General features: G+C 37.0%; 1 protein-coding gene across 3 annotated transcripts; it reads right to left on the reverse strand.

Moving 5' to 3' along the window:
* Positions 1-6,207: 6,207 nt before the first annotated feature.
* LOC149572471 (S-adenosyl-L-methionine-dependent methyltransferases superfamily protein) lies at positions 6,208-57,201 on the reverse strand. 3 transcript variants are annotated; one of them, XR_016359920.1, is made up of 8 exons: positions 56,909-57,197; positions 25,580-25,755; positions 25,336-25,456; positions 8,184-8,308; positions 7,706-7,834; positions 7,374-7,616; positions 6,987-7,062; positions 6,208-6,748 (listed from the first exon to the last, which is right to left on the reverse strand). XR_016359920.1 is itself a non-coding variant. In XM_089813621.1 (8 exons), the coding sequence occupies exons 1-7, from the start codon at positions 57,114-57,116 to the stop codon at positions 6,991-6,993; spliced, it is 906 nt and encodes a 301-aa protein (XP_089669747.1). In that variant the 5' UTR covers positions 57,117-57,201; the 3' UTR covers positions 6,208-6,748; positions 6,987-6,990. The 3 variants fall into 3 exon arrangements, 2 of the variants coding, with proteins under 2 accessions (XP_089669747.1, XP_089669746.1); XM_089813621.1 differs by having other exon boundaries at positions 7,542-7,616; positions 56,909-57,201; XM_089813620.1 differs by having other exon boundaries at positions 6,987-7,061; positions 7,418-7,616; positions 56,909-57,194.
* Between the last annotated feature and the right edge of the window lie 14,888 nt (positions 57,202-72,089).

Raw genomic sequence — 72,089 nt, forward strand, 5'->3', positions numbered from 1 at the left:
GATCACACTCTGTAGCAACCTTCTAGAGTACCTGATTGCTCTAATGCCCACCTTTCCACTATAGACTACTTCTCATCTTTGAGGAGTTCTTAGTTGTTGTTATTTCTTTTCTTGGTTCTTTTTTTGTTTTGCTTTCATGTTCTTTCTATGGGAACCATTTGGTGCTCCCCACTATTGGCATTTTCCCTTTGTACTATTTCCAATCTCTTAGACTCTCGTTGGTCTCCTATTGGACATTAATAAATTCATCGTATCTTATCTTATCGCTACACTCATTTGACCCACTCACCCCCATTTGCATGGAAAGACAATAATGAGTGTTGATTTCATTTTCTTGTTTCCGAGCAAGGTAAAGAGAATTGAGTGAATTGCATACCAAAGCCAATTAATTCATGGGCATTGTGAATAACATTAACGCATGCATGCACTGTAACAAAATGGAACCTATTGGAGGCACTAGTGTTAAAAATATCAAATGGAAAGGTAGCAAATTGACTCTTCTTCATGCCACCTTTTCCAAATTTATAAAAATGTTACAAAAACCATACAATAAATTGCAGTGGCATATGAGTACAAGAGCACAAAAGGTGTTTCGAGCCATCAAATGAAGAGATTTTTTCTCCAACTCATGCATATTACGTATGAGAAGGCACATCGATGATCTTTTCGAGTGTCATTGGGATTTCTAATTCCAATAGCAGTTATAAAGATTCGGATGTCCAGGGATGCTAAACAGCAATGCTTTACAAGGAAGCTATAAGTTCTAATGAAAGGAATCCTCATGGATTCTGGAAGGATAATTGGAAAACAATGTAGAAACCATTTGTCCCATATTGGTCCCGTGGGAGCCTTCTCATATGTTTAAATACTAAAGCACACAATCATATAGTGTCTTGAAGACATGGGCTTTTGGAAAGCCACAAGGCTTGCATGGTGGGACCCGGCCAGTCAGGGAAGGAGCAAATTTTGACCAAAACATGTCAGATGAGATGTTGATGTGGCAACCAAGGACCAACCAAAATGCACCAAGTGGCAACATGGCAGCAATCCATAGAGCGACAAGTGGAAAGATACCTGCAGGCCTAGCACAGATTCTGAGGCAACCATGTGGCAGAGATGGACAGGTGTCGCAATGTTGCTATGTCACTAGCAACGTGGCAGACCTGAGATCTCATAGTGACATAGCAACAAGTTTCCATATGGCAGGGCAATGATGTGGCATTCGTGACGTGGTGGTAGATGACAAGGTTGTGATGTGGACGGAGGTGCCACATGTCACAGTGATGTGGCAACCATGCTGACAATAATAGTAACATGGCGACACAATCTGGGAGTGACACATGGCAGTCAATGATGAGGTGGTGGTTGCAAGACAAATGTGCTAGAGCACACCACGTGGCACAAGATTGACAGTTATTGCTACGTCCCCAAGGAAAGATGTGCGTCAATTAAGTATGGTGACATGGCGACCCAATCAGAGGCCACTATGTGGCAGAGGGCCCAGTCACATATAGCAAAATGAGGACCAATGCAGTGGCACCATGTGGCACCCAGGTGACAGAGGTACTAAAAAATCAGATGATAGGGCAAGAGACGGACCAATGGTGTGGTGATGTGTCAGAAGAAAGTCAAACAGATTTGACCCAGATGAAATTCTGGAGGGAAAAATTAAAATTTAGAAAATAATGATTTTTATTATTCTTTTGGTTCTAAACATGGAGGGTCATTTAAATCAAAAAGGTTTTTGTTATTTAGTTTTGACCTTAGTAAATGATTAAATTTTTGCATAAATTATTTATGAAGAAATGCAGACTTGAAAGCCAATTCAAGAGCTTGGTTTTCGAATTGAGATTCTGAGCATCTCCGATGCGCAAATATGACTATCTTATATTGTTAGATCTGGGAGAGAACAAATTTTCCAGTTTGGAGGTTTGTTTTCACACAGCAAGCAATATGTTAGAGCTATTCAAGGTTTTGTCCCCAATACTCCATTTTTAACCTCATTCAGTTAAGGCAGTTCAAATTTGATTTGTGGCAAAATGGTGAATTGGGTGAATGCCAAAGGCAATAAAATTTCAATTAGGGACGGATTTTCTCACCTCCAAGTCAGTTTAATGAATGATTTATTAGCATTTCAGATGCATATGTGATGTTTTTGTCAGAAATAGTGTTTCTCATCAATTTGACGAGATATTTTGAGTTTGTTGAGACACAATGATGAGATTCCTTTTTTATTTCAATTATAGAGAGAAGAGAGATGTTTTGCAACAGCAGCGAATGAAGATTCAAGTGGACACATGTCACTTCCAAATCAAATTTGTCTTGTTCTTCCTTTCCTATATCTTTCTCTTTCTCTCTCATTGTAAGGGTTCCAATTTTTTATATTTTTCATTATTGTGATACCATGTTGGTTGCAATTAATCTGTGATGCCACAAGGTTGGACCAGAACTGTATTTCCACCATTTTCTTTAGCATATTCCTCTATTATGAATAGTAGTTGTAGTTTCTTGTAAGAAGCTAGTTAATACAGTCATTTGATGTGTATATTCTGAGTTTTGGCATATACCATGATGTATTGGTTTCAAGGAGATTAATACAAAGCTTCATTTTCTTAGTTTCATTCTGATTCTCGTCTCCTTCCTCTGTTGTCTACAATGTTTTGTGTTTAAGAACAAAGAGCTTAAACTCATTTGCATCCCCTAAGGTTGTATGTCTAGATAGGCTTGCTATTGGAACAAAGAGCCAAGTAAATGCTTATTACCTTGACAGGGTTGCAGGCTTTGCTAGGAGGATGTTACAATAAGTATGAAAGTTTTTATGAAGATAGATGTCTATTTACAAGGTGAATGGATAGATCATATATATGAATATATATCTCAAGTATCCATGTATATGTTTTGACTTAGTTTATGCCCAATGGATAAGGGACTGATCAGCTAGGAGATTGCATTTATTTGTTGTTGCATACTTGGGTTGTGTTGATATTCAACATCATCAATCAAAATCTTTTCCCTTTCATGTTGAAGAGCTGAAAAGTTTTGCCCTCACTCAGATTGTGGATTTCATAGGATTTGCAATTTGCTACTACACATCTTTGTTATTGCATAAGTATAGGAGAAATAAGAATTTTATCTGCTTCATTTAGATTCAATTGTATGCTTTTGACACTGGTACCATATGAAGAATCTATAGGTCCACCCACCCATGTTTTGTAAAGCCTGAAGTAGAAGAACAGTCTAGCCTTGTAATTGGCCCGGTGTCTACAAGGGTATGTTGTAGATGGGAAGTAGTTGCCCCTAAATGTATTTTTGTTCTCATCGGGATAATTTGAAACTTGACATTTTAAAACACCAACATGGGGAAGGAGGTCTTAGACTTGTCTTTCCGCAAACTTGCCTTTTCCTTTAATTTAGGATCACAGTGCAAGCAATACTCCCTCAACACCTTGGGCACTTCATTCATTTCCCTCTTTTTCGCACAAGGGCTTTCTTCTTAATTTCACAACTTAATTTTGGGGATGTTGTGGAATGGATTCTCCACCTCGATCACGAATACTTGATGTCCTTTGTATCAAGGGCGAAGGCTTGCAACTGACTTCACCAAAAGCATCTTTCTTACATTTTTGCAAAATATCCTCGTGTGTATTTCTTAGAATTGTTTTCATCCCTGTCCTCCGGAGAGGAAGCCTTGAATGCTTCTATTAGATGGAAAAGCACCATTGAGGCCTCCGCTTTCCAAAGAGAGAAGCCTTTCGAAACATTTTCCTTTACCTTTGCCAACTCTCCTTATATATCCTCGAAATGAATTACTGACCATGGATTCATCATTTAGTGATGTGTATCAGGGGCCCAGCTTAACTTCTTTATAACATTAAGCCTAGGTCCTTATAAACACATGAAATCTTCTTAATAGAGCACAAATCATCTTACCTTTGGGAACACATCAGAAAGTGTTTGCTTCCATAGGATGAGCAACTAACAACATGAAGTCCTATCTCGCTGTACAGAAATGAATTCTAACTTCGGATCTTTGATCTAAGAGTTTCATAGCTTTACATCTTTGCTTCTCTTGGTCTTTCATCATGAATTGACTGGACATATATCTACAGATGTCATTATTACTCTGTTCTTTGGACTTTAGCTTAATGAAGTTTGCCGAAGATGGATAGCTAGCAGAATGGATTGAAATCTATAAGAAGCATGCTTACTTGAGGTAGTAACAAACTTGCAAAACAAATAGGACTTCCTTCTCATTAGGAAGATGCTCAGACAACAACCCACCTAAACCTAGATCACCTAAGACCTTAATGTAGTGGACCAACAAGAATCCCGCATGGAGGTATAAGGGGAAGTGGAGCAGGGAAAGCTCGAAAAAGACACAAAGGGAAAGCCTTAGGATGCTTGATGAGAAGTAAGCCACCTAGGGACTACATTGACAAGAAAATGAACATAATTGCAATGAAAACACATCAAGCTAGAACCTCAAAAGGGATAGATTGAAAGTCTAGCAACACATCGTATAGCGGTGACACCAGAAATTCACCATCAAATCATCTCCCTTATAACAGTGACATCAACAATTCCCTCTGTTATAGTGCAACACTTATATTAATACATTAATATATATTGAAAATATAATTAACATTGCTATTATATTGATAATATTTTTGTGGAGAATAATATTAGCATTATATTTGTGAATATAATTATTATTCTGGAAATATTATTAAACTATAGATTTGTCCAAAATTTTATGCGCGGTTTTGATAAAGAGCTTCTCTATTTGTGAAGTTATGCTGTTGAAATTTTAAGCCTCTTATAAAAAGCTCTCAATTTTACCAATATAGATAAGATTGTCAACCCTCCATTTGCATAGGTGTTATAATTCCCATTTGGTGGGTAGTGATAACTCCTTAAGAAAGTTAATTCTCATTAAGAATTCCGATTGATCCCATCCCCTCTACAAAATATGACTTTTAGATTGTTATTTTATAAGGTCTTTTTTGAGGTTTTTTAAAGGTCTTCTTAAAGAAAAGAAACAAAAACAAAAACAACATGAAGTGGGAAGTTGTCTTAAAAAGCAATAGCTTGATCTTCTATCAATTTCATTATAGGTAAGTAAAAGGAACCCTCTCATATGATACCACAATGAGAAAAGGCTAAAAAAATAATTCAAGATATTGTTGGCAACTGCCTTGGTTTGGCTTATCCCACATTCAAAATGACTTCCTTTGTGAGTCCTCCTAAGGGGGCGTCTTCATTTGGAAAGCCTCCAATTGTGTCTTCTACTATTTGATGGCGATCATCTTTTATTATTTACATCTCTCAATCTCTGTGTATCTCATGTTAAGCGATATTTGGTGTTTCTAGCTCAATTAAGGTTACATATAAGTGAAATGATAGAGGTTAAGTTTGCACACTATTGCTTTCAATTGAGGAAATTCCAACTTCTCACACAATTGTCTCTAAGACTATGCCCCTAAACCCCTTTAAAGGTGGATTCTCTAATTTTGTGACGTGGATAGGTATATATCCCTAAGTAGCATAACCAAGGGCAATTAAATGAACTAGTTACTATAGAAAATCACTCTCATGAAAGAAAGCTACCTCTCAAATTAGTTCAAATCTTTCATTCGAAAATGAGATTAGAAAGCATGTTTGGTGTTGACTAGCTTTTAGTAGTTTGCTTTCATATATTCTAGTTTTCTTCGAACATAATCATTTAGTTTGTTTAATGTTTTAATATTCATGTTAAATATTCTTCTTTTTAGGCTAGAGTAGGCACTTGACTTATTTGTAATAGATTCTTAACCATGGATGTGGAGCCCAATATGAAAAACAAAAAGATAGAAAGAGAGGTCGAGAATCTATGTTTTCTCTAATAAATGCACCAAGAGGTGAACACAGATGGTACTGTGATATTATATTGGCAATGGTTACAATGTACAAAGATGTTGCAAAGTTTCAGTAGCAATAAAGTATCAAACAAAAATTGAAGGACAAATTGTAAAGGTGAAACAGCTAACACAAGACGTGTTTTATTTTTCCTTTTCTTAACTTATACTCATTTGAAATCATTTGTATCTTTAAATGATTGTCTACCATAATAAAACATTAGATCCTCAAGTAAACAGTAAAATAACATTGGAAAGTCGTTCGAATAGAGTATGAGTGATTGAAAATGTAGCATGAAGTGAGCTTTCAAGAAACATCAAAGTACATACACAACTCTTCATTATCTTGTCTCTAGAATGTTCTAACTTAGGATGGTGCAGGCAGTCCTAGCACCAATTTCACAGCACAAGTTTGTAACAAATAATCACAGCCTTATCTTTTGAGATTTAGGAATTTTATTTCTGATGAGCAACCACTTGCCTTGGCTTGCACTCTACTTATGTTCTTGGACACATTGAATTTTAAGCGCTCTGCCAAAATATACATAACTTGATTACCAAATCTCAAACTAAGGATATACAGGGCGAAGTTTACTTAGGTTCATGGGGCTATATGAAAGATGATACCCAAAGCCTAGAAGACATCCCCTGGTGATGTATTCATGAAAAAAATGCTTAGGGGTAAAAGGATGGTTGGCAAGGCTTGCTGTACAATAATCCTGGGACTAGAGATATTACAGAAAATAAATAACCGCTTATCATTAGCAGCGATTTGGCATATTGGTTCCAAGGTATACTAATAGAAAACTTTCCCATCTTTGTTTCGTCATGCAAGATCCAGATTCAAATTCCACCTGCAACACAAACATAACAATTGAAATAGACACATAAAACAGAAATGCGCTTGTGTTTCTCCTCTGGAAACTAAGGTAAGAAGTCCTAAATATTTAGAAGAAAGATATTTATACTTGGAACTTGCAATTTAGAGTAACTGTGATAGAAAACTTTAGCAAAACTGGAATGCCAGTGCTACAGAATCCTAAGAACCATGATATGAGAAACCAGCTTACCACTTTACAATAATCGTTTTACCTGATCACATGTCTTCAAAACCTTCTTCATCGCCAGATTCTTCTGCAAGCTCCATCTCTCTTCTTACAAAATCCACCTGCAGCAGTTAATCAAGTGTGAATAAGAAAGTAGATAGAATTGCAAGAAACCAGTTCTGGAAAAATCTTACACCTTAATCATTTAGTCACAACTACTGATGAACAAGAAACAGATTATTATCCAATGTTAGTGATCTAGCCTTTCCTCTCACATATTAGAAGCTTCATTAATAACTCTTGAGATGTAGTGTGAGACATTAGGTGGCATTCAACTAATCTGACTGATTTCAAATAATTTGAGACTTCAGATGAGATGCGGATTACAGTAAAATGCACAGTTACTGGTCACCGAGAAAGGAAATCGACTAACATATGAGGCCTAAGTAGGAGCAACAGAAATGAGAAAAGGACATTCCTGGTCATCAGAAAGGCGTTGTTGTTGGGCAACAAAAAGAACACTCCTACATTTTCCACCATCATTTGCCACAACGAGTGAAGCACCATCAATCAAATATTTCTCACGAAGGTCACTTGCAACCTTTGCATATGAAACTATGTCCACTGAAAATCCATTGCGCTTGAAGACTTTCTCAATCCATTTTCCTTCATGCTCCTACAATCATAAATCCTGTGCTTAGACAGTTAATATTCACCCTGTTACAAGGATAAAATAAATAATAAAAATGAAAATGTAATACATACTTCTGAACTGGAATCTGGTTCAACAGCTGCCAGAGGTAACTCTCCCACAAAATGACTACCTTTCATGGCGAGACAGCTAATTTGGTAAAGAATCTCTCCAAGTCTATCTGATGTCATTGGATAGAATCCCTTCAAATTGATTAAGTAGTTTTGTCACTATAGACTCGAATGTCGTTGTACTCAACAGCTAACCATTAAGAGATGCTACTATTTACAAGGATTAGAATCAACTAAAACTGGACCAAGTAAATCATATATGCAACTGCATTCAGTCAATTTTGATTACCAGTGCTTTGGGTCAAGCTTCTAAACCCCTCTACAGGGATAATTGTATCATATGATCCAATTTATACCTAAGGAGGGGTCCAGAAGTTAGACCCCAGAATTGCCAGTATGGTAGTGGATTGAACACAACTGCATCTACATCCAAGTGTTTTGAATATGAGAAACTGCGGAAATATCTTGAAAAACTAATCACCTGGACTGCCCATATACTTGGCTTATCACCTTTGTACCCCAAGTTTCGCAGCCTCTCTTGCAACTCTGATAATTCAGCAGGAATATGCCAGAATAGAGAGCTTCTTGATGTTTTTGCTCCTACTTCTGCCAAGGTTTAAACACTAAGCCTATCAAAAGTCAATAAATATATGACCAATAACATAAAATATTATCGTCTATCATACAATATTTCAAAACTGAACAAAGATTTTTATTTTTTTAACATCTCATTTATATGCAATTTGGGAACCTATCATGGTCTACTGAAAGAATGTATTTTAAGAGCCTCATTTCATGAAGAATCAAACCACTGTACGACTTGAAAATCTGATCCCAAGTGAGATGGTGAGAAAATATTTGCAAATTACAGGAATCGGTAAAATTGACTGAAATGTCAGAACAAGATGCACCACATTTTTAAAATCCCAAAAAGTGCTTCCATGAAATTTGAAGATGGAAAAATGAATTTGAATTCTGCAACTGGCATAATATTTAGTAAAGTTGCACTCAGCTTCACTACGTTAATCTAAATTATAGAAAAGGTTCTCCCAGTCATAACCAATGCTTTCAGACTAATGATTAGTTTAACACTACAAGCACTTGCTCAAACCATTCATTAGTGTTGGATCGCTAAGTTATAACGTGCCTTCTTGTAGAACACAACTCTTCTACTAAGCCGGTGGGGGAGGATCATGAATAGGTAGATCTTAATTTCAGATCCTCAATTAATTAAAATATCTTTGGTAAACTGATAAGCATAAAACTGGAGTTGAAAAGAATGCAACCGCAGATAGAAGCCAAAACACATGGAGTACATGGAAAAACCAGAATGGGTGAAAAACTGTGATGACAAATGCTGCTAGTTTCTACTATACTAATCCAGCACCACGAAGATAACTAGTACAAAGCTTTAAGGGTGCCAACCCTAAGGAATCACCAAATTCCTTTTGCTTGACTGCCAACTCCAATAGAAGCACAGACTTATCGTACTGAGCACCAACTCAGCATCCTTGAGGCACCAACCATAAGGATGTTACCAAGACAAACTGCCACTGGTTTAAATTTTGTATTTCCTTCAAATCAAAAATATTACACTTTTCAAAATCTGAAGTCTGTAAGCAATAAATTACAATGTGAATACTATCAGTCTTCAGATATGTTTCTACAATCTCATCAAGATACTTATGATATATCTCTGCTATTATCCAACCCATAGTTCAAAGACTTGCCGAGAAATGCCATAGACTCACCAGACTCACGAGTTTCGTGGCTCGTCAAATCGACTTGCCATGATCTCACTAGCTGAGTCCAAAAAAGGACTCCCTAGTTTTTGTTTGGAACTCCCGCAAGTCTAATATTGGAACTTGCGAGTCATTTTTAGAGACTTTATCTGCTGCTAAAAATGCAAAAAAAGATTAAAACCCCTCAACTTTTTGGCTTTTTCTCATTTCTATCTACTCAAACAGGTCAGCATTGTGAAGTAGGGTTTGAAGAAGATGAGCAAACAAGATCAAAGAGTCAAAATAGAGCCAAGTGAGTGATTTATACTCTCTCTTATTTTTTTTTAATTTCTTTGATTGAAAATCTAAAAAATAAAGGGTAAATGCTGGCAATTATTTTGGCATTTTCCTTCATAACCTACTCCTGGTATTTTTAGCTTGTTATACATTTGAAAGTTTGAAACTGAGTATGAAAGATGAAATTTCAAGCATCGAGTGTTTGAAGATCATGACATATTTAATGTTTGAATTATGGCTCTTGTGTTCTCTAAATCTAGTAATTTCTTTTTTCCTCTTTTTGCAAAACTACAGTCTTCTTCTCTGTCAAATCCTAGCTGAGTTTTTTGCCCGGTTTTGGGTCCGAGACCTATTCTGGGCTACCTAGTCTATGTTGAGTCCAAATTTTCTAACTTTGGTTCAATCTTCACAACTTTGATCTTACTCGACTCTCTCAAATTATTTTCAAGCAACCTCAAACATATATACAATTTCAATAAATTATATCGCTGCAGCCTTCAAATAATTAAATCCTTTCACTGCACTACTTCCATCAGGCCTATTCACTTCTTAAATAGATACTTATCTACCATTGGCTACATGATTAAATAGTTACAACTACTTAACCAATTATAACTGAGTGGCTTAACACTTAATCAAATGTTTCCTCTGTACTGCTAAACATAAAGTTTAAAATTCTAGATGCAATAATCATGAACAATTATAAACGTGAGTCAATGAGTTTGACTCAAAAACTACACAGTTAAATCCTGATAGCAATATCACAATTATAAGGAAGCTGCATAACTGAATACAGGTGACAAAAACAGTTGGAATTGAACTGACCAGGACTGATCCATAACAAATGTGATTTATTTTATGAAGGGAGATAAAACTTGATTGCAAGAAATATGGTTGTGGTGATACCCTGAGAGGTTACCGGATCCTTACATTTAGCCCCAGATCCTGATTCTAGTGCGATTCTGATTCTGATTACTTCCAGATTCCACCCAGATTCTGGTAGGATTTCAGTAGGCATCTAGATTCCCTGTGGGTTTTGCTTTGTAGAACCCACAGAGAATCTGAATGCCCATCCCAAATCTGGGCGGAGTCCTGACAAATCCACGCATCCAAGGCTGCAAGTGCCCAAAAGCATGCCCTACATGCCATTTTTTTATTTTTTTAAATCTAGAAAGCATCTAAACCCTAATTTCGACCAATAAAGCATGCATTTGGTCATTTGATGATTATTTATTCATCTCTCAAGCATTTTTCACCATTTTTGCTTTGTTCTACAGCTGTAGCATTTTTCTTCAAAGATAAATTTGGCTATTAAATATGGCTTGTAATTTAAATTTTCATTGTGTAATGACATTTTGAGGCTTTTGCAAAGTATGAATATGGTATATGAAGTATTTTAATTATAATTTTAATTGCAATTACGGATTTATGACTTCTTGTTAGTATTATATGTTTGAGGTTGTAAACAAATTATACATGAACACCAAAAATGTTACATGTATGAATCTATGAATATACTTCCATCCATCCATACATACATACATACATATATTTAAATATATCTATATATACCCACAGTACCAAAACCTGCTCCAAAAACAAAAAAATTGTCGAATTCAGGAACCCAAATCTGAACCCAAGTCTGAATCAGACCCAGGATTGGCAACTTAGCCTGAGAGTTACCTATCAATCTGAAGCAATCAACAAATTCTGAGATATCCAGTACGTGATATAACTGAAAAAACTGATAATTCTTCAGTTATTAATCAATATAGATTATTTAATATACAAATCAAACTTGATCATTCAATATACAGATCAAACTTGATTATTCAATATGCAGAACTAAGTTACCGGATAAACTGATAATCCTTCAGTTATTAATCAATATATGATGGGGACACAACCCAGGCAGAGAATGGACACCACAGAAAAGGGGAAATTTTATTAACTGAGAAAATAAGCTAGAACAACAGTACAGGGAAAATAAACTTCAAAACATGCCCTAAGGGCTTACAATAGCATAAATCTGGAGATAATTTCTCCTTTCAATACCTCCTCTCAAACTCCACTCCAAACTGCCTTTTACAATGCCAGAAATCTCCTTAAATAGACCCCGGAGGGTTAAGAACTAGGAGTACATTCTAGAAAGTGTTAGTAGGCATCCACCGACCAAATAGAAGGTTCCAGAAGCTACGTTAGAAGTCGGCGCAAATCTAGAAGAATCTAGAAACGGTGACCGAACTTCCGAGAGGCATAACTTTTGAACCATAGCTCTGATTGACAAACCGTTTACATTTTCGAAAAGCTCTCGAAGCGCTCTATAGCCCTATGGACCAGCTTCGCTCGTCCCCCATTTTTCGGCCCTTTTCGAGGTCATTTAATGCCCCTAACCTGACTTTGAAGCATTCTTAGGAGGTCTCCAAAACCCGAAAAACTGCAATAACTTTCAAACCGTGGGGCCTTTTGACCTGATTCTTTTTCTGGAATGCTCTATATCACAATTACATTCATCTAGCCAATTCACACCTTCTAGTTTACCAAAATGATGGCCCAATTACATGCTCCTATTTTTTCAGGATTTTCTAGCACACTGATAGTGGAACTGTGAGAGTTGGAACCTTTATTTGACCCAAATGGGTATCCAAAAATGAAAACACATGAAACAGAAACTAAGTCTAAGTACATTTTTTTTTGGTGACACAAGATTGCCCTTATACCTCCGGATGCTCCTGCATCAGACACCCAGGGTAGATTGAAAAGTGACCCTATCACTTTGTGAATGGTAGAGGAAATCCCAAATGGGAAACCTCAACTGCTGAAATCCAAGTTGAGTCCTCGATCGGTTGTCCTTTCCATTTGACCAAATACTCTTCATACTGCCTGTTTCTGGTACTCCTACCCACACAATGATCTAGAATGTCTTCTATCTCCTCCTTCTTAGAAGCAAGAATTGGACATGGCTCTAACACCAGTTCCTCATCTGCACCATCATCATGATATTCTGTTAAATCTGCAATGTTGAAAATGGGAGAAATGTGAATACCATCTGGGAGCTCCACCTCATATGCATTTCCTGAGTCATGTTTCTTCAAAATTTTGCAAGGGCCAAATTTCTTCATTTTTAGCTGCTTGTAAGTACCGGCTGGAAATTTTTCTTTTCGTAAGTGCACCATGACTAGATCCCCTACTTGGAATTCCTTATGTCTTCTCCTTTGATCAGCCCTAGCTTTATACTCTTGATTCATCTTGGTAATGTGTGCTTGAACCTCCTCATGTAGACGCTTGATATGTTCAGCAAATTCCTCAACTTCAGCACTTGTCCTCTCCCCTTGTTCTACCTTCCTCAGCTCTGGTGCAGTCCTTGGGCTACTCCCATATACAATTTGGCATGGTGATTTTCTAGTACTCCTATTTATAGAGTTATTGTAAGCAAACTCTGCTTGTGGTAGAATCAAATCCCATCCCTTGGGCTTATCCCCAACTAAACATCTCAGCAAATTGCCCAGACTTCTGTTTACCACTTCTGTTTGGCCGTCAGTTTGTGGGTGATGCGTGGAACTGAATTTCAAGTCGGTTCTTAACTTTTTCCACAATGTCCTCCAAAAATACCCCACAAATTTAGTATCTCTGTCAGAAACTATACTCCTTGGAAGTTCATGTAGTCTTACCACCTCTTTGAAAAACAAGTCTACAATATGGACAGCATCATAAGTTTTGTGGCATGGAATGAAATGTGCCATTTTGGAGAACCTATCAACCACCACGAATACTGAGTCATTACCCCTTTGTGTCCTTGGCAATCCAAGAACAAAATCCATACTTATGTCCTCCCATGGCTTTGATGGAATAGGCAATGGCTGATATAGTCCAGTATTGTGGCTAAATCCCTTAGCAACTTGACAAACTTGACAACTCTGTACAAACCTTTTCACATCTTGTGACATTTGAGGCCAAAAATAATGTTCTCTCAAAATGGAAATGGTTTTATCTCGACCAAAATGTCCTGCCATCCCTCCACTGTGTTTCTCCTTAATCAGATTTTCCCTCATGGAACTCCTTGGAATGCACGATTGACTACCCTTGAACAACATGCCATCCTGAATCAAATAGTCTAACCACTTGGTTCTATCTACAGCAACGGGCTCTTTGCAAGCTTTCCATGCTTCATCAAAATCAGGATCCTCAGGGTACAAATTCTTGAGTTCATCAAACCCAACTACTTCAACCTGCATTACTGTAAGCAACAACTGTCTCCTACTTAGTGCATCTGCAACCCTATTAGATTTTCCACTTCTATGCTTCAACACAAATGTATAACTCTGCAAGAACTCTACCAACTTCATATGCCTCTGATTCAATTTACCTTGGCTATTTAGGTATTGTAATGCCTGATGATCAGTATACAAAACAAATTCCTTTGGCAATAAATAATGCCTCCATTTCTTTAAGGCCTGAACTATTGCATAGAACTCTTGATCATAAACAGAATACTTCTTCTTTGCATCATTCAATTTTTCACTAAAATATGCAATAGGCTTACCTTCTTGGCTTAATATAGCCCCAATAGCGCTGCCACTGGCATCACAATCCACCTGGAAAACCTTTCTAAAATCTGGAAGTGCCAACACAGGTTGTTCTGTTACCTTCTTCTTTAGCAATTCAAAACTTCTCGCAGCTGCTGTAGTCCATTTGAACTCTTTTTTATCCCCTCTTATTGTATCAGTTAGGGGTGCACATATGCCACTGAAATTCTTAATAAACTTCCTGTAAAAACTAACAAGACCATGAAATGATCTTACCTCAGTAGCAGACCTTGGAGTAGGCCATTCTAAAATGGCTTTTACCTTCTCTGGATCCATTTTGAGACCTTCGAGTGATATAACAAACCCCAAATAGACTAACTCCCTTTTTGCAAAGATACACTTCTTCAGATTAATTAACAGTTTCTCTTCCCTTAGCCTTTCAAGGACACTACAAATATGCAGTAAATGTTCTTCCAAAGTCTTGCTGAAAATTAAAATATCATCCAAATAGACAATAACAAATTTTCCCAAGAACTTCTTAAGTACCTCATTCATGAGCCGCATGAAGGTGCTTGGGGCGTTCGTCAATCCAAAGGGCATGACTAACCACTCATAAAGACCCTCCTTGGTCTTGAAGGCTGTTTTCCACTCATCTCCTTCTCGAATCTGTATCTGATGATAGCCACTCTTGAGATCTATCTTTGTGAAGTATTGAGCTCCACTCAAGCAGTCCATAAGATCATCCATCCTTGGTAAAGGAAACCGGTACTTGATGGTTATCCTATTTATAGCTCAAGAATCTGTACACATCCTCCACTCTCCATCTTTCTTTGGTGCGAGTACTGCAGGTACTGCACATGGACTTAGGCTCTCTCAAATCAAGCCCTTCCTCAACAGCTCCTGAACCTGTCTATTTAGCTCCTCTTTTTCAGTAGGAGTCATCCTGTGAGCAGCCTTGTTAGGCAAACTAGCTCCTGGAATCAGATCTATCTGATGACTGATTTGCCTTACTGGTGGCAATCCATCTGGAACATTATTAGAGATAATATCTCCAAACTCCCCTAGTAAATCTGAAACTTCAAGTGGTATTTCACTACTACCTTCTTTATCTTTCCTAGGAATCAAAGCATAACACATATGCTGATGTTTCATGCCATCTAAAAACTTCCTTTCATCAACAAGACAAATCCTAGCACTGCTACATACCTTTTCACCTTCCTTTTTCATGGGCTTCATTTTGTGGCGAACTCCATCCTTTGTCATAGAGTATGTGTTTGCATGTCCATTACGTACTGCATGTCTATCAAACTGCCATGGTCTACCCAACAATAGATGGCAAACATCCATCGAAATAAAATCACAGAGAACTTCATCATGGTAACTCCCAATTTTGAATTTCACTAAACATTGTTCACTTACCAAGACCTTATGATCATCTTTTACCCAAGCAATCCGATAGGGTTGGGCATGTTTCTCCCTTTTGAGCTTTAGCTTAGAGACCATCTCTTCTGATACCAAGTTATCAGTGCTACCACCATCAATGATCACATCACAACATTTATCCTCACACTTGCATCTGGTACGGAACAAACTCCTCCGTTGTCCTAGTTCAATCTCACCACTTAGTAGGACTCTTTCATTTACCAAGGTCTCTCCTCTTTCTGCATCCTCTGAATGTGATGATTGTGCATCCTCATCCACATGAGCAACCCTAGCTTGGCCCTCAGTTCTCCTATCTGTCCTTCCTTGTCGTTGAGGGCATTCAAAGGCACGATGACCTTCTTCATTGCAGTGGAAACAGGTACCACGAAAGCCGCCTCTTCCTTGTCCACATCCTCTACCTCTTCCTCTCTGATTTCCAAAGTCTTGATCATGGGAGCGGTTGAAACCCTCATTCCTCTGGTTCCTGCTAGTACCCACATCTTCATTTTTCTTTTGGGTTTCATTGCGGCCTCCAGATGATCTACCGCTTCCCCTTCCTCCTTGACCGCGCCCTCTTTGTCTTGCTTCAAACCTTTTATTCAGCTTCTCTTCAACTCGTAGGGCAAACTGGTATGCCTCTTCAATGCTGGTCATTCTTACCAAACTTAATTCCTCCTGGATGCTAGGTTGCAACCCACTGATATAACGAGCAACCTTCACCTTATTTGCTTCTGCATGCCCCGCTCTAATCAAGAGTCGGTAAAATTCCTCTGTATATTCTTGGACTGATCTTCCTGCTTGCTTTAACCCATGCATCTTCTTAAACAAATCAAGTTCGTAGTCCATAGGAATGAACTGCTTCTTCAATTTGTCCACCATGCGATCCCACCTTGGATCTTCTCCTTTCCTCTTCTGTTTCTTTCCAATTGGACCTCTTGCCACCAGATTTTGGCATGACCTTTCACTTTGGCCTTTGCAAACTTAACCCTATCTGGGTCCCTGATATCCTCATACTCAAAGTATTCTTCCAGTTCATTGATCCAATCGATCAACTCATCTGGTTTCAGATTTCCTGAAAATACACCAAGTTCAATTGTAGGTCTTTTTCCAAACTTAGTAATGGCCCTAAAAAGCCTTTCCTCTGCATGATTTAGAACTTCCCCGTCAAATTCCCCTTCTGGTCCAATTTCGTCTTCTTCGTTGTCATCTTCACTTTCATCACCTGCGGCCACAATTGTTCCTCTACGGAGCTCCTCCTGCAATGCTTGTACCTGCCTTTGGAGGGCTCTAACCTCCTCAGGATTAATAGCTCTGGCCCTTCCACCACGCTCTCTTCGTGGAGGCATCTTCTTAACTCAAACCCACAACCACACAGTCCTGGTGTAAACTGCCTCACAGTCGGCGCTCTGTCTATACGCTCAGGAAAACCAGCTCTGATACCACTTGATGGGGACACAACCCAGGCACAGAATGAACACCACAGAAAAGGGGAAATTTTATTAACTGAGAAAATAAGCTAGAACAACAGTACAGGGAAAATAAACTTCAAAACATGCCCTAAGGGCTTACAATAGCATAAATCTGGAGATAATTTCTCCTTTCAGTACCTCCTCTCAAACTCCACTCCGAACTGCCTTTTACAATGCCAGAAATCTCCTTAAATAGACCCCGGAGGGTTAAGGACTAGGAGTACATTCTAGAAAGTACTAGTAGGCATCCACCGACCAAATAGAAGGTTCTAGAAGCTGCGTTAGAAGTCGGCGCAAATCTAGAAGAATCTAGAAACGGTGACCGAACTTCCGAGAGGCATAACTTTTGAACCGTGGCTTCGATTGACGAACCGTTTACATTTTCGAAAATCTCTCGAAGCGCTCTATAGCCTTATGGACAGCTTCGCTCATCCCCCATTTTTTGGCCCTTTTTGAGGTCATTTAATGCCCCTAACCTGACTTTGAAGCATTCTTAAGAGGTCTCCAAAACTCGAAAAACTGCAATACTTTCAAACCATGGGGCCTTTTGACCTGATTCTTTTTCTGGAATGCTCTATATCACAATTACATTCATCTGGCCAATTCACACCTTCTAGTTTACCAAAATGATGGCCCAATTACATGCTCCTATTTTTTCGAGATTTTCTAGCACACTGATAGTGGAACTATGAGAGTTGGAACCTTTATTTGACCCAAATGGGTATCCAAAAATGAAAACACATGAAACAGAAACTAAGTCTAAGTACATTTTTTTTTGGTGACATAGGATTGCCCTTATACCTCCGAATGCTCCTGCATCAATATAGATCATTTAATATACAGATCAAACTTGATCATTCAACATACAGATCAAACTTGAACATTCAATATGCAGATCGAACCCGCGGCAAGATGACTTGTGTGATCGATGCAAAGACAATATAATTTGTCTATTACTGTCCTTGATCAATCACAAAATAATCAAGGAATATCCTTGTCGACCCAATATATCTTTATGCGTTTATTCTTCAATAGCGAGATTAACAAATCTGCTTGGTAATGTTTATTTGATTTTAACATCAATGACAAGTTTTATAACACTCCCATCCTTTGTCATTGATGGCAAAACTCACACAGGAAAATGAACAGTTAACAAAAAAAAAGTTACAATGGCTCCTCCTAATCCTCTTGATACTCAACTTAAACGTAAGAGATATGGTCAAAAGGATTAGGCTAGGAAATATACTGAAGAGTTTCCAAGTAGAACAAACAAAAAAATTAATGTTTTGAAAAGAAATTAATCATGGTGGCATCAATAGATTTAAATACCATATTCGAGACGTGTGGTAATACTAATGAGCCATATAAATGGACAAGTGTCGAGGCAGTTTTGTTTCTGTTATGTTTGATTAGAAACATTTGAACAAGAAAAGGAAAATAAGAAGAGGCAATTGAAAGAGTTAAATGCTTGGAGAGCTTTCTTCCATGCCTCCTTTTCGTCCTAATGCTTTTTCTAGTGGTAGTGCTTCTTCTTTTGCTCCTCCTTGTGGCACCATTACCATTGGTCCTAGAGTTTGAAGTTCCAAGTTGGACAATTATTTTGTGCAACGAACTACTTCTAGTACACAACCCTATTGATACTAAACTAAGTGGCCCCTCTTGTTAGATATGGTTGATGATATGAAAAAACAGCTAGAGGACCACGGAGAGTCTTGGAGCAAAAAGCTTTGTTGCATCATAACAAATGGTTGGGTGGATAAGAAGAATAGGACACTTTTTTAGAAACTTTTTCATGCAGAAGTGATTGTTCATTCTACTTCCCTAAATGCATTGAATAATTTAAATTTTGATTTATTGATTGATCAATGATCATTGTTAAAAAATAAAAATAAAACAGGATCCACCATGTTTTTAAAGTTCATTGATGCTTCCTCACATGTGAAAAATGTCACAAACTTATGTGAGGTGGGGCAAGAAATGTGGTGCAAGTGGTGACGGATAATGCACCAACTTATGTTGTTGCAGGTAAGTTTTGATCAAGAGGTACCCAAAAATTTATTTAAAATTTTCTTATCATATCTAATTAATTTAACATTGTTGCTGATAAACTTTTGATGGAGAGGCCCCCAAAAAAATTTGGTCTACATGTGCAAGCCCATTGCCTTGACCTCATGTTCGAGGATATTGGTAAGCTTAAATTGGTGAAAAAATGTGTTAATAGGGTCAAAAATAGCTACAAATTTATCTACAATCATTCATTGGTCCTTAGCATTACGAGGCAATAAATTGGGCAAAAGGAGTTGGCTCATCCTAGTATCATGAGATTTGCCTCAAATTTCTTAATGCTAGAATCCCTAATGAAATAAAAGGCAACTTTGACACATATGGTTGCTAGCGACAAGTGGACTTCCTCATCTTGTGTTATGACCATTACAGGGGTAGATGTGGCAGATTACATCTCTTACGAGATAGGTTTTTGGACCCCTTGATCAGAGATAGTGTAGATAAATTTATTATAATTTAGTATTTAGTTTGTTTTTTTAATAATTTTGTATGCATATTTTTGTTTTGTTTGCAACTTTGTTATTTTGCTTATTTTTATGCACAAGGAGTTCGCTTGTCTTGGTATCATGAGATTTGCCTCAAGTTTATTAACGCTAGAATCTCTAATGAAATAAAAAGCAACTTTGAGGCATATGTTTGTTGGTGACAAGTAGACTTCCTCATCCTGTGATATGACCATTATAGGGATGGGTGTGGCAGATTGCATTTTTTATGAGGTGGGTTTTTGGACCCCTTGTGCAGAGATTCTGCAGATAAATTTACTACACTTTAGTATTTAGTATTTTACTTTTTTATAATTTTATATGAATATTTTTGTTTAGTTTACAACTTTGCGATTTTGCTTATTTTTATGCACACTTGTGACTTGACTATTTTTGTTTAACATTATTTGCAAGTCATTGAGCCCCTAGTAGTTCTCCTAAGAGTTATTGATGGGGCGAAGAAGCACTCCATGGGCTGCATCTATGAGGGCATGGATAGGACCAAGGAGACCATTAGATCCATATATGCAGGAATTACAGATAAGCATGGCCTCTTTTGGGATACAATTTATAAGAGATGGCATAACCAACTTCACAGACCATCCATGCAACAACTTATTTTCTCAATCTAGCACTACGTTTACACAATAATTTTAGGATAGATGAGGAGGTTCGTAGTGGCCTATATGTAGTGGTACAAAAGATGGATACTAATAGCACATGTACACTGCATGAGATAGATGCTTATAATAATTGAATCGGGGTGATTTTCACAACCAAGATGTGCAAAGACGCTTGGACAAAATAGCAGCAACATAGAAATATATGCTAAGTTATTGGTTCAGGTTTAGAGACAGGTTCGGAATCAGGTATGGGTTCATGGGTTCAAACAAAAAAAAAAATCCATCTTGGTTCTTGGGGGGGTTCGTGAGTATGTGTGTGTGTGTGCATGTGTGTCAGTGTATGTGTGTGTGCATTATATATAGAAAATAATAAGAGAAAAATACATAATTAGAAAACTAAATCATTTCATAGAATGAATATATGTTGTTTGATCATTGTTCAACGCCAAATTTCATAGATAAACATTAAATAGTTGCTCATTAATTTATGTTCACGATTTTAAAGAAAATCATACATTGAATTACTAAATTACAAAATCAAATTTTAAAACATAGAGTAGATAATCAAATAATAAAGTTTGAAAGATAATGATAATAGTGACAAGTGTTTAGTAGTTTATCATTGTATCAAGGCCCTTCAAGGGTCAAATGGGTCATCAAAAAATGAGGGATCAATGGGTTCATCCCTAGCTACAGCTAAATCAAGACTCTCATCATTAGAACCCAAACCGATTCCACAGCCCCAGACAATGTTGTATCATCACCATCATCATCCACATCCAACAAGGTAGCTCTAGCTAGATCCTAGATGGTCATCTCAAAGTTAACAAACTCAAGTGCTACATCCCATACTTCTCTACCTCTTTCTTGTATCTTGGATCCTTTGGGACAAGAGGCACAAGTTGTTGTGAATGAATACCAAGTCCTCTACTTTCTTTGCACTCAACCAGTTATGCTTCACTAAGTGGATAAAGGATCCTGTAATCCAATTTTGCTGAGCAACAGAAGAGCCCGTAGCCTAGAGAGACAACCAACAAATTTTTTTTTTAAATAGAAATACAATATAAATTTAAGAGTGTTAATTTTACAATGTAAGTGGTCATAACATAAAGGAAAAAAACTTAAAAATTTACTTGTGAGAGGATCTTATTGGCAAGACATTGGAGTTGCATAGTCTTACCCATGTAGGTACCACCATGTAATACCATCCATTTTTCTTTGGTCATTAATAGCATCAGGGATTGCATATCTTCATGAGACAAACACTCCAAACTCTCCTAACATTTATTGTCACCTCATGATCACTAAAGAGCCTATTGAATGCCTTCTTATACCCACTAGCAACCTCATGATCTTTGTATGATGACACTCTACCAGCAATTGCAAGTATCTCAGCACTATAATACCTAGGATAGTGCATATGCTAGGAGGTGTAAAGGTGTAGTCATCTTGTTCCACCAATGAAGCATGATTGACTCCACCTTTTTGTACAAGTTGTCCTCAGGATCATGCTCTCTCCTTTGAATGACCTGGGATGTCAAATGATGTTCATGTCAATTATCTTGATGTAATGTTAATTAAAAACTTAGAAATTTAAAATCTCTCAATAACCAAGGATAGAGGATTGTATTAAACTTAACAATTTTATTTTCTCTAGCATGGTGTCCATGGCATCATTGTTGTCCCCAAAACAACGCTCATCAATGTCAAAAAACCAAAGCATAGACATGATAGGCTTGGTGAATTGTGATAAATAATTCACACGAGCTTACCAATCATCATCCAAGATCATTGCCTTTAACTTTTGGGCCCTTGTTGTACTTGATTGTTTCCAAACACCCCGTTGGTTGCTAATAACCATCTAGAACAATGCATCTTTCACCCTCACAAGTCATCTAAGGATGATTGTGTGTGAAGCAAATCGAGTTTCAGCCAATAACATGTTAATTGTAAGTTAGTAACACATTTCAAATATGTAAACAACACAAAAATGTTTTATTCGATTATGTAAACATGTCACAAAATGATAAATGAAACTAAATAAATTAAATTTTAAAATTTACCTTCACTAATTCCAGATTGGAGAAAGTTTTGAAAGTTGCTTGTGACATATGGTGGTTTGTCACAAACAATTGGATCTCCTCACCCATTCAATTTGGGTGACAATTGCTTTCATCGCCAAATTTAAGGAGTGGACAGTGCATGGTCTCCAAAAGATGTCATCATATCGTGCCTCTAACAAAAGAACCTACAATCCTATAACCTATTGAATTGTTTGTTATTACTTGTACAACATTATGAACACCCATAGACTCTATGGTTTAATGAGACTATGGATTTTCAGCATCTTTTACCTCCCCTTCACACTCCACTGCCTTCAAAAACAAAGATCCCTTGGAGGAGATAGCAATCACATTTATTAATGCATGGTTTTTGCAATATTTCCATCCATCAGACACAATTATCACTCTCGTTTGGATCCAACGATCTCTTATTGGTTTGAGAAAATTCTAAACATATTTTCTATTACTATGTAATAAGGTGGTTCTCACCTTTTCATATCCAGGACCTTGGTAACCAATAGGGGCTAGATTTACTACTTGCAACATCTCTCTCCAACAAGATGATCCAACTAGATTGAATGGAAGACCATTTGCAAAAAGGCAATGCCCAACCTTTAAATCAGAAATGTCTCTTAATTCATTTTGAAATGCCCTATCTAATGGGCCTCTCTTAAGGAGGGTGGTTTCAGGTGCTTCTACATCTTCTTCATTCCTAGGAGGGATGACATCTTGTGGTTATTTGAAGGGGTGGTAATGGTACTTTATTTTTTGATTTTTCTTGTTTCCCGTTGCAACTAGCCTATAAACTTCTTCTTGTTCTTCTTGTTGATGTTTGAGAAGCTAGCAACCCCTTCTTTTCTATCCCTGAGCCCTAACACATATTGATCCCTTAACCCTTGGGGCCTAGAAATTGAAGTTTTACTTAATTATAAGAGCTTGTATATCGTGCATTGCAAAAATTGCATTTCCATATAACCCCCCAAAGACACTATTGAAGTTCTGTTGTATAGTTCCACAAAGGAGACCCTTCTTCAATTTTATATTTTTGGGACCCCTCCCCACCCACTAAGCTCTAACTACTCATTGTTGCAATCTATAACAAAAATAAATAAAAACGTATTTCAAAACTTTTAGAAAAACTTGAAAAAACTTAGAACTTCTCAAAAACATAAAACAAGCTATCAAAGAACTAAAAGAAAGTATCCAATGCATACCTGGAACACTCAAATATGATCCTTGGAAGAATTTGTGACTCCACAATCAATCTCTAGCACCTTCTTTTCAAGCTTGCAAAATGGACACACCAAAATGAAAGAGCAAATCAGAAATAAAATGCTATGTTCCCCCCGAGTTTTTGGGTCGGGGACGATAGGGGACAATGGGACAGGTTTATGAGATGGCAATTTTTTTTTCCGATTTTGGGGACGGGGGGACGGCAAACAGGGACGACAAAAGTGACATTTTTGTTTTTTGCTAAAAAATTTGTGTGTTTAAAAATTGGGGACGGATGCAAGTCCCCAGGACGCCCCATCCCCAAAATGTTGGCTTTTTTTTTGGGGGGGGGGGGGGGGGGGACGCGTCCTCGGGGAACATAGATAAAATGTGTTTGATATTTTTTAATAGGCTCCTTTTAGGGTTAGAAGAAAAATAATTTTCAAAAAATATTTAATGTGTTTTTAAGTTACTTTTTGGGCCCGCGGGCCATTGGTTCTCACAGGTCCCAAGGAGTCTACACAAGGTTCATCTAGGTCCTTGCCAAAAACCCCAGGTCCATAGCAGGTTTGTGAATGTGCGGACCCACAATCTGTGGTGCAAAGTCCAGACCATGCGCGGACCCAATCTGAATCCAAACCAACGACGAACCCAAACTCGGACCCGACTTGCAGGGTCTAAACCTTGCAACTTAGAATATATGTTATAATTCTTAAGTTTATGCATTTTGATTTTATAATCTAGCCTTAAAGTTGGAAATGAGACTAATATTGTTTTGTTTTCCTTAATTTAGATAGATGGTGGCAAAAGTTTGGCACTACAACCTCAAACCTTCAAAAAATTGAGTCAATCATGCAACACCTCTAGATGTGAGCACGCAATTGGAGCATGTTCGAAAACATCCACTTGAAGAGGTGCAATAGACTGTTTGTGGAGAGGTTGAATGATCTAATCTTTATTCATTAAAACCTTCATCTTAGGACCAGATAGATTTCGTACATTGACTCCTCTTCAATCACTCTAGCATTGGTCAATCTTGTGTCTAAGTCGCTCACTAAGTCTACTGAACCTGTCTTCACTAATGAGAACCTTGAGTAGGATGACTAGGCAAATAGAGAGGTTTAGGTTGTGGCTATGGCAGAGGAGGAGGATAGAACACGATCAAGCACAACGGATATTGATCTGAGTGGCAGCTTCCCAAGCAAAGACTATGGCTGCTCAATCATCCAAGACCTAACTTCGACAACTTTGTAGGAGGCAAACAAGCTAATCTGAAGCTGAGATAGAGCTAGAGCTAGAGCCATAGACTTGTTCTTGTCTACACATTATGTTTAAGAACAATTGATGTCATGGATTTTATATACATTCGACAATATTTATAATTCTATACATCTATTTTTTCTATTTTCTTCAGATACAATTTACATTTGTACTTATGTGATGGACAGAAGTTTGTGTATGTGATCAAATCAGCTTTCAATTGACGATATTAAAGTGTCTTTAAGCTTTATTCAAAAATGGGTGCATGAAATAAGTTTGAAATCCTTAAAAACCTCTAAATTTCAAGGGTTTTTCATTTTTCCAAGTGGCTGCCAAGTCACAAACCGAGTCATTCTCATCTAGTCCAAGTTTGGTAACTTTGATTTGGGCATAAGGTAAATCTTTGTAGTCTATATATTAATTTTAGGGTAAATATTTATCTATTAATGACAAAACAGAATTCAGAGCTCAGAGATTCATAATATTGCCCATACCATTCAATTTATTTGCTGCAGTCTGGAAGACAGCATCAAAGGATATGTCAAATATAATAGATATCGGTGGCCATTTCAGCCTGAATGGACGAGTGTCCATGCCATCTGTCAATAAAACAATCTGCAAGGCATAAGTTATCTTTTTTTTTTTTGGTGTTTTTATCAGCTCAAGAAAGAAAATTATTGTAAGATGCACTAAACTGAAAGATTCAAAAACATAATGAATAATTTGTTTAAAAGTTACCTGTCGTGGGGCATCATGTTTGTTTACAGCATCAAGCAATTTATCATCAATAAACTTTGTTGCAAGACGATAATAGCTCAAAGAACTTGTCATGGTGTATTCAAAATTTGAAGAGATGCCCCCATAAAGATCAGATTCAATGAAGCACCTTGCATAAGGGTCATGAAATAGAGGCTCTGCATACACAAGAAAATGCAATCACAACTATAATGATTTGATATGAGCACTAACATGTAATTTTATCTAGGTTGGCTAATTGATACAAACCCATCCTTCTAGATAAAAAATTTAAATATCCGATTCAAATAAACATAGGAAATTACAGCTATATCACTCAGAAGGTAGAGTGGCATGGACTCTTTAACCTGGTAGAAAATACAACGGTACAAAGCATAGACTAAAATCTCTCTGGGAAGTGGCAAATATCTCTACTTCTCATGAGAACTTTTGCAAAACGAGAAAAGTTAAGGTTATCTGGGGAGAAATTCAAGCCAAGAAGACCTTAAATTCTCATTGATAAGTTGGCCACTTCTCTACGATAAATCACGAACTTCTCATGATAACTTAACTAGTTCTCTTGGGTGGTACTAGTAAACCTAGAACGCCCATTCAAGAAGAGTTGGCAGATTAACGGATTTCCGGATAATTGATTGATCAACAGAGGAACAAATGTGTTCCTTATAAAGAATTACAAGGACGTTGTTTCTTTACGTAGACTGAAGACGGAATTAGAAACAAAACTAGAGACAGGATAGGAAACATTCCTATCTAGACTGAAGAAAAAAGAGACGAGATAGGAAACATTCCTATCTAGACTAAAAGACAGACTACAGACAAGTAGTTGACTATTATAGAAAGTATAAGATATTATCTTAATACCCTCCCTTAATGGTCAACATACGGATGTCGGAACATTCTGTGATAACTGAGACCCTCCCTGGATCTACAGAATGCTGAAACCAAGAAGCTTTGCCAGAAGAGTGCTATGACTCAAAATAAGTTGCAATTACAAAACTTCGTTTTTGTGGGAAAAACGGTAAAACCCAGAATCTCACACAACCTTGCGTATTACAGACAACTTGAAATGATTTTTGAGGAGAAAATCAACAAACCCATAAAAAACAGGAACAAATTCAGAAGGCGAAAAATGCAGCTTCACCTTGATCAGGACCCGAAGAAGTCGGACGCTGCTTAACACCCAGAACAAGTTGATCGGTGTTTCGATATTTGAAGATTGCGATGATGCGCTGCTTCCAGGTTCCATAATTGCGACCATTGAATTTGGAATTATGCTCGAGCAGAATATTTATCAGAGATGCCATGGCACGTTTTTCAATGAAAACTGTGAAAATATGTGAAGGCACGTTCTTTGAGGCAAAAATACGGAAGACCCATAAGAATCAGAGAATGACCCAGAAGAGAGCTCGAAAAACCCAAAAGGAATCTGCTGTCATTTTTTGGATCCGCTAGCTCGAAAATTAAGGCACAAAAATCGAGGCACCTAGAAAAAATGGACGACAACCCAATTGAGCTCTCAGAAAACCCACCAAGAATTTGCAAACAAAATATTTTTTCGAAGTCAAAAATTAGGGTTTCAAGCAGAATAACAGTCGGCGGCCAGGGAGGTCGGATTTGCAGAAAAAAATGGCGGATTTGGATAAATGAACACCCGAAATGCTGGCAAAGATAGGCGAAAGGGCTGGATAGACAAAAACGACCCTTCAGCAATGATTATAGCAGACGAAATACCGATTTTTTCAAGCATTTCTCGGCTCCAAAAAAACGATTTGCAGAAAACGTGAGACGTTTTTGTTTGCAGAAAACGTGAGACATTTTTGTTTGCAGAAAACAAAATGTGAGCAGCAGAAACGTGAATCACGCGTTACAAATTGAAACGAAGCTCGCGATTTTCAGACTGAGCCGCGGTAGGGTTTGTAAAAAAAAAATGCCAAGAATCTACCCGCGATTTGCACGTGAAAAAACTCCAAAATCTCCCCGCAATTCTCAGAAGAAAAAACCTAGCCGAAACTGAGATTTTTCACAGATGAATTTCTCAACAAAAACAAAAAACCCTAGACGGGCTGTTTGACAAAAACCTCAAAAATTAGTTCGAAAAATTTTAGCAAATAATTTCGAATGAAATTATAAATTTTTCAAAGAAATTCAAGTATTGGCTCTGATACCATGTTACAAGATTCAAGAAGAGTTGGCAGATTAACGGATTTCCAGATAATTGATTGATCAACAGAGGAACAAATGTGTTCCTTATAAAGAATTACAAGGACGTTGTTTCTAAAAGAAACAACGTAGACTGAAGACGGAATTAGAAACAAAACTAGAGACAGGATAGGAAACATTCCTATTTGGACTGAAGAAAAAAGAGACGGGATAGGAAACATTCGTATCTAGACTGAAAGACGGACTACAGACAAGTAGTTGACTATTATAGAAAGTATAAGATATTATCTTAATATATATCACTCAGAAGGTAGAGTGGCATGGACTCTTTAACCTGGTAGAAAATACAATGGTACAAAGCATAGATTAAAATCTCTCTAGGAAGTGGCAAATATCTCTACTTCTCATGAGAACTTTTGCAAAACGAGAAAAGTTAAGGTTATCTGGGGAGAAATTCAAGCCAAGAAGACCTTAAATTCTCATTGATAAGTTGGCCACTTCTCTACGATAAATCACAAACTTCTCATGATAACTTAACTAGTTCTCTTGGGTGGTACTAGTAAACCTAGAACGCCCAACAACTTGCCCATTCATTGGATTTCTTTGCAATTTTAAGTGTTTGGAGGTTAGGGAAAGGCTTTGGTGGAGAGAAATAATCTTTAGTAGCCTTGTAGATCGATTACAAGTGGATTTGAAGCAGATTCAAAGAGATTTTTCAAGCAAATATATATTCACAAGTAAGTTTTCTAAATTCTTTTCCTTTTTAGTGGGAAGGGGAAGAGAAATATGTAGATTAGCTTCATATTGTACTGGACATTTGTATTTGCTTATCTTTTTACAAAAACAATTTGCCAATTATAGATTTCTTTAGAGTTCAAAGTATCTAAATATGGTTGCCAGCCGTTGGCATTCCACACAAGGATTCAATTTTGTTACATAGATTGGCTTATTTGGTTTGTTTACTCATTTACTAACTCTTTAGGTCAGTGTAACATCAACACTAGGGTACAACAGGACAGTGGGACGAGTTTTCGAGGTGGAGGGACAATGGGCTTGATTTTCTGGACGACGACGCAAGGAGAGGTGTTGTATACTATACATATAGAACTTTAAATGCTCATTATGGAATGATGTTTCAATATAACACACCAAATTTAAATACTTGAACATAGCAAAATTGCAACACAAACTAGAACTATGGGACATTCAACATAGTAACATAGTACATATTCAATAGCAACATTAAAAAATCAAAAATCAAATAGAAATTCAAGTACCCATCCCAGCATAACTGTGGTTGTGGAATGACAGGGGTGGGGGGTACTTGGGTACTCCAAGCACCCGGTGCAGGGACGTCTTAGCACCCGGTGCAAGGACGTCTTGGGGACAAGTACTCCGAGGCTTTGAAGGGGATGCAATTCCCCGTGTTTCAATGCTTTAGATGCACAATTCTTATTAAATTTTGCAAAAATTGCAATTCTAATTAAATTAAGTAATTTTTAAAATTCTTGATATTTTCCCAAGAAGTTGCCGATTGATCTCCAATATTTGCCTTGAACTTTATTTTTTGCCTTGCTGATAAGTGGCAGAAAACGAGATTTTGAACTATGGTACAGAGTACTAGAGAAAGTGTCATTTGTCAGGAAACTATCAAGACTCAGGAAAGAACATGACATGTAGAAACATGTACTCCAAACTCATTAAGACAAATCCAAAACAAATGACACATGGATTCCATTCTCATATGAAAAAGTACAAATTTGAGCAATCAGTGATAGACATTTAAAATAAGAAATTGATAACATGATATTTTAAAACATGTACATCAAACTCATCAAGACAAATCCACATAAAATGACACTTGGTTTTTAGTAAAAACACATTTTTTTCATTCTCATGTGAAAATGTTCAAAATGGGGCAGTCAATGATAGGCATTCAAAATAAGAAAATAACAGGCAAAGAGAGTCACTAGATTTCCACCCTATATAAGTCCCAATTTGACATTTTTGGAGAATAAATAGAGTTTACACTCACTTCACACAGACATGCCAATAATAGCTATTTTATGAGAATCAAGGAAAGGTGTTGACTTAGAGTTTTTCAAGTACACCAGCACAAATATGATGATTTAATATCAGCAAGAAGTGGGGATGCAAGTAAACACAACCAAGACCAAAGCCATGATCTTTTCTTTGAAAATGAAAAAACAGCAGATTATATTTATCTTTGAAGGCAGCTCTTTGAAGATTGTGGATGAGTACAAATATCTAGGAATTGATTTACAATATAGAGTCGGTTGGGAGACATGTAGATCAAAAAGAATCCAAGGGGGATGGAAAGCCTCATACCTTCTCCATAATAGCTTAGTTACCGATTCGAGATACGAATCCGATTCGGGCACGTGAATCGGATCCGTGGATTCGTGATTTTTTTTTTTTTCCCGATTAGGATTCGTGAATATATATATATATATATATATATATATATATTACTGATCTTGCCCAAGCCCCAACTAGTAACAGATATATATATATATATATATATATATATATATTACTGATCTTGCCCAAGCCCCAACTAGTAACAGATATATATATATATATATATATATATATATTTCTCTCATTTATTAGTATATATAATGCATAAAAAGGTCATTTTAGCACTAGAAAGCCAAAAAATATATTTAAAAAAGTCATATTAAATAATTTAGACTCACTTGAACCTGTCGATCCTTGAGGATTCATGTTGGATCCTTGAGGATTCGTGTCTGGATTCATGCAGATCTGGGCAAGATCCTTGTTTTACACAGTGGATTCGTCAGGAGTCATGGCCCACGAATCCGGACGAATCCACTATGTAAAACAAGGATCCTGCCCGGATTTGCACGAATCCAGGCACGAATCCGGATCCGGATCGGACCCGAATCCGGATCCGGCCTCTAGGGCACGAATCCGGTAACTAAGCATAATAGGTGTAGGAAGGTTGAGTTGTGGGATTGGAAGACTCAAGAGACTCTTTGGTCTGTTAGTGGTGCCAATTATTCTTTACGGGTGTAAGGTTTGGGGGAATAATGAGTCAAATCACTAGTGACGAATAGAAAGAGCTCAAAAACATCTTATGACTAGCAGCCTTGAGGTCAAGCCATCAGTTTCTGATGAGATCCTCTTAGTGGAAGCTGGTAAGTTTCCAATCGAGGCTTCAGCAATCATTCGTTTGCTAAGTTACTTAAAAAAAGGTTGGAAATATGGATAAACACTGCTGGCTAAAGATGGTTGTTAAAGAGGAGCTAAAATGTAGGAAAAAAAATAGCAAGTGGATGCACAAATGGAACATCAATCTTCAAGACTGCCCAAGCACTGATGAGGAGACAAAAAAGAAGTGGCTGTTCGAAAAACTTAAGAATGTCATGTGGACAAAACAGCTAGGAGGGAAAAAAATGCATATTATGTCAAAGAATTCAGTCCCATATGGGAACATGATGATAAAGACTATTTAAGGTTCACAATCAAAGATCTTGGTGTAATTAAATATTCACTAATTATGCTTAAGTTTACTTAGGATAATGCATTTGCATATTAGTTGTCATATAGACACATAGGAGTTTGCATTTCATTTTAGCACACAGTGTTGAAGAAAACCATTTGAGGTGGTGTTAGTTGTCATATAGACACATAGGAGTTTGCATTTCATCTTAGCACATGGTGTTGGAGAAAACCACTTGAGGTGGAGTTAGTTGTCATCTCATACCTTTTTGTGTGTGAGATCCACCTTTCGTGCTCCATCACATTATCATCCTCTCATTGTTGCATATGTTGCACATACTTTGTTTTACAATGAAAAATGATCAACCACTAGTGAACATGTGATTACACCTTGTCTAGTTGATAGGTTATCTCATGCATATCTCCTAGTTATCATGTATTACCTAGATATTCAAGCACACCTACATTGTAAGGTAATGGGCATTTTATTTATGTATTCTTGATCATTATTGAATCAATCAATTGATCATATCTGTTAAGTTTTAGATCAGATTTATATAAGAGAAGAACTTGAATATAATCAATAAATCTATTCTAATAATTATTAGAAGTAATATTCAAATTTGATTTACATATTCTTTAACAATGGGTCTATACTGCCACTGTGAGTACCGACTATACTTTGTAGTAATATTTATAAATTTCACTATTGATGGTCAAATAACTTGAAGACTGTGTTATGAATGTGTCTGTCATCATTCAAACCATCTTGGACGAGCAAAATATATATGGGCACCGTTGAGTCATGTCCACAGGAGACATGTCCCTTCGTGGACATGGCTCCATGTCCTTATGGATCGACCCTATTGGTATTAACATATGTCACTTGGATAAACTTTATTATGAATGAAGGTTTGATTAAACAAACAATATAATATATGTGACAGACTTACAATATTATTTATTATATGAGTGGAAATATCTATATCTGTATATATACATATATAATTTCCTTTGACATAAATAAATTCTTCAAAATAAGTATTTAAATTTCTCAAATATATATATATATATATATATATATATATATATATATATATATATTGATTGGTAATATTTGTTTGTATTGATATTAATAACGAGAGTACATTGTGGCAATATGGCTTCAAGCCTTGCATTTTAAGCTACCCTTGCCCTTACATATACCATTAGATAAACAAACAAAAAATAGAGTATTAACACTCTGATAGTACTAACACCCACCCATACATTATTTGATCTTTATAACAAAAACAAGAACCACCACCTCCTCTGTCAGCTACTCCTTGAACCATTTTGTTGCTTCCTCACGAGTACAAGTCGGTATTGCGCGAACATCCTCCACCAATAATCCCTAGCCCAACCTGCAACACTTTCCACATTTTCCCTCCTCCCAAAGCAGAGAAGCATTGACCCACATTCCCTCTATTGTGGATGCCCCCCCTCCTTCAATTGATGTTTCTTCACAATCTAATGGTGAAGTTGTTGTCCAGGGGCCAAGGTGCTCTTCCTTGGCATGGCCTTCATAAACCCTTGCCCCTTCTCCTTTGTCACCCAAATGTTCTCAGCCAAGTATTCCACGATCATTTTCCATCCCTATTCGACTTTGGGTACGTGAACGCCCTGCAGATTTGAAGACGTCCACACCACCAACGGTTGAATGAATGATTCCCCACCGCCAATCAGTTGCCAAGGTTAAGTACCCATTTCAATTCCCTCACCCAGAACAGCTCCCTCAACAATTTCATCCAGGCCCAAGAGCCATTACCTGTCGACGCATGCAACCACAACCCGTCGAACCTCATCTTTCGATTCCCCCACCATCAAAGCTAGCACCACAAACAATGATGCCAAATCCAAATTTGACCTTCTCTTCCAGAAATCATCCAAATACTCTAGCCCGAATAACTGTTGAACTCCTTTTAAAAAGCTCGAGTCATTGATAACGAAAATTTGCTTCAAGCGCCGCATAGATATTCGGCCTTCATAGGTCTGCATATGCGAATCCAAACCAAGAGCGAAATTCGCCTCCATATCTGTCAAAGAGAAAAACAATGAACTTTCCCTACCTTCTGCCTGAATTTAACATCCTTGGAACTCTCTAGAGCAAGGTACCAAAGCAACCAAACACTCTGATTACATGCACGAGGGATACCTTTGTATCATGGACATCTCTGCTTACCCTAAGATGATTAATGTCCTCATGAGTCAAAATCATAATGCCATTCCTTTCAAAATTCAAATTGAGGTACCACGGGTGGATTATTAAATCTAATGGGTCAAATTTCCTCCTTTTATTTACTCTCCAAGGTGACAGAAGTCCTCAAAAATTTCATATTGAGGACCTAATGTTGAATTGGCACCTAAATTGGCTAGCCGATCCGCAACTCTATTCACTTCCCTGAAGTAGTGTGATACTTTGAAATCCTCAAAGTCTAGAAGCAACTCCTTGATTTGCCGTATACTTTGGTCCAGATGCCATGCCTCCATCTTCCCTTTCTTAATTCCATTGATAATGATTTCCGAGTCTCCTTCCAAATGTATAAGTTGACATCCAATTATAACTCCTAACCCCAAAGCTTCTTTGGCAGCAAAACATTTTGCCATGTTATTTGTACCATCCGGCAATCGTTCGGCTACAAATGCAATTATGTTGCCTTTGTGATCTCTTGCCACACATCCACACCTTGATACACCTGGGTTACCCCTTGCCACCCCGTCAAAATTAATTTTGATCCATCCCTCCTCTGGAGGTATCCATAATGCTTTCTCCCTTTTCAAGATTGGATTAACCCCAATACACCCATGAATGGGTAAATATATATTTATTTTAATAAAGAACTCTTTCTATTATATCTATATGTATACACATATACCTATAGATAGTAAATAGAAATTTGTCACATTCATTATCCGACTAAAGCTACTAAACAACAACAATATCATTTTGTCCATCTCTCTTGTGCTAACAATTCATATCTAGATTTTGGCAGTTTCATTCTTTATCTTAGGCAAATTCTTCGATGGCATTAGTCATATGAGTGTCATTGCATAGCCACTGGACAAATATTTGCTTCAATTTTGGAGGATCATGATTTAGATCTCGAATATCAGCAGGTATTAGGAGCATCTAGAGAAAGATCTCACCTCACCATTGCATCCAAGTGGTCATTCCCATGAATTTTGACTATAAAGTTGTCTATATTGGGCAAAAGTAATATATGAGGCAAAAACAGTTTGTGAATCAGGTTTGGGTAGCCCAACTTGCCATTGGGTATGATTTATTTTGAAATTAAAGTTTCAGATCTGAAATAATTTCTTCATTTCTGTCATTATTTTCCAAATTTCCATTTTAGTATTTTCTTCAGAATAATTTGGTGCAAAACAATTAGCCTATCGGGCCTTTGTTTGTCAGTTTTATAGTCTGCAGGCATCAGCAAGGGTACAAATCTGTACAAGCCAAGTTCAGGACTTAGCGGCATAACCCTTCGTCAACTCATTGACAAATCCTGGTGACAATTTCCAGCATCAGCCACAAACGATCTAATACACTGCTTGAAATACCAGTTGGTGGCTTATTAGTTGATTCATTATCTGCGGACAGACCTATAAAAATTGTTGCAAACCGAAGACCCACTGCAAGTGGGATTATCTCGTTAGACTTGCAAATCAGCTTGGCAAGCTATCCCCGCTCCAATCTTACTCCACTCAGCATACAACACAACAATCTAACTCCCCAAGTCAATCTGACTCTGCCAAACATCTGAGCTTGCCTAGCTTATCCCCGCTTGCAAGTAAGGTGTTGGCACGTGGCAGCTAGACATTTCCAGCATGACACGTTAGCAGCAACATGGTGCACAGACCATGTCATCAAACACACAGGTGGTATATAGACGTCAACCCACCACTTCAGCACTGAACACGTCGACACCATCTCACTACCCAGTAAGCATTTTTCTATGATGTCATCTTTTGCAACATTTTCTAAGGTCAACACTACCCAGTAAGCATTTTTTTTGTGATGTCATCTTTTGCAGCATTTATTTTGAAGGTCGGTTGGCTATAAGTCGGCAGAATTTTTCTTTTCATTTGACAGCCATTTGGACGTCAATTTTAGGTTGTAACATCAACACTTTCCTATGTTATATTTGACAGTAGTTTGATTGCCATTTCTGTGCATTTTTTTTTTCTTGTAACAGTCCTTTAACCATCAACTTTAGGCCTGTAAGTTTGTTGACGTCATCAGTTATTAAAATATTGGACCCCTCACCATATGCAGTTTTGATTTGGCAATTCAACCTCGAGAAGCCATAACTTGGTCATCTAGACTCCAAATTGAGTGCAATTTTTTTTTTTTTTGGCTGAAATCTCTTGAGTTTGCATTGGTGCAATTAGTTTCTAGTTTTGGTGGACAGATTTTGGTGATTTTGGTGATTGTACCTATCCAATCCTTGATTTTGCAATTTTAGAGGCTTTGTTCACAATCAAACGGATACATTTTCAAGTGCAATTTGTTTGAAAGTGCATATATTTTTGTCTACTCTCAAAATGATACCATTTTGGAGAAACTGTGAGTGAACATGGTACTTTCAGCATTTGGTCTATTTTGACCTATTTTGGCACTTGTAATTGATTAGCTCCTTCAGTGATTTTGTGTCTTATTTGGTTGAGTCTTCTATAGCTTCAAATTTCTTGTTGTAATTATCAAAATCAGAAGTCCACTTTGGTCCATTTTGACAAGTGGCAATTGTACGTGCACTATTTCTAAAGTGTCAAAATTATCTATTTTGGGTAAACTTCTTTGATTTATTACATCATGGGGGTGCTATGATTTGTTAATCCTTGTTTGAGAAGTGCATCATGGCAAAAATCATGGAGCATACAATTCATCCTACAATTGTGCATTTTACTGTGGATAATTATGTATCATGGGCAAAAGGTATCATAACATATTGTAGATGGTTGAAGATCTTGTCTTATCTTTATGGACTTGTTCCTAAGCACCAGTCTACGATGAAAAAGTTTGCTTGGCGTCAGAGAATTTTGGATATCAGGGGATTGATTTCTTATAGCATCAATACATCTTCCTTCGCTGAAGCCAAGTCCAAGAATGAAGGTATTAAGTGCCTATGCACACATTGGATTATTATTTGGAAACATTTTGGAGATCCTCATGTTCCTCCATTACCATCTAATCCAGTTGTAGATTGTCTCATTCCACTTGATGGGAATAACATTCCACTTGATGAGCATACTTTAAGTAAGATTGAAAGTCTTGCACACATTGAGAGTCTTGATGATCCAAAGACTCCACTTGAAGCTCCTACTTCTCCTATTGACATTACACCTACTATTGCTTCTAATGTTTCATATATTGCTCCAGCCATACTTTCTTGGGATTTAGTGCAGTGGGATATTCCTTATCTTCCAATTACAATTCCTTGGGATGACTACTTGACAAACATTGCTCACTGGTTTGTGGGATCCTACATTTTAGATTTGGGAGACATCATTGATGGCATTCATCTTCTTTTTGTTGAGGAAGATCCTTCTTCAGTTGTTACAAGATAACACTCTGACCCTCATCTTCATTCTCGAATTTATCCTTCTTTAGAGCTTGACATGATTGCAGATCCTCTGATACAACATTTGGAGGAAGTCTCTTTATCTCTAAAGAAGACATTTGAGTCTTTGGAGATTGGCATTTATGAGTCTCAAACTTCACTTGAGGTGTCATATGGCATGGTTCTGGCTATCATACTCATGTGTTGGAGATTCCTATTCAGTTTCCTAAGACATCATACATTTTGAGGATTCTTCCTAGAGATTGGGGAGGCATCATTGATACACCTATGGCATTATCTCTTTCTAAAGGGAAGAACATTGTTCAATTTTCTTGGTGTAATTTCTACATTGATCCAGGAGCATATATCATGGGTGTACATTCTACATTGGAGGGGGTGCTTCTTTGCTTCTCTTCCTATTTCATATTTTGAGGAGGCATCTTTATCTTTGGAGTTCGTTCACAAGCAGTTACCATTGGCTCCTTCTATTGGACTTGATCCTAAATAGTTAGTGGCATCTTCATCAACCAAGGACATGGAAACACATGAGCACACTTCAAAGACGTCAAGCTTCATTTGGATTCCCCTTCCTTCTTCCTATCCACAATGGCAAGCATTCTTGAATTTGTACTTGCTGTGTCTTCTTCCTAAGTGGAGTAATGTTGTTTTTAGGCATTGGACCATGTTTTGCCTTCAAACACATACCATCCTTGGGGAGGTGATTATTAATTATGGTGGGCATATCATGTCTCCTTGCTTCCTTCCTATGGATGGATTCTTGGTTGTGTATGCATGATGTAAGTCATAATGGGGCGATCTTGATTACTCCATCGATCTATGTAGCTTGTTTTTCTTCTCTCTTTATGGGGGAGGGTTTTTCCCATGAGGTTTTCCCTCTTTCTCCACTTTATGAGAGATTGCATTGCATATCTTTTGCACTTTCAATTCTACATGGGCACCTAACATAGCCTAGTAGTTCAGACCCATCGTGCACTGTCATCTAGCCTTGTGAGCCTAAGTGCAATCCCCTAAGTTGCACTTAAGAGGGGGTATTAGTGTTGGCAAGCTGGCAGATACGAGTACATGGATGTTGTTATTTATGGCAACATTACATGTAGGTAAGGTTGCATAGACTTAAGAAGAGTTTTGGTTTTTGTTGAATGAGAAATTGCATAAGTATAAATGAGGATTATTGTCAACAGAGGTACAGTTTTAGTTAGTGAACCACAATGGAATAATATTAATGGCCACAATTTTGCATCATGATAAAATAGAGCCTGTAGAAGATGTGAGTATGTTAGCTAGTGATAGTATATCAGTTAATATATGTTTTGATATGAAAACGTAAAGATGGATCATTATTGCAAAGTATAGAGTATGGGGTAGAGATCAAGCATTTTGGCCTAAGGAATTGAATTGCCTTGTCAATTCAATTACATGGCAATGTAGGGACAACATCCTAGATGTTAACACTCAATTAGCAAGTTTTGATTATATATTTTGGATAAGTGTTTAACATGTTTCATTTTCAAGGCCAACTGAATAGGATAATTAGAAGGATATATAAGGACATTTTGATAATGCAAAGTATGATTGTGTTATGTACATGATATGCGAGCTTTATATATGATGGTATTCTTAGAAAGGTTAGGATTGTTGTTGCACCAAAAGATCGACCTATCAATGCTCGATAGAACTAATAGTCTTATAGAACCATAGGAGGTGATTAAGCCATGTCGCAAATCCTGTGAGGGACATTGGACCACTTCCAACAAGCCCCCTCCCAAAGCCACTTGCCGTGGCCTGCGAGATTTGAACCTATGACCAAGCTCTGATACCAATTGTTATAAAGATTAGGGTTGCCGTTGCACCAAAAGATAGACCTGCCATTGCCTGATATAACCAATAGTCTTATAGAACCACAGGAGGCGGTCAAGCCATATCGTGATTCCTGCGAATAACATTAGACCACTTCCAACAGGCATATTGATGTTTTGATGGTTAGATACAATCAGTTATTGCATGGGCATGATCAAATGCGACATACACAAAGGACTAACCAAATATTGAAGATATCAATACAGTCAGTTTTGGTATAGTCTCTATAAGTCATTGTATAGATTGTACATCATTGTATGAGAAGTAAACTCCATTGTAATACAATTCCTAACAAAGTTGAGACCTCTAACAAGGATCCATGTACTAAATGTATGTAATAGACTCCTAATAGGGTCAACTCTCCTTACAGAGAGTTTTCACATTAGTATACTCTCTTATGGGTACCATTCGCACCGGAGTTTTCCTTTGGCTAGGGTTTCCCTAGTTAACAAATCATGGTGTAATGAGTTTCATGGCATCGTCTACTTTAATTTTCAGTTTATTCATTTGTGCATGTATGTGGCTAAGTGTTGAAATATATAGTTGGGTTAAAAGTGTTGAAATACTAATTCAGCTCCCCCCCCAGTATTCTCTATTTCTAACAATTGGTATCAGAGCTTAGTTAACAGAAGAAGTTTAAGAACTTGAGAAAGATCCCAATAGATAAAGCAGATTTGCAAAGCAACTATGAAGGAGCACTTGAGAAACTAGATCAAGCAAATGATGAGAAGGAAAGACTAAAGACTAAACTCAAGCATGCACAAGATTACACTAAGAAGCTCAAAGATCATATTGTTGTTTCAAGGCCAACAAGAAAGGAACTAGCCAAATAGACCAAAAAATCAGATTTGGTTGTGAAACTCGAAAAAGAAAATAAGCACTCAAGCATAAACTTGAAGTTACATCACTTAAGTTGGTTAAGATATCAGATGGGAACAAATCTGAGAAAGATAAACTTGAAGAGAAAATAAGCACTCACGCATGAACTTGAAGTTACATCACTTAAGTTGGTTAAAATATCAGATGGGAACAAATCTGAGAAAGATAAACTTGAAGCAGATCTGAAAGGTAAACCTATTAAATGCAAAGATCCGAACACTCAGCTTAGAAAGGTAAAATCTGAAGTTGATGATTCTAAGCTTAAGGAACTTGAGAAGTATACTAATATTGATAAGTAGGAGATAATTTCCACAGCAAGTCAAATTGTGATATTGCCATCAGGATTTAACTGTGTGATTTTGAGTCAAACTCATTGACCCATGTTTCATGAGTGGTGATTCAACATGAATCCATCTCTCATGAGAATAAATGGAACACTTACCACTCATTGGATCTAGGTGATGCTCATAGGAGTGAAGCACCGGGACTTCCCGGGAGGTCACCCATCCTAGTACTACTCCAGCTTGAGCATGCTTAACTACATAGTTTCCTCCATGGTTAAACCCAAAGCTTGCAACCCTATTTGCAAAACCTCCACCAAGTGTTGTGCATTATGAACCATTCATTAGAAAGCCCCTTATAGTAATATTGTGAAAGGTGAGCTTGTTGAGACTAAGTTACATTTTGATGAGTTGTATTCAAGTACTGACAAACTTGATGAGCAACTGATGCTACAGAAGCCTAAGGGAGATATGACAGGAATTAGATATGGGGAAGGAGAATGTTCTAAGGAATCTGAAAACATAATTGAGCAAGAACCTATACAAGACCAATTCAGATATCAGATTAGACTGAGTAACTAAGGAACAAAGGAAATCATTCAAGGGAAGATGTTATGCTTGCAAAATATATGCACACATGAAGAAAGATTGCAAAGGTAAAACAAGTACAAAACAATTTATTGAATACTGTTTCAATTGTTGGCTTCATTGAAACAAATCACATGAATGCAAGAAACCTAATCAGCGATATAATGGAAGAGCAAATGAGAGATCCATCATGACAGAAAAAAAAAAAACTTTGGGAATCAACAATGTCATAACTAATGGTGTCACATGCTACAAATATAATAACTTTGGACATATAGCTAGGGATTGCAGATTGCAAGTTAATCAAAATGGACCAAGGTATGACAATTTTGTTGTTACATGTTAAAATTGCAATTGTTTGGGTTAGACAGCTAGATTTTGCACATTCAATGGGTTTGTAAACAACATGAGAACACCTAATGTCAGAAGGATTAAATATGTTGGAAAAAGGAATAATAACATCAGTATAACATAGTATAAAAACATTGATAAAACTTTTGTGAACGTCGAAGTAAATGTTGCTAATGACAAGGTATGGAAAGAAAAAGAGCAGGTTAATGTAGAGAACAGAGGGGAAGCAGCCCCAAATTCGTCAAACTAAGGTATGCAAAGTTGATATGGGGTATGTAAGGCATTATTGATGCTACATCTGTGTTCGCAAAACTTAACATGAATTTTTGGATGTTCGTCATGAATATGAGCATTTACTATCAAGAGTTATCAACTTTTTGTACTATGTTCTAAACACATTAATGGAAAAAGTAATTGCTAAGAATTTAAAGGGTAAATGGAGTTCATTATCACCATTTGACCTATCAGAGATCTTAGAAAGCTAGAGCTAAGGTCTTAAAAAAAGAGTGTGGAGATTTAAAGGTTGTTTGTGAAAGCATCTGTTGGAGATTCCAGGTATTTTACGCATTGCAAGCATTTGATTGGCAGTTATTTCAATTCTTATTGGAATAGTTAAATCTTGGAAAAGCCTCAGCTTTACAATGTTAAGGATAGACCCTGTGCCAGTTTAAGAAACATCGTTCAACTTCTTGTAAGATGACCTTGAGGGTGCATTTTCACAAAACCCTGAAGCAGTATTGCATTTAGAGGATATAAGGGCATAGATACACTGCATATTTGAGATCATAGGCAATGAAAACATTTGGGAACATCTTAGTAAGATATACAAGGAAGATAAAACCTCAAAACCTGAGTTCCAACATCTTGAAAACCTAAACATACTGCAGTACATGAACTATGAAGAGTTTGACGAGCCAGAATGGATAAGGATTGTTCTTCGCAGAATACATGACCACTTTTTCTAGATAGGAGACAAACCAGTCATGATAACTAAAGAGCTAATTCATCTAGTTACTAGTTTAGATAATGATTGCATAGTGCCCGTGGCAACTAAAATGGTCAAGAAGGAAGTGGGAAACAAACTCTGGCACAAAATGGGACAAAATAGCCATGACCTTATCAGACATTAGACAATAAGATGTGAGGGTAATAGCAAAGATTCTAGGCTTTAAAATGCATTACAGCACTGAAACAACTCAGTATCTGCAGAAGTGATTCAGACAACATACAAAATGGTAATTGAGAGAGAACACTTCGACATATGTGAAACACTAAGGCAGCAGTCGTTTGAGAACTTGAGTTGAATCAAGCATGATAAGCGTCAACCTTTTAGGTTTGGTTCACTAAGCTTGCATATATACTTTCACATTATGCACAAGTTTCCCAACATGCACCCACATGCCTGGACTAATGATAAACCATGGCATTAATAACTAGGCACTATAACATACAGGATAGAGGTAACATTACCAGTGATTTATTTGTTATGTTCAAGGGATTTCAGAGAGAGATGAAACAGAGGTATAGAATACGTAGGTCAGTTGTGGAGAAGTATGCAGAATTTGTTTGCTTTATGGTATAGATTGATGTCACTTGCACGGAGGCAGTTAAGCCTAGAGAAATTTTTATCCACCCACTTGGTTATGAAGTTGAGCAGAAAGTCTTGGAACAATATGCATCAATAATTCTTGCATCACTAGAGACAAAGATGCAAAGAGATGGAGAATATGGAAAAATTCAGCCAAGTTAGAGGGGAATTGTACAGACGGCCAAGAGAAAGAAAAGTTGAACTGGTTGTTGAAAAGATTGCAGAAAAAGAGGGTATAAGAGGAGAAGAATGGTGTTACATCCCAATTTTTTACCTAGTTTGAAATATAGCCATTGAGGTTTGCATGAAATCAATTGGCAGTTTAATTTGATATAATCTGGTGAAATGGTAAGATAGTTGGTCGTTATGATTTCAAGTGAAGATGACATGTTAGTTGATCGTTAATCGCGAATTCATGGAATTAGGATGAAAGGTTAACTATTATAATTATTTATGATTAAATAATTTAATTACTGAGAAATTCCTTGCAGGGAGCTTGTCGAAGGGCTGGAAGCATTGTCAGAAAAGAATTAGGTAGGGCATCACCATCGCTGGGCAAACAGGTAAAGGACCTAGCGATTTAAAATAGAATACATCTGCAGGACTTGCATGAGTTATTTAATAATTTAATTTAATTAATTGAGTTTAAATATAAAACATATCTTAAAGGATTTTAATTTATCTTTCGTCATATTATTTTTAATAAATATTTAATTACGTGCTTTTTAATATTAGAAAAAAATGATTTGGCACTATTATCATTTAATAATTTAATAATTGTGCATTAATGTTCGAATTATAATAATTGTATTATTATAATCTTTGAATTTTAATCTTCCAATCGTTTCCAACTTCTTATTCTTTTCTTTCTTAGTCAATTTAATATTTGGAATCCGAATGGTTACCTTGGGAATTTGAATAGCTTCTTTATAACTGATGGTAGCCATAAGGTTGGGTTTTAACTTATTTAATAAACCTTTAAACATTCTCGGCATCATCCTTTATTGGCATCCTACATCTGTATTCTTTTTCAGCATTATTTCCCTAGCCTTTAGCGTCCATTCCTGCTCTCGGCTTTCAAGTCATTATACTTCCAAACCCTTCCAATTAGCATACAAATGAATTGCAGGGACAATAGCAAGTGAATACTTGCATACCGATGAGAGTTCTTGCCACGGGTTGGAAAACTCACTCAACACTCGAGCTTCATAGTCTCCAGGAAGAGCCACGTAAGGATTCTTAAATGCATTTCATAGGAAACATGTCTCACTCCTTCCATGTTTGGTGATAATTATGCATTCGTCCCTGTTTCAGATGTAAATGAATTAATCATCCTTCATGGAAAGGTATCATTTCCTTTTAGTGAAATAGATCTATTGTTAGAGCTAACATTTTTCCAATTTCAATTTTCTTTTTCTTTGATGTAAGACCATGAATGATGCCATCTATATATTTTCAAAAATCATTATAACCTTCTAGCGATCAGTCGACTGCCGTAGCAATGTTTCTAATCAAAGTCTGATAATTGTTATAATATCCAAATATGCAACTCTCTAAATTATTCCTAAAAATCTATATTCTCTAATAACATTCATTATGCAATTTGATATAAAGTTGATTAGATAATAAACGAAAGCCGGTTTCAATCCTTTTAGATCAATGTAATCCTCTGAATTCAGTCGATTGCCCTATGCAAGATTACAGCAATGGTTTATATTCATGATTGCTATTCTTTTAGAATCTGAATACTTCCAAATTTGATATGACATTGAAATTATATAGTAGACTTTTCTTATTCTTTCTTATATATGTATATATGTACAAATTTGTAGAGCTACTTTGAATTATCTTTGGATCCATGATATATATATATATATATATCAACCCAATTTAGAATCAAATACATCCTGAAATATATTTAACTGAGAATGAGGTATTGAAACCAGAACACCAAGGAATTCACAAGGCAAAGATGCCAGTATGTGGTGAAGAAGTTGTAAAATATCATTGTGATCTAATAACACTTGCGAATCACTGGCTTGGAGGCAGAATAGGGTGAGGAGGTGAAGAGAACAGGCAAAATGAGATTGACTTCAATATTCATGAAAACATACATAAAACATTTCTATAGCTTATGCATGTTTCACTCAGGAAGAATGTTGTTAATTTATGATATTAAAAGAATATAATCATAGCATGTGAAATGATGATTGTATGTAATCTTCTTGAATAATTGTTAGAGCCGTCTACTTTGAGAATTTTGGATACCTGGGACTCACCCGACTGTGTAGCCAAGAATATGGGTGATGAGGTGTGAGAAAGGAATCATCAATAATATGAACCAGTATCAGTTATGACATTTCAATATTTATCATTAATTAATAGCTCATGCATATTCCTGTTATGGTGATCTCCTGCTGCCAAGTCGTATGGCGTGTTATATATCATGATGCCTAGTGGATGGAATGATGTTCCTTGTCAATTCCGAGTAGAGAGGGCATTTCTCGTTAGAGATCGTGTGGGGATACATTGTGGTCCGAGGTTGGGTAGTTAAGCCCCTGACAATGTTTCACCTCTCTCAAGATGTCGAACATGTGTCAAATAGAGATAAGCTATGCATTCAATTGTTATCAGAAACAGGTAGTATCATTTTTATTTATAAGGAGGTAAGATTAAATTGAGCTAATTTATTGTTACTGTTAGACGCAAGATTTAGAAACGTGGATTGTTTTTCATTTATATGGATATCAAATATAAGTATATTTCTAACCTTGAATTATTGTCACAGTTAAACAAGCGGAAGGAAAGGAATCTGAAGCCCTAAATTGAATCCGTCGTCGCGAAAGCCCTAATTTGAATCCGTGGTTGCGGAAGCCCTAAATTGAATCTGTGGTCGGAGAAGACCTAAATTAAGTCCGTGGTCGCGAAAGCCCTAAATTGAATCCGTGGTCGCGAAAGCCCTAAATTGAATCCGTGATAGCGGAATCCCTCGGTGATATAGCAGATCAAAAGCCCTAAATGAACCGATGGTAAATGATGCCCTAATTGATACAGTGGTATGTGATGCCCTAATTTAAAGTATAATGGTATTTAATTGTAATTATCTTTTGATTTTTAAGAAAGCGGTTTGTAGATGATAGTCATCATATGAATTTGTTCTAGCGTATTTGTAGACTAACCCAGGTGGTTGCAAAAGCATCCTTAGTTTGATTTCAATCTTAGTTTTTCCGAGGTATGTGGTTTTCAATTTCTATAGTAATTTCATTTGAAGGTATTTCAAGTTTATAGTTAAGAAATTTTATCTAATAGATTTTTAACGGTAAATCTTATTGTCTTCCTATAAAACGAAGTATAACTGTATTCTTTGAGTATTGTTGAATGATAAATTAGGCCCTGGAAAACCGGATGCTACATATGGTATCAGAGCGCGCTGGGTTCAACGCTAAAACCTTGGGTCCAACACTGTTTCTGAGAAATTGAAAATGTAAATGTTGAAAAAGGATTTATTTTTGCATATCCGGATATTGCAATCAAAATTGGAAAACAAACTGGAAAAATCATTCAGAATAGCCAAGAAGGCTGAAATGATATAAAGTGGACAAATGTATAAACTATGATATCATAAAGGCGAAACCTAATTAAAAAGATAAAAAGGATTGGCAAGTTGAGTGGTGGAGATCGGGTTTAACGACCCAAATTTTGAAATCCTTGGCCAGGGTGGATTGTCTAGACGCTTCAGTTATTTTGTCGAATAACTGTTGGGACTTTAATTAGGCAGATTTGCCGGAACAATTGATCTTGTTGATTGTCCAGACGCTTCAGTTATTTTGTCGAATAACTATTGGGACTTCAACCCACCTAAATACTCAGATGGAAAGACCAGAATAATACATATGCCTTATCCCTAGAGGGAGGGCCATTCTTTGTCGAGAATGAGAAAATTAAAAAGGGTCCAGATGCCGAGACTTGCGCAATCCAAACACAGTTTATAATCTTGATAAAATGTTATCTAATTTCATCATGATCAGGTTTGTCAACCCAAATTAATGACAAAAATAAATTGTTACCTATTTGAACTTGAACTGAATAAAAACAAAACTATGAACCATGATCCTTTCTGATGTTGGCTAAATGACAAGATCATTATGTGCTCCAGTAAGGAGTAAACACACTTGCATAATTGGAACTATCAATGTTTGTTTATAGATGTAAACTTTTGATGAGATGGGCATGGAAGCCTGAATTACAGGAATGGGAAAGATGAATTTCTAAGTATTTACAAATGAAGGATGAGAATCTTATGAATTGTTTCAGATGCTTATGATCTTGATTTGATGATCTTGCATAGTATATGATGTTTTTACGCTTTGACACATTGTTATACACGTATAATACACATGCGATGTTGACTTTACTCATTGAGCTGTTGTATATTGTTTTGGAGATATCCTACGATGAAATGATTATTCTAATGAAATATTGGGCTTGACGGCCAAGGTTGCAATGGATAAACATGGATTCACTAACCTATTACAAGTAATCTGTAAGTTTGCAAGGAAGATCTATCCATTAATGAGGGCCATATGCCAGATGGTACGTATGAGTAATTTAAATTATGATCAAGTTATGATCTAGAACTTGCTAGTTGAAGAATTTCAATTTTGAATACTTATCTTACTTTCAGTCATTGAACCCTGTAAATAAAGATATCAATATGGAATCAAACTAATGATATGGTGAGTGTCTACATAAGTATGACAGGAATATGAAACAAAATCAACTCAACCGATGCTGAGATGACCATGATTAAGGTAAAGTGAACTCAAGTGAGTGCGTGTTCAAATTTATGTTACCATGCAAGTATCTTTCTGGAAACTGTAAAGTAAAAATGAATCTTGAGTTTCAATTATGATTTTCATTCTAACCCAATTGAGAAAAGAAATTATATACATACATATATATATATATATATATATATATATATATATATATATATATATATATATATATATATATATATATATATATATATCTTGTATGTGGAATATCCTTTTAGTGTCTAAATTGCAGAGGTCATCGAGGACGATGAACCACAAGAGGAATGGTACATTACATTCCAATTTTAAAATACTCCTTTATAATGTTCGTTGCAATTTCAAGTTCATCGAGGACGATGAACCACAAGGGGAATGGTATGTTACATCCCAATTTTTGACCTAGCTTGAAATATAGCCGTTGAAGTTTGCATGAAATCAATTGAAATTTAATTTGATATAATCTGGTGAAATGGTAAGATAGTTGGTCGTTATGATTTCAAGTGAAGATGACATGTTAGTTGATCGTTAATCATGAATTCATGGAATTAAGATGAAAGGTTAATTGTTATAATTATTTATGATTAAATAATTTAATTATTGAGAAATTCTTTGCAGGGAGCTTGTCGAAGGGGTGGAAGCATTGTCAAAAAAGAATTAGGCAAGGCATCACATTACTGGGCATACGGGTAAAGGACCTAGCGATTTGAAATAGAATACATCTACAGGACTTGCATGAGTTATTTAATAATTTAATTAAATTAATTGAGTTTAAATATAAAATGTATCTTAAAGGATTTTAATTTACCTTTCGTCATATTATTTTTAATAGATATTTAATTATGTGTTTTTTAATATTAAAAAAAATGATTTGGCACCATTATCATTTAATAATTTAATAATTGTGCATTATAATAATGTTCGAATTATAATAATTGTATTATTATAATCTTCGAATTTTAATCTTCCAATTATTTCCAACTTCTTATTCTTTTCTTTCTTAGTCAATTTAATATTTGGAATCCGAATGGTTACCTTGGGAATTTGAATAGCTTCTTTATAACTGATGGTAGCCATAAGGTTGGCTAAACCTTTAAACATTCTCGGCATCATCCTTTATCAGCATCCTGCATCTATATTCTTTTTCAGCATTCTTTCCCTAGCCTTTAGCGTCCATTCCTGCTCTCGGCTTTCAAGTCATTATACTTCCAAACCCTTCAAGTTAGCATACGAATGAATTGCAGGAACAACAGCAAGGGAATACTTGCATACGGCTGAGAGTTCTTGCCGCGGGTTGGAAAACTCACTCAACACCCGAGCTTCATAGTCTCCAGGCAGAGCCACGTAAGGATTCTTAAATGCATTTCATAGGAAACGTGTCTCACTCCTTCCATGTTTGGTGATAATTATGCAATCGTCCCTGTATCAGATGTAAATGAATTAATCATCCTTCATCACAAAGGTATCGTTTCCTTTTAGTGAAATAGATCTATTATTAGAGCTAACGTTTTTCCAATTTCAATGTGCCTTTTCTTTGATGTAAGACCATGAATGATGCCATCTATATATTTTCAAAAATCATTATAACCTTCTAGTGATCAGTCGACTGCCGTAGCAATGTTTCTAACCAAAGTCTGATAATTGTTATAATATCCAAATATGCAACTCTCTGAATTATTCCTAAAAATCTATCTTCTCTGATAAAATTCATTATGCAATTTGATATAAAGTTGATGAGATAATAAACCAAAGCTAGTTTCAATCCTTTTAGATCAATGTAATCCTTTGAATTCAATCGATTGCCCTATGCAAGATTACAGCAATGGTTTATATTCATGATTGCTATTCTTTTAGAATTCGAATACTTCCAAATTTGATATGACATTGAAATTATAGAGTCGGCTTTTCTTATTCTTTCTTATATATGTATATATGTACGAATTTGTAGAGCTACTTTGAATTATCTTTGGATCCATGATAAAATATATATATATATATATATATATATATATATATATATATATATATATATATATATCAACCCAGTTTAGAATCAGATACATCTTGAAATATATTTAATTGAGAATGAGGTATTGAAACCAGAACACCAAGGAATTCACTACGCGAAGATGCCAGCATGTGGTGAAGAAGTTGTAAAATATCGTTGTGATCTGATAACACCTGGGAATCACCGGCATGGAGGCCTAAATAGGGTGAGGAGGTGAAGAGAACTAGCAAAATGAGATTGACTTCAATATTCATAAAAACATACATAAAACATTTCTATAGCTTATGCATGTTTCACTCAGGAAGAATGTTGTCAATTTATGATCTTAAAAGAATATAATCACAGAATGTGAAATGATGATTATATGTAATCTTCTTGAATAATTGTTAGAGCCGTCTACTCTGAGAATTTCGGATACTTGGGACTCACTCGGCTGTGTAGCCAAGAATATGGATGATGAGGTGTGAGAAAGGAACTATCAATAATATGAACCAGTATCAGTTATGACATTTCAATATTTATCATTAATTAATAGCTCATGCATATTCTTGTTATGGTGATCTCCTGCTACCAAGTCGTATGGCATGTTATATATCATGATGCCCAGTGGATGGAATGATGTTCCCTGTCAATTCCGGGTAGGGAAGGCCTTTCTCATTAGAGATCGTGTGGGGATATATTGTGGTCTGAGGTTGGGTGGTTAAGCCCCTAACAATGTTTCACCTCTCTCAAGATGTCGGACATGCGTCAAATAGAGATAAGCTATGCATTCAATTGTTATCAGAAACAAGTAATATCATTTTTATTTATAAGGAGGTAAGATTAAATTAAGCTAGTTTATTGTTACTGTTAGACGCAAGATTTAGAAACATGGATTGTTTTTCATTTATATGGATATCAAATATAAGTATATTTCTAACCTTGAATTACTGTCACAGTTAAACAATTGAAAGGAAAGGAATCTGAAGCCCTAAATTGAATCTGTCATCGCAGAAGCCCTAATTTGAATCCGTGGTCACGAAAGCCCTAAATTGAATCCATGGTCGCAGAAGACCTAAATTAAATCCATGGTTGCGGAAGCCCTAAATTGAATCTCTGGTCGCGGAAGCCCTAAATTGAATCTGTGATAGCGGAAGCCCTAGGTGATATAGTGGCATCAAAAGCCCTAAATGAACCGATGGTAAATGATGCCCTAATTGATACAGTGGTATGTGATGCCCTAATTTAAAGTATAATGGTATTTAATTGTAATTATCTTTTGATTTTTAAGAAAGTGGTTTGTAGACGATAGTCATCACATGAATTTGTTATAATGTATTTGTAGACTAACCCGGGTGGTTGCAGAAGCATCCTTAGTTTGATTTCGATCTTAATTTTCCAAGGTATGTGGTTTTCAATTTCTATAGTAATTTCATTTGAAGGTATTTCAAGTTCATAGTTAAGAAATTTTGTCTAACAGATTTTTAACGGTAAATCTTATTCACATGAACATGAATGATATAACTGTCTTTGTATGAAATGAAGTATAACTGTATTCTTTGAGTATTGTTGAATAATAAATTAGACCCTGGAAAACCGGATGTTACAAATGGGCAACAATGAAGAAGGGAAGCAAAGTTCCGTCAAAAGTTCAATTGGAGAGCACAAGCATAGAACCTATAAAGGATGCTATTACAAAGATAGTAGAGGTGCTAGATACACCTGATATTCAAATGAGTTGAGGTTATACGTCAACCCCGCAAGGCCACAAGGAGTTCTACAAGGACTCCTCCCACAACGATGACAGATAAACCAATAGAGCAGGCATCTACAAGACCTACAAGATAGAAGGCAAAGGCCCAAGGCCCAATTCCGAAGAAATCCAAGGTCATAGATAAGAAAAAGGCAAATAAAGGTAATAAAGTTGACAAATGAAAGGAAGAAACAAAGACAGCAATAACTCTAGAGATTGCAGAAGGTAAATATTGAGGAAGAAAGGAAGAAGTGGAAGCCTCGTATTAAGAAAATCACATCAAGTATAGAGAATGAAAGCAATTGGATCAGATTGAAAGCATTATTTAAGGTATATTGAAGCTGATCAGGCCATAATTGAGAATTCTATTGTTAACTACTTATTGAATTTCAAAAGAAGAAGCATTGCATCTATTAGAAGCTTAAAGTGAGAAAACAGTTAGCACTTGAAGAAGATCAAAGGATTAGAGAAACAAATTTGTTTTGGATTAGAGAAACAAAATTGTGCAAAATTTGCACACTAATCACAGTTGAGGAAATGAAAAGTATCTTAGAGAAAGCAAGGGCAAAAATGAGAACAAAGATGAGGATTGTGAAAATAATGGGAGGACAGTATGATGAGGTCGCAGAGAAGATAGAAAAGGCATTAGCAAAAGTTCTTGATTAGCCTTGTTTCAAAATCCTTACATAGAATAGTTGGTATATCTATGAGAGCACAATCAGTCAAACCTACTGAGGAAACTAGTGATGTTAATCAGTTCTATAGCACAGTTAAGCAACCAGACTTTTATGTGACTGGTATCCCAGTTACACTTGATACGACCCCTGAAGATAAAGAACAAGATCAAAATACTTTTATGGATAATGTGATGAATACTAAAGATATTCAAGATATCATGAAAAAGGCTATTGATCAGGCAGAGCATATTAATGATGATGAGGATGAAGATCAGCAGGACAAGGAGAAGGAACAAAAGGATGAAGTTATCACTGACTCTGCAGTTAAATCTATGACAAATGAAGGTAAACCTTCATTTATCAAAGTAGATGTTGGTACACAAGATAATATTCAATCTGTTACACCTTCATAGCAGATCACAGTAGCATCAGGTAACATCGCAAATATATCAGAGGTAAGAGATGGTAATTGATACTACACCAGCTACTCTCATTTCATCACTTAAAACATTGTTGGCAAGTCACCTCATTCAGGGTATGTCGAGAATGGTTAAGGAAGATCTAGATGAAGATGCATTAATGAGAATATAATTAATAGACTTTGGAAAGGCAAAGGAAAGATCTGAAAAAAAGCCTGAGAAGCATGTCAGAATACTGGAACAAGCATTGGACAAACTATAGAAGACATTGTCGTCACAAAAAACACTTGATGGTAACAATGTTGTTGAAAATTTGGCCAGTGTTATAGAAAATTTTGATGCTCACTACACTTCACTTGTGGAATCTACCAAAGCCAAGGCAAAAGGAGAATTTGAAAGAGAACAATTTCATAAGGTATGTGCAAATATTGCTAATGATGTCCAAGTGATTGATGAATGCATTAAGGATATAAAGGAATGTGTCAATGAAGGAAAGCAAGTATATATTGCTTGCACAAAATCTGTCAAATATGTTGGAGATTTCACTAAATGCATCGAAGATGATGAGTAAAAGTTAGAGAAATTAGCTGATGAATTTGCTAAGAAGAGATAAGTGTAGTTGACATGGACAGGGCAGTAAGTAAAACTTTTGATGCTATCAGTGTTTTGCAAAGAGAAAGGGATAAAGTATTAAACAGATTTTCACTATTGCAAAGTTTGCTAACACCAAAGCTTGAGATGATACAGAAGCAATTAGAAGTATTGGAGTCTTCTAAGAAGACTTGCGAGATTTTCGGGCCAATTGATTTGCAAGGAGTAGGAATTGCAGCATTTTCTATTTGTGGCATGATACAAGTAGCTCGGAATATGAAGAAAATTTGGGACACTGAGTTTAAGACATTAAGAAAGAATTTTTGCAAACATCCTATGGTTAGCATGAAGACTTTTTGGAGCAATAAGTTTTTGACTTGTACATAGCCTACTCAACTTTACCATTGATGTCAAAGGGGGAGTAAGATCAGAGAAAAATATGTATGAAGATAGTAGAAGGGCAAGTACAGTATGATAGTATGAAGAAAAGGGAAGTATAAATTATTAAATACAGATATGGACCTTTTTGGTTAAGTTTTCTATCAGGATAATTTTTTGGACAGTTTTGGCACTTAGTAAATTTTTCACAAAGTGTTGCTATCAATGCCAAAGGGGGAGATTGTTGGCAAATTGGCAGATACGAATGCATGGATGTTATCATTTATGGCAACACTACATGTAAGTAAGGTCGCATGGACTTAAGAAGAGTTTTGGTTTTTGTTGAATGAGAAAATTGCCTAAGTATTGGTTAGGACTACTATCAGCAAAGTTATAGTTTTCGTCAGAAAACTTCAGTGGATTAATATTAATGGCCACAATTTTGTATTATGATAGAATGCAGTCTGTAGAAGATGTAGTTATCTTCGCTAGTGATAGTATATCAGTTGGCATATGTTTTGATATGAAAATGTAAAGATGGATCATTATCGTAGAGTACAAAGCATGAGGCAGAGATCGGACATTTTGGCCTAAGGCATTGAATTGCCTTGTCAATTCAATTCCTTGGCAATGTAGGGATGACATCTTAGATGTTAACCCTCAGTTAGCAAGTTTTGATAATATGATTTAGATAAGTATTTAATGCATTTTATCTTCAAGGTCGATTGGACAAGATAATCAGAAGGGTGTATAAGGACATTTTGATAATGTGAAGTATGATTGTATTATGCGCACGATATGTGAGCTTTATGTATGATGGTATATTGATGTTTCGATGGTTAGATGCGATCATTTGTTGCATAGGGATAATCAAATGCGAGATACACAAAGGACTAATCAGATATTGAAGATATCGATACAGTTAGTTTTAATATAGTATCTATAACTCATTGTATACATTTTAAATCATTGTATGAGCAGTGAGCTCCATTGTAGTACAACTCTTAACAGGGTTGAGACCTGTAACGAGGACTCATGTACTAAATGTATGTAATAGACGCCTAATGAGGTCAACTCTCCTTACAGAGAATTTTCAGATTAGTACACTATCTTGTGGGTAACATCCCCACCAGGGTTTTCCCTTAGCCAAGGTTTCCTTTGCTAACAAATCATGATGTTATGAGTTTCATGGCGTTGTGCACTCTACTTTTCAGTTTATTCGTTTGTGCATGTATATGGTTAAGTGCTGAACTATTTAGTTGGGCTAGAAGTGTTCGAAAACTGATTCACCCCCCCTCCGTATTCTCTATTTCTAACAATTGGTGTAATTAAATATTCACTAATTATACTTTACGTAAGTTTACTTAGATAATGCATTTGCATATTAGTTGTCATGTAGACACCTAGGAGTTTGCATTTCATTTTAGCACATGGCATTGGAGGAATCCACTTGAGGTGGAGTTAGTTGTCATCTCACACCTATTTGTGTGTGAGATCCACCTTTAGTGCTCCATCAAATTCTCATCCTCTCATTGTTGCACATACTTTATTTTACAATAGAAGATGATCCACCAATGGTGGACATGTGATTACACCTTGTCTAGTTGATAGTTAATCTCATGCATATCACTTAGTTATCAGGCATTGCCTATATATTCAGGGACATCTACATTGTAAGGTAATGGGCATTTTATTTATCTAATCTTGATCACTATTGAATCAATCATTTTGATCATATCATTTTGCCTATCTCTCTTGTATTATCAATTGAGCTTCTATATCTTTGCATTTTCACTCTTTGCCATAAGCAAATTCTTACAAAAGAAAAGGCCATAATTTTAATTGCACAATTGAAGACTAGCTCTCATCATTTGAGATGTGAAACTGGTAGATGGACAGTACCCAAAGAAGTGTGGGAGGAAAGAACCTGTAATTTTGCAGCAAAGGGGGAGTGGAAACTGAATGACATTTTATCAAAGAATGTGCAGCATACGAGGATGTTTGTTGCCATTACAAAGACAACTTAAAGGCGAACAATTTGAATGAACTTTCAAAGAGGCAAGATTGCGCCAAATGAATAGTTTCTTGCCTCAGATCCACAACAGAAGAGTCAACACAAAAAAGATATGCAGATTAATTTGTTACCTCATGGTCCCTTAGACTACTAATGTCGTGGACATCATTAAAATTCCTTCATTCATTCACTCAACAATTCTCATATGCGATGCAAGAGAACAAAAGAAATTGGCATCCACTTAAAATGTATCTTTTCAAACTTCACACATCAAACATGGATTTCCATAGTAATCGCCTTCTTAACATATGCAAGGATTAAAGGAGCAACTTGACCTAGAGGCAGATTTCCTAAAAGAGATCCTCCTCAAACCCGGATTTTGCAATAGATATTCAATCCTTCGAAAAAAAAATCATGTCAAACCACAACCTAGGAATTCCTTACTTGAGTTGCCCAATCCTTAAGCACTAGGAGACTAAGAAACCAAAAAATGTAACCAACCTAAGGATAACTAAGCTAAATACTAAGCCATTGAGCAAAAGAAAGAGGGGTCCCCATTTGCAATGGGACGTGTGTGTTTACACACATCCCTTGGCTGAATAGACTATATCAAGAATCAATGGTCAAGAATTTGACATATTTTTTCTCTGATTTCCTTGTAGGCACTCTAACGTGAAGTGTTTTTTCTGATTCCATTGTCCCAAAAGATAAAAGAATACACACCCTTTGATCTCAAGCTTCTTTTGGCCTTCACCACCACCTTGTTTCACATTGGAGTTGATAAGAGTCACTTCTTAATTGAGCAGAGAGAAAATTTGGCTCTCCACAGAACATTAGTCTCTATGTATGCTTTTGATGATAGTCACATGTGAAATTGAAGAGTTCAATAAACTATTTTTCATTTCCTCCTAATCCCATGTACAATAATTGTGGGGCATGCATTCGAGTAGATATTCCATTTAGTCATCCATTTGTTACTTTGCTTCATCCAAATTTTCTTCTTTTGCTCAAGATGTCATTAAAAACAACCTTAGGCCATCTACCTACTTTCATTTCATTTTATAAGATAGACCATAGCAATTACTTCAATACAAGCTGCCCATAATTCACTCAGCATAATATCATGAGACACCAAACTGCTTATTTTGAAGTTGCTTGTGATCAAGGCCCTTGGGATTCCTCAATTTGTTTCTACTTTGAATCTGGGCACTTACTGCTATAATTCCCAATTCAAAACCATAAATTACTACCAAAAACACCCTAGAAGCCCAAAAAGAATCTAGATAGTTTCCCAATTCCAATGTTCTAACTCTGAGCATCTATTTTGAAGGGCATAAAATGCTTTTTCTAACTTAGCTTCTTGCTGAAGTCGATTCCAAGATATTTGTACTCCATAGCTTCTACAAGAATGTTGCCTTCAAAGGAGAGCTCAATTGGTTTGCTTTCTTCTATTTGAAATGTTCAAATAAATATTCTCCTATAGAATTGTTTAATATTAGTAATCATGGCTGTCCTAAGAGCATGACCCAGGTTCGAATACCCGGCGATAAGGTAGCGCGTAACTCTAGGAGAAAGACATATGGCATGCTTACAGTATGACACTAACGAGGCATACTTAAGTTAGAAACAAATTTGAAGTCCGAAGAATATGGTTCATGTGACAAGGTACATTTTCGTGTGGCCCATGTTGGCAATCTTTGGAATATGACTTTTAAGTGTACCCAACTACCTTTCTAGCAGTGTGGTTGAACCAAATACCAAACCTCGTTAAAGGTAACTAATAATCTCATCCGAAAGTGACGGGAAAAGCTCCGATTGACAAATAATTAGGGCTATTCAAAAAGGAAAAGGAAAGTACAATTACCTGGTTGTTGGCTCTCCTGAAAGCGCAAGGCAGCTGCGTGAGTTGCTTCTTGTAAAGCCAAGTTTTGCAAGCAAGTATTTTGGGCACTGACATTGCATCTCACCGCGAGTTTGACTCTCAGCTTAGCTGGTTTCACATGAATCCCACTTCGATGGGGAAAATTCCATGGATACGAATTGGCGTTAACGATAACAGCGCCTATGGCCATGATTGTCCTGCGAGAGGACTTCTATGGGCCAACTGTCCACGACCTCTCCTTAAAAGCATATATTAGCTAATTAAATAATCAATACCTCTAAAGGTTCGAAAGAATCTCCTTTGTAAAAAAAAAATTATAAAAATTGTCTCCTTCCTCAATTTGATAGGCTTAAAAATGTTTTAAATTTTTTTTGTGATTTAAATAATAAAAATTATATATGTGGGATGTTGTAAAATTTTGTTCTGTGATTTAAATAAAAAATTATATTCTACAAGTTGGAAACAAAAATAAATGGGATTTTGTGTAATTTGAGATTATCTAAAATTATGTCTTTCAAAATGTATAAAACTTTTCAAATGGAAAATAAATAAATAAATTTATTGCATATCATTTAAACTTTAATAAAATAAAGAGTTCATAGTTCAGATGAAACCCCCCACTCATTCTATTAAGTGCAAATCAGAAATACTCATCCCACAATACAAAAAACAGATTTGAACTAATATGTCAAAGATTTCTGTAGGTTTTAAGTATATCATAATAACAACCTTAAGAGTACATATCAAAATTAGAATCTTCTACCACATAATTAGGTATGTCATTGTTGGAATTGGAAGTGGTGACATTGATTGGAGACGAAGGAGGGTTGATGTGAACATGGGGTTCCTTCCTAATCTGGTCCTTTCCTTTCCATTTGCCTTTGTCCTTGAGATGTTGAATAAACTAAACTAGTTTAATATCAAACTTGTCTCTCTCTTTAATTGTGGTATGTCCATGAGCTATCTCCTCCTTTTCCACAGTTGCCTTACCTTCTCTAGGATCTGCAAGAACTTACTTTCCTTTATCTTAATAATTGTTGTAACCTGCATTACAACATCAACATATATGAGCCTTCGTAGAGATTCAATAAGGTGCCTAGCTTTACCCTGACAAACATCATTATTCCTTAATTTCTAAATGTTCCAAAGTAGTATAGATGAAAAATCAAACCAAAAAATATTACACCACATTATTGTCAAGATTTCAGACCAAAAAGGTTCTAGATTTTCTTGGCAAAAATGTAGTCAAAGAAGACATGATGGATGGATTCAAACTATTTGCAAACAGAATGTACATTGGTTCCTCACCTAGCTTCTTAAAGGGTAGTTTGTGCAAAAAGAATTCCACAAGAAACAAGAATGTTTTGGCTCAATACATCTAGCCCAAAGACTGGATAAGATCTTCTTCCAGTCAGTTGGCTCGAAGTGGAGGTCACATTTAGAGTTCAAGTGATTAAGAATATATGGGTTATAGTTGATGCAGTGCAAGGTAGGAGAATCCCCAAAGGAGATGTCCTTGCCCCCAACAAATAACCACACAATGGAAACACAACAACAATGCAAGATCTAAACTATGTTTTGTACCTATTCTGATTTTAGGTCCCTATAAAACCTGGCTTTTGATTTAGCTATGAACTTTAGTTTTCAGGTCCTTGTAAAACCTAGTGATCCTTATCACTTTTGTTTTGTTTTCGTAAGGGATTTCAAGTCCCCTCAAAACCTATTTTTGTCTTAATCTAAAAACAATGCAAGATCTGATACCAAATCACAACTCTTTATAACTATTTACATGCAATGTGTCCAGTTGTAAGGCCTTTCAGATTAGGGCCAAATACAAACAACAATTACAATAACAATTCTGCAAGATCCCACAAGATCCTACTCAAACACTACCCCTAGCTAGTCCAAATTTGCACTCTAGAAGAAAACCCCAAAGAAATCTTAACTTGTGCTCGCAAGCCCTCCAAGCAATCTCCTAGTTTACCAAGCCTTAGCTACTAGCCCTTCAAAGTTTGCATCTTCTTCTCCAAGTCGGATTGCTTCCCCCTAAAGATGCTACAACACCCCCTACTTATGCCCAACTAAGTCATAAGTCAGCTGAATTCATTACAAATTAAATTAAATCCCTTACATTAAATATATGTTGAGCCACAAGTTGGCTACAATATAAATTAAATACCCAAAGTCAGCTCATAGACAACTTGGGACCTATAGGAACCAAGACCAGATCAAGCCTCAAGGAAACCAAGATGAGCATCAACAAACTCCCAAGCACTATCAAGCACCCAAGGCATGTTGAGCAACCCATACAAGCCGAGCAACCATCAAGCATAATAGGTTTCGAGCAACCAACGATGATCGAGCACCTCGGCCACAACACAACTAGTAATGACTGAGCACCATTCCTATAAAAATGCTTGAACCTTCAAGAACCTCAGATGCCCTTGCATCAATAGGTAAGAATAGAATAGACATGTTTGGATTTAACAAGGTGGAGGGTAGTGTAATCAAACCATAAAAATTGAGAGGAACAAGAATCATCAAAGCAATATTCAATTTTCATAATGAGGTTGTCCATAACTCATTTTAACATACGAGCAAGTCATACTTCTCCATTGAGAATCAGGCAAGTCGTGCTTCACCTTGAGCACCGACCATTGTACAAGAGATCCACTATTGATATTGTTTTTGAAAGTACCGATGCCTTTTTCAACACATCTCTTGGTAGAACACCCTTACACAAGGGCCAGTGGCATGTCCCCATGCTTGAGATTCCACCATAAAGAACTTTGCCCACATAGTATGCTCCCATGTTATGTCATCAACTTATTACCAAATAAATGTCTGGCATATCTCCAACTTTTCCAAATTGACTTGAATACATTGGATCCTCCCACATTAGCCTTGAGTTCCAAAGTGAGAAGGTTTGGCATATTCATACCACTCAAAGGATTAGCTCTACAAGGATGTGCTCTAGAAAGGTTATTTCTAATCAACACCTTTCAAGGCTCGTCACCTTGAGTGGCTTTGGCTATCCACTTAACTCCCAAGGCAATCACTTGAGTTCTTAGATCTTTCAAACCTAAGCCTCCAATCTCCTTATTTTTTGAGCACCAATCCCAGCAGACTACATGAGTCTATTAGAGTAATTAGATATTTTCTAATTAACTCTAGTCTACTTAAGCTAAACTTTAGGCATATAATAATTAATTCTTTTATTAATTATTATTATGCAACCTAGGTTAGACCCTTTTAGGGTTTCAATCTCCTTTATAAGGATGAACTTTCCTTGTAATTATTGATTGATTCAGTTTTGATTATAGCAATTTCTCTTTTTGCTCATCAAGAATGTCTCATCTGTGGATTTGGAAATTCCAAACTCCATAGGTTTTTGCTTCTCTTTTTCTTCAATAGGTGTTTGCATGTAGGTGATTCTTGGGAGCTCTAGGGTTGATCTTTGATCAACTTCAACATGGTATCAAAGCTTTAGATCTTCATGCCTCTATTTAGTTCTTGAGAGATTTGGCATTAGTTTTCAAATCTGAGCTTTCAACAATTTTTTATTGGATCTAGGGGATCATTGATTTTCGAGGCACTTTGAGCAAAAACAAACATTATCATTGAGCTCAAAGTGCTTGAAAATACTCATTTCCATATATAATACATCTAGTTTGGATGTTGTTGAAATTTGAAGCAAACATTTTTTGCACCTAGGCTATATTGACCAGGGCACACATATCGAGACAGTGATTTTTTATTTTATTTATAAAAAATAATGCTCAAAAATTAAGGTGATGATTTTTTTTGTTTAGTTTTTTAAACAAAAAAATGGTGCAATCCGTCTCCATGGACATTGCATGTGATATTTTGAAGCTTGCCATTGTAAAAAGTGATTGGCGATGATTTTTCTTTTTTCACGGATGAATGCAGTCCCACACATTTTTCAAGTCATTGTCAAACTTTTTTGCAAGCATGTCCCAATCTCCAACACGCCTGAGTTTTTGCAAAAGAGGAGTCATGTAGGAAAAGTTTTTTTGGGTAGTATCGTCTCAAAATTGTGTTGTGTTCTTGGTCAATGATTCTTGGAAGGCATGGTTTTTTGGAGAACCTCATGCCAATCTCTTGTTTCTTCATTTGGTGTTAGTCTAGAGGGTGCCATTTTTATTTGGCATTGATTTGTTTATGGGCTCCACCAAATTTGATTGGGAGTTGCATAAAAGGGAGAAGAAGTTATTATTACACTCATACTCCTACATTGGCTCACACCCCATATCACTCTATACTCAACAAAATAAATAAAATTCATTGGCCACATTAGCAGATGACCTCTCATTCAAAGGCAGTTTTTAGGACCCATAGACTATCACCCAACAACTCTTTGGTTACCAATTTCTTGGGTGGGATTGGTGGTGTTTTGGGTTGAATCCACTATTATTGAGGCATTTTTTTTGGGGCAGTGAAGTTTGTTGTTAGAGGCCTAATTTTGTTGGAGGAATCTCTAGCTCCACACTAACTTTATTAGCCCATGTCTATTGTGTTGGGCATATCCAAATCAATGTAGGGTTTGACAAGATGCGTAAAGCCCACGTTGGCTCAAACTCTCTATCAACTCCATGATTGTGCATATTTTTTTGTGGCCTATGATGGCACTTGAATTGGAGTGATCTCTTTATTTGAATCAGTGCAAGTTTTTATCAACTTGCACACCGAAATATTTTTTGGATCCTTTTCTTTCGGCTTCCAATATTTTGCATCTTTAGTGGTATTTTTTGGTAGAAATGTGTGAATATGGTGTTTTCTGGCTCCTTTTGATTTGACTTGTGCCTACAATTTTGCCTTGATGGTCTCCTGATTTGTGAGAGTAGTGTTGAGTCAAATGGGGGAGCCAGAGGTGTTGTGAGAGCAGACGTTGAGACAATTGATGGTGTCTTTGAAGATCTCTAGACAATTGCTCCATGTCGTGTGCTCTCTCTTGTTCATCGTGTTGTTTTGGAGAGTGGGAGCGAAGTTGTGGGCTTTTTGAGCTCTTTGCAGGCTCACTTGGAAGGTGAGGTTAGTGAGATCATTGAGCTTGGTAGTGTGATAAGAAGGATAGGAAGACATGGATGAGAAGCATCACTTGGGATAGCAGGCCATGCTACATGTCGAGCTCACCACCTTGGAGATCATTCTCCAAGAATGATGATTATTATGAGGATGATGATGATGTTTTTGTCATTTGAGGCCACAGAGGCAACACACTAGTGTGGCAATAGCTAGAATTGACGTCAAAGCAATTACTACACCTCTACTTCTCAAGTTTTCTGATTTCTCCACTCCAACTTTGGCATAACCATCACTATTCTTCATGGTAGCAAGTCAATCCTGAATTTAGGCAAGGATATATAGATTTTGGATTTGTAACACCACACCAAGGAACCCAAAAGAAATTAACCTAAACTTTCACTAAGTTTGCCAAACATTTTTTTTTGAAAGATAATTAACTTAACAACAACAAATATAATATAGTGGAAGCAATAACATACACACATACATAAGCAACACATAAAAAAACTGCATCTCTTAAGGGTCTCATGACGTTGAATCACATTTAGGTTTAATTAATACTAAAACCAATATATAACAAATCCACATTAAAGAATAACTACAAGTACGAATCATTGAAGGTGATTATGCAAAAAGGATGTCAGTATAGGTAGCAACAAGAATTGTAGAAATTAATGGGAGCAGGAGTTCAAATTTCAAATTTGGAGACAGGCGAGAATTCACAGGGAGGCAGACCTCGATCACCAGGCACGCAGGAGGGGATCTAGGCAGGCATCAGGGAGGAGTGAGGAGATGGGGACCCACGTGAGGATATTCTAGGGATTCTCCCAAAGCGTCGAGCCTCACTCTTTGGAGTCAAGCCATCAGGTAAATCCTCTTTCCATCTGGTTAAAGTTGTGTTAGGTCTAGAAAAGGGATCTTGCATGATCGCTATTCCATACGAGATTGTTGATCACAACATTGCCTCTATGACCTCAATGCTCGTCGAAAAGTTTATTGGCCCAAGACCAAATATTGATGTGGTTCGGGCCTACACTTTAAAAAAATGGAGCTTGAAAGGTCAAGTCTCTGTCACAGCAATGACTAAGGGTTTTCTTTTTTTTGAGTTCACCTATCAAGAGGACATGGATGACATTTTGTGTGAAAGTCCCTAGAGCTTTGGAAGGGCCACCCTCATGCTTCAGAGATGGTCATCCCAATTGGACTTAAACGAAGCTTTCCTCCAGCAAGCTCTGGTATGGGTCAGACTCTCGGAGCTACCATTGGAGTTCTAGAATAAGGATGTCTTCAAGGGAGTGGCCAGCTCTTTTGGAGAGCTCCTCTCCATCGACCCAATCACTGCTTCGAAGAGTAGGCTGACTTATGCGAGGATCTGCGTTGGAGTAAGGGAAGGGGAGGATATGCCTGAAGTGGTTTGTTTTCAGTCCAAACTTGGTACCCATATCCAACAACTGGACTTTGAAAGTGTTCCTTTTGGGTGTTTTCACTGTCTAAAAACCGGTCATAAGGCATTCAATGCCTGAAATCTAAGATGACTAGAAAGCAGAATCCTCCTTCTTCTTCTCAACAAAGGATGAAGAACGTTTGGAAAAAAAAGACCACTGCACAAGGCCAAAAGGACCTATCTATAGAGACCCAGGATGCAACAGAAGCCCCAAAGAGGACAGATCAAGAACCTCAGGGAAAGACAAGTAAATAAGGAGAGTTACTCAAACCTAGTTCCTCTCTACCTTTAATCGAACCCCAGCCGTTAGGGGATGATTAGGTCAAGTAAAGGACCCTCAAGCCTGGAGAAGAGAAAGTTAAGGGTGTCTCGCAGAAAGGTCTTCAAGAGGTTGGTTTGGACCTTCCCCCTAGAGAGGAGCAGCCAGTTCTGGGCTCCACGGAAGAGATCAAGGAAAGAGATAATAAGGAAATTATCGTCTTCTAGGACCCAGAGGAAAACTTGGTCTCCATCAAAGATACACCGACCAGAATAGGAAATAAGGAGGATTTGGTGAAAGATCAAGACCAAAGGGTTGATCTTCACAGCACCCCAAGGAATGCTAATAAGGCTTCTAGATCCTTGAAGTTCGAAAAGAAGGAAGAGATACTTAGGAAGAATCAAATTAGAGATCTGTCCAAGGCTTCTTCGGCAGCGACCAGGAGTAGTTGCAAACCAGATGTGGGCTCTACAACCAAAGCAGGTAGGAAATCAGAAAGGGAGTCCAGAGAAGAGGAGACTAGAAGGTGTTTGGCGAATGGGTGCTAAAGCACCCTGAAGGACTTTTCCAAGAGTAAAAAATGAAGATCATCTCATGGAATATTAGGGGCCTAAATGGCGCCCATAAACAGGAAATCATTAGGAATTTGATTAGAGACTAGAGACCAGATATTTTGATGATCTAAGAAACAAAAATGAAAAAAGATTCTTTGAGAAACATACAGTTTAGTAACATGACGAGCGGAGAGGCTGCAGACTCTGATGGAGCCTCTAGGGGCCTGCTAACTTTATACAAGTCAAAACTCTTCAGGGTGGAATCAATTTCCAATGCTGGTAACATTCTGTTTTGTAAAGTGTACAATATTCATTCCAATGAATTTTGGTTCTTGCTCAACATTTATGCCCCCAACAACAAGAGAGAAAGAAAATCCTACTGGTCCAGAGCAGAAGGGCTGGTTTAGAATAGCAACTTGAAAAAAGGCATCATTATGGGAGATTTCAATGCCCCTCTTTTGGATAAGGAGAAGAAGGGCGGTCTGCCTCAGGACTGGGATAGCAAGCATGATCTTTCAAACTTTATCAATGATTTGGCCTTTCTAGATATGGACCTTATGGGTGGCGACTTTACTTGGTCCAATAAACACTTAAGTAAGGAGTGTATTCAGGTTAGACTAGATAGAGCCCTCATTTCTCCTGATTGGTTGCAGTCCTCATCCTACAAATTAGCTCTTTTGCCTAGAATTGGGTCTGACCACTCCCCCATCTCCCTCTTGATTGTCCCTTTTGACCGTTGTAGACCTCCTCCCTTCCATTTCGAGAAAATGTGGACCTCCCACCCTGACCTTCTAGAGAGAATTAAGGGCTAGTAGAGCATAGATGTAGAAGGCACTGCTATGTTGAGGGTTGCTAGAAAACTCAGTAATGTTAAAAGGATGTTAAAAGCATGGAATAAGTCAGATTTTGGTCATTTATTCTCTATAAAAGAGGATCTTTCTTCTAATCTCTCTTCCATCCAAGCATCCATTCAGGAAAATGGGTATGATGCCTCGAGTAGAGAAGTTGAGCTATCCATCTTGTCTGATTTACATGACATCATTAGTAAAGAGGAAAAGTTCTGGAGGCAGAGATCTAGAATCAACTAGCTCAAGGAAGGAGACCAGAACAAAAAGTTCTTCCATTTATCCACACTTAAACATAGAGCTAACAATAGGATTTCTGGCCTGAAGAAAGACCAGGGTGTGCTGACTAAGGAAGATGATATCTCACTAGAAGCTGTCTCTTTCTTCTCCTCCCTTCTTTCTTGGGATCCTTTTCTCTCTAAGGTGGACCAGGATGACATTGTCTCTTGTATCCCTCAGATCCTCCAACTACACCATAATAATCTGATATGGGCCATTCCTTCTGATTCTGAAGTGAGAGAAGCTCTTTTTTCTCTACCGGTGGATAAGTCGCCTGGACCTGATGGTTTTCCTACCTTCTTTTTCCAAATGTACTGGCCTATCATTATGAAGGATGTTGTTAAGGCGGTTCAAGAGTTCTTTGGAGCCAGAAGCATTCTGAAGGAAATCAACTCCACTTTCTTAGTTCTTATTCCCAAAGTGTCAAGGGCTGATACTCTGGATAAGTTTAGACCCATCAGCTTATGCAACTTGTTTTATAAGATCATCTCGAAGGTGCTCACTTTGAGGCTACTTAAGCTCCTCCCCCTGATTATCTCTCAACAACAATATGGTTTTGTCCCGGGCAGACAGATTTTAGATTCAATTATCATGGTGCATGAAGTGATTCACTCTATGGAAGCTGGTAAGAGAGAAGGGATGTTACTCAAACTTGACATGTCTAAAGCTTACGACCAGGTGGATTGGTCCTTTTTGGAGTTGGTGTTGAAGGCTTTTGGCTTTGATGTCAAATCTTGCAAGCTAATTTCCCAGTTGGTCACCACCCCCTCGCTAGTTGTTTTAGTGAATGGATCCCTCTCTGATTTCTTCAAACCTACTAGAGGCCTTTGTCAGGGGGATCCTCTATCACCGATTCTCTTCATCATCCTGGCGAAATGTATTGGCAGACTCATGGAGAAGAAAAAGAAAGATGAGAGGATCAAAGGCTTTAAACCTTCTTCCAAATGCTCCCCCTTCATGCATCAACAATTTGTTGATGATACCATTATGGGAGGAGAGGCTTCGGTCAGGGAGGCCAAGGCTTTGAAAGACACTTTGGACACTTATTCTAGAGGGTTGGGGCAGCTCATCAATTGGGACAAAAGCTATGTTTTCTTTATCAACACACTGGAGGGAAGATAGCAAAGAATCTCCAGAATCTTGGGCTGTCAGGTGGGGAAGCTTCCTTCTACCTACCTTGGTCTCCCCTTGGGCACGGCCCCCTCTGATTCCTTCTGGAACGACATCTTGGATAGGTTCAAAAAGAAGCTAGTGTTAGGATAAACCACAGACAGAAATAAAAACTACATGCAAATATAACCAATAACAGAAAATAATAGAACACACAGAAATGAACACAAGGCACCAAGATTTAACGTGGTTCACCCAATCCCTGGGCCACGTCCACCAAACAGCAAGTCCGATCTTATTACAATCCAGTGATTACAACCTGATTACAATCCGTAATCCCTTACAGCTCAATACCGCCGCAAGAACCAATTTCGTATCACCACATATGAAAAATACCCAACCCTAAGCCCTTTTTATACAAGTATTAAACCGCTTTAGGGTTATAACATGTCGGCCATATGTCGGCCATAATATGTCGGCTACCATGTCGGCTACTTCCCAAAAAAAAATCCACTATTTATGAAGTATGTACAGTACTTTCCTAATCAATCACCACAATCTAACAATCTCCCACTTGGGGACTGATCAGGCTCCACACTAAACAACAATCTCCCACTTGGAGACTGATCTTGTAGCAATACAACTACCGCATGGGGCTCCCACTGGATCAAACCACCCTAGACTCTGCTGTTCTTTTATTCACATTTAGTCTAAAAGACCAACTGAAGCTGAAGAGGAGTTCAGCTTCTCCCTTGTTACAACCTTTGTCAACATATTTGCTAGATTTTCATTGGTATGTATCTTCTCCAGCTTTAACTGTCCATCCTCCAAAACTGATCGAATGAAATGGTACCGCAACTGTATGTGTTTGGTCTTAGAATGCAGAGTTGAATTCTTAGCAAGATGAATGGCACTCTGACTATCTGTGAACAAATAATTATCCTTCTGAGGATGTCCCAATTCTTCCAAGAAGAACTGAAGCCATATCATCTCTTTGGCTGCCTCTGTAGCAGCAACATACTCTGCCTCTGTAGTGGAGAGAGCATTAATCTTCTATAGCCTAGAAACCCAGCTCACGGCTGCCCCACCAACGGTAAAGACATAACCTGTAGTACTCCGCCTGGTATCAATATCCCCAGCCAAATCTGAGTCAACATAGCCCTGTAAATCAGTAGTAGAGCCCCCAAAGTGTAAACACTTATTGGATGTTCCTCTCAAATATCTGAGAATCCACTTGACAACATTCCAATGCTCAAATCCTGGATGACTCATATACCTACTAACGACTCCCACTGCATGTGCAATATCTGGCCTAGTGCATACCATAGCATACATCAAACTTCCTACAGCTGAAGCATAGGGTACCTTGGACATCTTATCCTCCTCTTCCTGTGTCTTGGGACACATCTCCTTAGTCAATTTCAAATGACCAAGTAAAGGTGTGCTGACAGCTTTAGCATTCTCCATAGAGAAACGTTGCAACACCTTCTCAACATAATCAGCTTGAGATAGCGTCAATGTTCTGTTCTTCCTATCTCTGCAAATCTTCATACCAAGGATTTGTTTTGCTGCTCCCAAATCCTTCATAGCAAATGCATGTGCTAATTGGCATTTCAGCCCCTTAATATGATCCATGTTAGACCCAGCTATAAGCATATCATCAACATATAAACATAAAATAATGTAGCTATCATCATCCAACCTCTTAAAATAAACATAGTAATCTGAATGACACCTATTATATCCATGCTCATGCATAAAACTGTCAAATTTCAGATACCATTGCTGAGGTGCTTGCTTCAAGCCATATAAACTTTTCTTCAATTTGCACACTAAGTTCTTCTTACCTTTGACCTCAAAACCCTGTGGCTGAGCCATATATATTTCTTCATCCAAATCACCATGAAGAAAAGGCTGTTTTAACATCCATCTGCTCTAAATGCAAATCTTCAGTAGCCACAAGACTTAAAACAGTACGAATAGAAGTCATTTTAACAACAAGAGAAAATATCTCATCAAAATCAATTCCCTTTTTCTGTGCAAATCCTTTTACAACTAACCCGGCCTTAAATCTTTTCTTACCTCCTTCCTCTTCTTTCAACCTGTAAACCCATTTATTCTGTAAAGCCTTTTTACCTGCAGGCAACTTGCACAAATCCCATGTCTTATTTTTCATCAAAGAGTCCATTTCATCTTTCATTGCAGACTCCCACTGAATCTTAGTATCCACCTGCACAGCTTCATCATAACTTTCAGGTTCACCGGCATCAGTAAGTAAAATAGAATACAAAGAGGGAGAAAACCTTTGTGGAGGTCTAATTGGCCTTGTTGACCGTCTAACATTCACTCGTGTTTGTGGTATTTGTTGTTGCAGTTGTTGCACATCATGAGGAATGGCTAGAACATCAGCTTTTGGAGTATCATCTAGCACTACATAATCATCTTCTTTCTTCTCATGTTGCTGCAACAGATCTTTGTACAACACTTTTTCATTGAATATGACATCCCGACTTCTTATAATTTTATGATTTTCAAAATCCCAAAGCCTATAGCCAAATTCATTAATGCCATATCCAACAAAGACACATTTCTTTGATTTAGCTTCTAGCTTGGTTCTATTTTCAGAGTCTATATGAGCAAAAGCTTCACAACCGAAGGTTTTGAGAAAAGAATAACTCACCTTCTTACCAGTCCATGCTTCCTCTGGAATACCACAACCCAAAGGAGTAGAGGGACCTCTATTAATCAAATATACTGCAGTATTGACAGCCTCCGCCCACATGTGTAAGGGCAACCCAACATGCAACCTCATGCTCCTTGCGCGCTCCATTATAGTCCTGTTCATGCGTTTAGCCACTCCATTTTCCTGTGGAGTCCTTGGAACAATTTTTTGTCTATGAATACCATTAGTGGATCAATAATCTTCAAATTCATGACTGCAATACTCACCACCATTATCAGATCTGAGACATTTTAATTTCTTACCAGTCTCATTTTCAACCAAGCATTTCCATTTCTTAAAAGTTTGAAATACATCAGATTTCTGTCTAAGGAAATAAACCCATACTTTTCTAGTTGCGTCATCAATAAATGTAACATAATAATGAGAGCCACCAAGGGAAGATACCTGAGCCGGTCCCCATACATCTGTATGCACAAGCTCTAATTTCTCCTTTTTGTTTTCCTTCCCTGTCTTTACAAAACTCACTCTCTTTTGTTTTCCATACACACAACTTTCACAGAAATCCATATTCACATATTTTAGACCTAGTAAAACTTTCCTTGAATGAAGTACTTTCATACCTTTCTCACTCATGTGCCCAAGTCTATTGTGCCATAGCGCTGTATCAGAATCTACAGCAGCTATTTGTTCTCCCTACTCAACTGCAGTAATTGTTCCTGAATATTCATTTTTCTCTGAAACAATCAAAGTAGAAGGAACAATATGACCTGTACAAAGATATAAGGTGCCTACTTTCACACCTTTTGCTACTACAAGGGAACCTTTTGAAACCTTCCAATTTTTATCATTAAAAGTAACTACACAACCCTCATCACCGAGTTGCCTTGCTGAAATTAAATTTCTACTTAGTTTTGGAACATGTCTTACCTCATGTAGTAGCCAATGATTCCCATTCTGCAACTTAATCTTAATTTTTCCCTTTCCAACAATTTGACAGGGTTCATTATCCCCCAAATAAACAAGCCCAAAATCCCCTTGGACATAATCAATGAAATAACCTCTATGAGGTGTAGCATGAAAAGAAGCACCAGAATCTAAAACCCATGAATCATCAACACTCTCTAAAGACAGAAGCAAAGCATCCTCTTCGGATTTGTTACCACATTTGCCTCTTTGTCTCCATCTGATTTATCTCCTTCATTTTTCTTTCGAGTCCAGCAATCTTTATTTTTGTGCCCTGGTTTCCCACAGTACCAGCAATCATTTGGTCCTCTCGATTGAGACCTCCTCCCCTTTGACTTTCCTCTTGATTTCCCACGATTTCCAGAGTTACTTCCTCTTTCAGTCGTTCTGCCCCTGCTTTGTGCATTTAAAGCACTTCCTGATGTAGATCCACCTGAGGATTTTCTACGAGTTTCCTCACTTAAAATAACACCGATCACATCATCATATTTTAGGGTACTAGATCCAGGAACAAAATTACTCACCGCCATTACCAAGCCATTCCAGCTTTCAGGCAAAGAACACAAAATCAAGAGAGCCCTAATTTCTTCATCAAAATTGATACCCACAGAAGATAATTGACTAGTAATAGTATTAAACTCATTTAAATGATCTGCAACAGATCCACCTTCTGCCATTTTCATATTAAATAAACGCTTCATGAGAAATACCTTATTTGAAGTGGAGGGCTTTTCATACAGTGTCGCTAGGGTTTTCATCAAATCTTCTGTTGTCTTTGCTTTTGTAATATTAAATGCCACCGATGGTGCCAAGCATAATCGAATGCTTTCGAGTGCCTTTTTGTCCAAAAGATCCCATTTAGCCTCTGACATAGTTCCCTGATTCTTGGCTTTTCCTTCCAACGGCTTCCATAAATCCTTCTGATATAAATAGTCTTCCATTTGCATCTTCCATAACTGGAAGTTCTGCCCATTAAACCTGTCAACCCTCAACTTACCCTCATCTGCCATCGCTCCCACTCAACTGTGAGGCTCCCACTTAACCATGAGACTTTCCTGCAGAGGATAACTGAAAGACAACCTTGCTCTAATACCACTTGTTAGGATAAACCACAGACATAAATAAAAACTACATGCAAATATAACCAATAACAGAAAATAATAGAACACACAGAAATGAACACAAGGCACCAAGATTTAACGTGGTTCACCCAATCCCTGGGCTACGTCCACCAAACAGCAAGTCCGATCTTATTACAATCCAGTGATTACAACTTGATTACAATCCGTAATCCCTTACAACTCAATACTGCCGCAAGAACCAATTTCGTATCACCACATATGAAAAATACCCAACCCTAAGCCCTTTTTATACAAGTATTAAACCGCTTTAGGGTTATAACATGTCGGCCATATGTCGGCCATAATATGTCGGCTACCATGTCGACTACTTCCCAAAAAAAAATCCACTATTTATGAAGTATGTACAGTACTTTCCTGATCAGTCACCACAATCTAACAGCTGGCTGGCTAGAAAGGAGCCTCTCTCAGCCAAGCTGAAAAATGTCAACTGGTTAAATCCATCCTTCAAAACTTGTCAATATATGCCTTGAGCCTTTTCACCATACCTGGAAAATACGTTGAGAGAATGGAGAAAATCCAAAGGGATTTTTTATGGACGGGAACTGATAGGAATAAAAGGTACCCCCTTGTTGCTTGGGACAAAGTTTTTCTCCCTAAAAAGAATGGGGGTCTAGGGATCAGGAAGCTCACTCATATCAACAAGGCCCTCCTGGCAAAGCAAATCTGGTGCATCTTTAGTAGCACAGGGGAATGGAGAGACACTGTGGTGAACAAGTATATAAAAAGGCCCTCTTTTCAGTTCACTCTTTTTAGTGAGGATTTACCTAGAGGCTCAGTTGTTTGGAATGGCTTCTTAAAAGCTAGGGATTTGGCCAACTCTAAGGTCTCTTAGAAGCTG

Source organism: Cupressus sempervirens, chromosome 2, assembly GCF_028749045.1.
Source record: "Cupressus sempervirens isolate cs-2001-9-10 chromosome 2, ASM2874904v1, whole genome shotgun sequence".
Lineage (NCBI taxonomy): Eukaryota > Viridiplantae > Streptophyta > Pinopsida > Cupressales > Cupressaceae > Cupressus > Cupressus sempervirens.

Bases quoted from the DNA above. Each gene is read 5' to 3' on its own strand.
- LOC149572471 (XM_089813620.1), bottom strand. From the start codon at position 57,116: ATGGCCATAGGCGCTGTTATCGTTAACGCCAATTCGTATCCATGGAAT. The intron at 25,756-56,908 runs GTAATTGTACTT...TTGTGTATGCAG, and splicing joins TCAGGAGAGCCAACAACCAG to AGCCTCTATTTCATGACCCT. The intron at 25,457-25,579 runs GTAACTTTTAAA...TATGCCTTGCAG, and splicing joins AACATGATGCCCCACGACAG to ATTGTTTTATTGACAGATGG.